The sequence below is a fragment of the Melanostigma gelatinosum genome, assembly GCF_949748355.1.
Source record: "Melanostigma gelatinosum genome assembly, chromosome: 13".
Taxonomy (NCBI): domain Eukaryota; kingdom Metazoa; phylum Chordata; class Actinopteri; order Perciformes; family Zoarcidae; genus Melanostigma; species Melanostigma gelatinosum.
In genome coordinates this window covers 9,186,813-9,258,901 of record NC_136646.1, presented here as the reverse complement: position 1 = coordinate 9,258,901, position 72,089 = coordinate 9,186,813, and the positions used below count along the sequence as shown (strand labels likewise).

At 45.1% G+C, this 72,089-nt stretch overlaps 3 protein-coding genes across 3 annotated transcripts in view; 1 reads left to right on the top strand and 2 right to left on the bottom strand.

Moving 5' to 3' along the window:
• The window catches only part of LOC306786971 (microtubule-associated serine/threonine-protein kinase 1-like), a gene marked incomplete at its 5' end in the record, with an annotated part of 39,378 nt that extends 24,746 nt beyond the window's left edge, over positions 1-14,632 (bottom strand). Inside the window, 2 exons of the mRNA XM_079281930.1 lie at positions 6,738-6,769; positions 14,594-14,632. Of these exons, the coding sequence (XP_079138056.1) occupies positions 6,738-6,769; positions 14,594-14,632 (71 nt within the window). The remainder of the gene's footprint in view (positions 1-6,737; positions 6,770-14,593) is intronic.
• A 15,358-nt stretch (positions 14,633-29,990) lies between these two features.
• On the top strand, positions 29,991-39,160 carry rtbdn (retbindin). The gene is made up of 6 exons (XM_079282129.1): positions 29,991-30,097; positions 31,132-31,311; positions 31,427-31,526; positions 32,323-32,451; positions 32,704-32,800; positions 38,020-39,160. Exons 2-6 carry the CDS (start codon positions 31,152-31,154, stop codon positions 38,365-38,367), a joined length of 834 nt encoding a protein of 277 aa, XP_079138255.1. The 5' UTR covers positions 29,991-30,097; positions 31,132-31,151; the 3' UTR covers positions 38,368-39,160.
• A 6,619-nt stretch (positions 39,161-45,779) lies between these two features.
• Positions 45,780-47,617, bottom strand: junbb (JunB proto-oncogene, AP-1 transcription factor subunit b). Its single transcript, XM_079281440.1, has one exon. The coding sequence runs from the start codon at positions 47,280-47,282 to the stop codon at positions 46,275-46,277; it is 1,008 nt and encodes a 335-aa protein (XP_079137566.1). The 5' UTR covers positions 47,283-47,617; the 3' UTR covers positions 45,780-46,274.
• Between the last annotated feature and the right edge of the window lie 24,472 nt (positions 47,618-72,089).

Here is a 72,089-nt window from a genome sequence, read left to right as displayed (position 1 = left end):
AAAATCACTGACCACTTATAAAGTGATCCGCACATACTCTAGTGTACGCCAAATTCCATTCCTTTATATCTCGAGAGATGCGTGACAGCCATTTCTCGCGACGTCGCTTGGATAGCTCCTTCGTGTCATTTCCTTGATGTGTAATGACCGCTGGCAAACGAAAGAATGATTTCTTGTCTCTATCAGCTCTGCTGCCACAACGAAAGACAGCACAAAAGTTCACCACCGATAGGTTATGCGACTCAGCCGTGCATGCCAGTGGCTTTGTGTGTACTCCAACATGGCCGACAGCTAAACTGTGACGTCACACGAGACCACTCCATTGATTCCTATTAGCCCGTTTGGGCCTCTTTAAGTGAGTAAATCCAACAATTGTGTCGGCCATTGTCAGTGAGCAGCAGTAACAGGACAGAAGAGGCGACACTGTCCTCACTCTGCTCCATCACATCACCACCCGACAGACCTCAGTCTGGGGGCTTACACAGCGGCTGACAGCAGCGATATCTATCAAGCACTGCTGCTGTAGAAGCCCGTGTCCTCAAAAGTGTTTTCCTGTAAGAGAGGCCCTGAGAGGCAGACCGTGGAGAAGGAGGATCAAACTGAATGAGAGTCTCATCTCTCTAAGAGGAGAGGAACGACAGGGCCCTTCACTGGAAGCTAATGGGAGATGTAGCACATCTCCTACCATCAGCGTTGTGTGTGTATCGAGCACAGGGCCCCTCCGGGGGAAAAGCTGCAGCACTTAGAAGGAGAGACTCTCTGGTCTGACTCAGGTGTCCCAGCCTCCCGCTCACCTCCTTTGGTTTTTTTTGCACGTCATTGGTTAAGTGAAGAGTAATGAGTTATTTAGTTGCAGAGGAAGAGTGTTTGAGACGATGTGCTGTATGTGTGCGAGGGTGACTGAGCTGACCGCCTCGCAGCACAGTGCACCTGAGCCGAAGCACCCGAGGGAAACACACACACATGCACGCACACACACCACACAAAATACTGTTATAAACACTGTCATATCATTCTAACATAATGCCATTTTGCTGCTCAGCTTAAATACTGCATGTTTTTTAACTGTTTCACTTTTAACATCACAAACAAAAGGTTCTGAGGATGCGTCTGGCGAACGTAACGCTAACTTGGGTAACGTTAGCAGGGGTTGTTGTAACGTAAACTCCCCCAAATCCAATAAGGAGCAGGACCAGTGTTACCAGGCCTGCATTTTCCTGCATAATAGGGCTACTTTTTAAAATTTCGCCGTGGGTCGGACTTTTCCGTCTGCTGGGTGGGTAGACCTATTCGGCGCCCTTTGCCGAGGAAGTCAGAGTGGTCACTAGTAAGCTAGTTCGCTGGACGTGCTAACATTTGCAGCGTAGCGCAGACAAACACTTCCTTACACCTCTGTTCTTGTGTTTTTGTGTTTCCACAGTATCTATTAAAGAAAGAATAAAAAACTATTTCAGGGTATAACCTGTTTATTTTCTGCCGATTGAATGGGATTTTCTCGCCTCGGCTGGACATTTATTCCACTCTATTATCAGGGTCTTTTAAACGGAAATTGGTTAAATTATCATAATGGGAAGGCTAAAATAAAATGAGACCCTAACCCTCTAAACTCTTTGATGAATGAATAGCACTCTTACTGCATGCATGTACCGCACGTGCACCGGCTTCGACAGGCCTGCCGTGCGTAGTTCAGTTTATTCAAATACAGAAAGAAAGAATAAAAGAAAGCAGGAAAAAAACTGAAAGACAGTGAAAGAGAGAAACCAACCAAATAAAGAAAGAGAGAAAGAGTGAGAGCGAGGCAGTCAAAGCCAGTGTGCGTGTCTGGCATGCTCACGTAACCTTAGTGAGCTGGTCCCTAATGGAAGAGCAGACACAGATATCACCCCAGGGCCCTGCGCTCTATCTCAGCCTCTCCTCCTTTCACCGCTTGAACGCACTCCCTCCCTTTCTCCACCTCCGTCACGTTCATGATCTTAATCATCTCGTTTCTTCTCTCTTTTCCCCGGCAGGGACTTTCCAGCAGCTATGAGGGAAGTGCGTCTTGAACTTCACGCATTGCACAGCAGTCATTTTAGGCATTTAGCGAGGACTTTCGAGAAAGGTTTTTTCTTTGGTTGTTTGTGGCATGAATCAGAGAGGGTGAGGCTTCCTGCGTTACTTCCATCTGTCTGCCCGTGTGTCTGGGCTCAGGTGTGCTGTAGTGAGAGTCTCTGCCGTGATAGAAGCCGGTTTAATCCCTGATCAGTGTGTGTGGGTGGGGGGGGGGGGGGGCGGGGGGGGGGGGGGAATGAAGTCACTCTGAGAGGCTCAGCACGACATCCATTATTGCCGCCGCCGCCGCTCTCGAATGTCAGCACAACCTTTCAGGCTGTTGACATCAGCAGGATTGAAAGTATCGATTCAAATCGCAGAGGTAAAATAGCGCTCAAACGATTTATTCCAACAAATGCGATAATGTGAGATTTTATTGATCCCTCATGCAGGAAAATTCTCTCAGGGTTTCACGGTAAAAATCTAAATGCCAACTATAGCTGCTCATGATTCGAGGTCTTGCACAAGAAACCTGAAGGTCGGGTAACCCCCCCCCCCCCCCCCAAATAACCCACAGGATCATCCGACTGCAACATCTCTCGCTATCAGCGAATCAGACTGCAGAGAAAAGCCATCTAAAAGTCTTTGCTCTCTCTGACTCATATTTGGCTCAAGCAATTATTGGATTGACCACGCCCGGCGGTGAACCAGTCTACAGGAAATGCCACTGTGATGACTCGCCTTTTCAATGACGTGATGTTGTGTTCCCATCAGGGTCAACGGAACCATAATAAGGGCCAAATATAATAAATCACTCTCGAGGCTCTAAGCCTCATTTCATCATTTCATCATTGTTGTCATTTTGGTGTTAAAATCGAAAAGCATTAATAAGTTTCGGGAAATCTGACTGTTAACTGGATCGAATGCCAGGAGACGAGGGTCGTCCCTCACAACAACAACAGAATACCACAGTATCTGAAAGGAAAGTGGAATCTCTTTCAAACGCATCTTCAAACTATACATCAAGCCCAAGAGTCTACAATCACGCAGGTATATCGTTCACCATGTTCGCCACCTTAGCTCCGCATGATTGCATTGCTAACATTTACTGGATAGCACCAAAAACAAGGCGCAGTGTAGACGCTGAAAGGTTGTTGAGATACTTCAGTCTGGACCAAAGTGCTGGACTGACTGACATTATCATTCGTAGAGACACGCTGAGGCTAAAAAGAGATCGCATGAACTTATCTCACAACACATCAGGTTGGATTAAGTGCTTTAACGTTAAATTGATTTGAACACACAATTCGTAGTCGATTGAAGCAATCAATTCCTTCACGTGTGCTATATTGACCAGAAAAAAAGCTTTATCGGCAGTGTCTACATGTACCAGGGTGCATTGCGTGCGAGCGACTGACGGCTCGAATAAATACGGCCGAATGTCGGACACAGCCAAAGCGTCCTCTGCACTCGTATTTTGCCACGCCTTCTTTTTTGCTGTTTAAAACGTAGTTTGCAATAGAAGCAAATGAGAATGAGGAAGTTCTGTTTCTGCTTTTGAAACAATAGAGCACGCTCCCAGAAGCGGAGATTATCCACCCCAGCTGAAATAGCGGCATGTAGTTCTTCCTTGCCTCAAACACTGTCACCTCAAATGACGGCCCTATAGACACAGGGGGAATGACAGATTTTGCAGCTGCGAACTCAGCATTCTCGATCAATGTTGCACGCACTGAGCAATTTATTGATTCAATCGACTGCATTTGCCAACAATTGGTCAATGATTGGACGTCCACATGAAAGATGGCGAATGTTCCCTTTCAATTCGCATGTCGCACATCATGCAACTTCAAAAGATTCTGCAATTTACTCATTGCATCCTCTGCAGGAACTTTATACTAAAAGTTACGGTAACAATATTCTGTATTCTACAAAAAATCACGAAGACTCTTGACATGCACATTCAGCAGAACAGAGCAGACATCTGAAACCAAGTTTGGCACACGGTGACCTCAGTCACACTGTCAATACGAGCCACTTTGTAACATATACTGCAACGACACTGTAGACTCACAGAGAGAGAGAGAGGGGGGGGGATGAATAAACAGGAAGCCAGCGCTACCACACCTCACAGCTCAGAGGAGCCAAATCATCGCTGCTCTCGTTGTACCTTCTAGTGCGTCGAAACATGCTGCTCGCTGGGTATCTGGGCGTAACTCTATGTAGCCGGAGCAGCGGAGACAGCCGAGCGATGAGGGAAGAGCAGTCAGAAAGCAGCGGGTCTCTGGGAAAATGCCATCGCGGTGCAACGCATACTGCAGCTCCCACAAGCTTCAGATGTGCGCCGATGTCTGGGCAAGTGTGGGCAAGTGTGGGCAAGACCCGAAGGAGAGGGAGGGAGGGAGGGAGAGAGAGAGAGAGAGAGAGAGAGAGAGAGGAAGGGAGGGATGGAGGGTGATAGGGTGGGTCTGTCCTTTAGAGAAGGAACAACAAAAGGCGGTGCAGAGTGTCATTTCTGTGACTTCTTCGTGGAGGTTTTCTGCGCTCTCGATGTCTGCGCGCTGAAAGAACCCGACGTGGAGTTAAAAGCTTTTTAACCGCAGGCTAGTGGACACCGTGAGTGAATGCAGCAGGAGGTGGCGAAGACATGACTTCGGGACAAGGTCATGTGGCCTGTTGCATAACTGTCAAACAGATGTTGAATGGAGTCAAACATTAAATAAAGCATAACCGATGACGATGTGTGCCCCACGCGCACACTCAGATACTTTGAATGGCTGTGTGCGCCCATGAATGGATGCAGTAGGCAGATTGAATGCGATGCCAGCTCCACTCAGCTCATCTATAATGGATGGCGGGCTCGTAGCGTCCCACGGAGGGAGACAGAGACGGTCTCAAGAGCGAGAGAGAGGGGGCATGATGGCAGAAATGTAAAGTATTGTTGGAGAGTGAAAGACAACGGTGAGGTGGAGAGGAGGGCACAAAGACGAGTGGGGCCTGCTGCTTCATTTCGTGTGCGATTACCCATGATGACCTGGGACGAGGAGGCGGCGCAGAGAAGATGGATGGGGCCCGGGAAATGGGTAACAGGGTGGAGACAGAGGTAGTGGGCTGTGACCACTAACACACACACCCACACGCACACACAGATTCACTCTTAATCAGTGGAGCAAAGAGATTACAATAAAAGAAAAACCTTAAGAGAAGCGTTAGCATGCTATATGTCTCATTAATACCCTCTTTATAATAATCTATACGCCATCCACGTAACGTTTATTCACTTTCTTGTCGAGAGTTAGGAGAAAAGGTTGATACCACGCTCATGACTGTACACTAAATATGAAGCTACTGCCAGCAGCTGGTTAGCTTAGCTTAGCATAAAGACTGGACACGGGGGGGAAACAGCAAGGCTGGCTCTGTCCAAACAAAATCCTCCTACATATACCAACGCCTAAAGTTCACGAATAAACATATTATAGATGTTACTAAAACTAAAAATGTCCTTATTGATTCACTTGATCGCCTTATAAAAGTTATGAGAAACTTGTTAAGTAACAGTTGCCTCTTGTCCTGTTTCTGGCCACCTGACAAATGTAAGTCCAACATTCACTCTGTTTTGGATTTTTGGTCTCCACCCACTCACAAGGGGAATATGTGGCTCCGACATGTCCACCAGCAAGTGGCTGACTTGGTCTGGCTGCGGTGTGGTGCTGAGCAGGTGTAGTGCACGGTGGATTTCTTAGAGCTTGTTCTCTGAGAGTACAGCTGCCTGTGGCGACTGGAGATCACAGGCAGCTGGGATGAGAGCCGTAAGACTCAACGACAACAGAGTCAGGTCACAGTTCTCTGTGGGTTGATGTACTACGAGCGAGCCTTTTCACATCATTCTTGATCTATCGTTGATACAAACATTCTGACCAGAGAAGCTTCAAGTAAAAGTACCAAATGTAACAACAGAAAATTGTACTCATTATGTAATCTCAATCTGCAAATAGAAACTACAGCTGTCAAATAAATACAGTACAATATCTCCCTCTGAAGTTCTTTCATAGCCGTTAAACTTTTTTTTAACTGTGCTGTATGTTTGATTTACTGTGTGTGGGATTAACTGTCTAACTGCAATGTTTTTCTTACTGTTTTTCAGCTACGTGTCTGGTTTTGTAGTATATTTTCTATGGTTCTGTTGCCCGTGGGTTGGCTAAAGCTGATTGGCAATATACTGCTAAACAAACAACCAGACGAGCGTGTGAGAGGGAGATAGAAAGGAGAGCGAGAGAAGGGATTTAGAAAACAGGGTTAGGTAGAGCAGAGCCACAAGGCAGAGGGGCGGAAATGAGAGCGGAATAGAAACAGATTCATAACCGAAGCAATGAGAAGAGAAGCGGGGAGATAAAGACGAGTAACTGAGCGACCGGGAGAGGCAGAATGGCTTTCAGCACCATGGACAGCCTCCAGAGCTCCCGGCTGGCTTTAATCAGACTCCGGCAGACTCCCCCCCCCCCTTTCCATTCACAGGAGGAATACACACTCCACACCCCAAGCACCTCTGAAGCATCCTCAGAGCGTTCAAACCACAACATGCAGATCATGCTCAGCAGCTTCCCTTGATGCGATTGTTTTTCCTCACAATGGGACATGGTCCCCGCTTCCATCCCCCAGAGAGGATGGAAAAGACAGGGGGAAGGGTGAACGAGGGTAACACTCACCTGCTGTTCTTGCGAGGCAGGGGCAAATCCTTCTGGAAGAAAGACAAAGAAAAAGAGAGGGAGATCAGGTACAAAAAAGAATCATATATATACTTTCACGTGATCAATAAAGTACAACATGCCGTTTGCATCATATGCAGACAGGCCTTTCAGTTTAAAAGGTAAAGTTCCCTTTTAAGTCAACATTTGATGGCATTTTCCTTCTTAATTTGGATGTTCATACTTGAAATAGGATGTTGGGATTTGACAAAAAAACGAAAGAAGCCATGAATTCCTTATCAGGTAGAGAGAAAAACGTAAACTCACTTCGTGAAGTGACAGTACTGGTGAAAGAAAATCCTGCCATCCTTTTTATGTTTATAGGTGGATGAAGATGAAGATCCCAGAAACCGATGAACTGTTCGTTAAATCCCGCCCCGAAAAGGAACTGTCCAACCAATAGCTTTGCAACCGTAGCGAGGCCCAACAAGATGCTGTCAGTGTTGATGCTAGCGTTAGCAGATTTGGGGAAGTTTTCCAGCAACCCTAGTGACATTTTTAACCACTTCAAGAACTTAACGTTAGCCTTATTAATGTAAGATAGCTAACTAGCTACATCTGATAATATCTGTTAGCAACAGTTGTAATTTCAGCCGGCAAAAACTACGGTCTCCAGCTTGAAATAGGATGCCTGCTTTTAAAAATACCTTTAAAAATCAAAGACCCATTTTTTTTTTAAACTTCACCAAGAGTTTTGAGTGGTGAAGCCGCCACATCTATCCTTATTGAGCTAGACAGGCGTAGCAACAGTAACGAAGCGGGTTGGGCTACGTGAGCGAAGAATTGAATTCTCTAAGTCCCGCCCCTCAAACGCAGACTGGCCAACCATACCGCAGCATCAGCGAACTCCGACCAGGGTCCGTCAATGGCTCTGCTCCATTGATTCAGATTTTCCTCGTTGTCGGCCTGGTTTTGTGTATTTCAAGCTAGTCATGGTTAGTCCGTCATGTAATAGTAGTACTCGTTACCTGGAGAGGTCGGAAAGAGATATATGTTTCTAAAACGTTAGGTTTCTTCGACATAAAAACCTGTGGAGCTAACATTAGCTTGGTGGAGGGTCGGAAGCCAGGGCTTTTGGAGGCCTGGGGTTAAGAAATTGCCCAGCTGGTAATCCTGACTAACGAGGAAATAAATGAGACTAGAACTTACTTTAAAAATGCGACCGTATGTACATGATGCATTTGGATCTATGTGTTTAAACCAGTCAGGCTATTCATTTGAGCCAGGGCACCCCGCCCTCTCTCTTCTATCCTCCCATCTCCTGAGACCAGATGGATAGAGTATCGAGCAGCAGCAGACACTCACTGCACCGAGATGAGAACAGTGTTTGAGCAGAGCCAGATCTCATGCCAGCACAGGCTGGCTCTTTACAAAACCCTACACGCTGAGATAGAGAGATGGAGGCAGGGAGGGGGCAGAGGGTGTAAACAAGGGTGGAGTAGAGAGAGAGAGAGAGAGAGAGAGAGAGATGAATCATGCTCACAGCCTGACCCTTGAGCCTGAGTATTCTTGCCTCCAGCTCAGCTCCTTGGATGTGTGTGTGTGTGTCCTAGAAACAGTAAATGCTGTTTTTGAGTGTCTCTGTTGTGAGCCATCGCACAGTATACAGCAGCAGATGCGATTAATGCATTATCCGCCTCACACCTTCTCCTGTCACACGCAGGGTAATCTTGTTAAGGTGCTGTTAGCGTCGCATCGACCACCTTCTAACCACAGTCAATGCAATTATAAGGTAAACCTTCAGATCAAGATGTGTGTGTGTGTGTGTGTGTCAGTGAGCATGTATGTGTGAGTGGACCTGCTGCGACTGATCTCCACTGAAGCACAACATATGTATTAAAGTGTTGCCGTCTGAAAGCTCTGTATTACAAGGACAAACCTACAACACAGGACACAGTGTTTTTTTTAAACTTTGTCAGTCACCATCCATCTACTGTTACCTCCAGAGGAGAAAGCCGAGTAGTGAGGCACCAAAATATACCAAACGTAGTGGAAAACACTCCCCCGATGAGAAAAATAGAAAAACAACAGTCTTCATAAGCCGGTCACCTGCTATTCCACTGCTTGTCTGCAGGGTTTTAGGTTGTTAACAGAGACAAATCCCTCCTTACAAGGACGACTGAATATTCAACCCATTGATCCCTCCTCGCTTTGTCCTTCATTGATCAGGCTAATTGACCCTGAGCCGTCACAGCCGAGGGGAAGATGACTTACAAGAGGCCTCGGCAAAGGCTTCCCACTGATGAGGAGGGTTAACCGTTCAAAGAAGCCCTGACTGAGTATTACAGAGCAGCAGCAGTCCAGTGTAAACACAACCGCGTCATGTCACACGGAATAAAAATGCATTTTCATGTGTGGCTTTCATGATAAAATGTACACGTGGGCAACAAAAATAAAGGTATCTATTGCAATTCACTTAATTGGAAGTACTTTTGTAGCAATGGCCATGTCGGTCTGTTGGTCGGTCCAACACAGATTGACACAGCTCAACAACTATTAAATAGACGTTACGCATTAAAGAAACCTTTGAGTTGCCAACAGCATCAATCTAGTGACTTTGTTGACTTTGTTCTCTGGCGCCACCATGAGGTTGACATTTGTGGGTTTGGATGAAATGTCTTTACAGCTATTGGATACATTGCCATTATATTTGGTGCAAACATTCATGTTCCGCTTGGAACATTTGTAATAGCATTTAAGGCTACGCTAAAACTCACAAAATTCACAGAAAAATACAAAGTGTCCTCAGTGGTATCTAAGGCCCGACAACATGTATAAAAAGTATTTAGGCAAGAATGTTGTACGTCTTCATGAAGTGTTGAAATCATGTGTAGAATAACAGAATGTTTTGCATGAATAGTCAACGAAGTGCAAATAAATAATCAAAATGCATTAAACCAGCTAGTCTCGGGCCTCAGAGCGCCATCTAGTGGGCCGTGGAGGGAAAAAGTGAAAATTACAATTTTTGGTTAATTACAAAGATATTATTATACGTAAATGTCAAGAATTCAAACGTCAAATTAAAATGCAAAATGTTAACGGACAGTCACGTTTTGAATCACCGCGCACATCACGACACATCATCAGGTTAGAGGCCAACGTGTTTTGCCACCGTTAGCGAGCTAACTTTCATCGTGGACGGTGAAATGGATCGGTTTTATGAAACAAGAGTGATATGGAAGACAAACCCAGTGCCAGTAAAAGCTCCTGATGCGTGCGGTGAAGAAATATGACCCCGAATACATCAAATGTGGATTCATAATGTCAGGCGGGGATGGGTGAGGGTAAGCAGAATATTTATTTTGGTCGTTACAGCCCAGCTTGTTTTTTCTACTTTGTGCATCATGTTTTTTTCCCCCTCATTTATTTGGGGAAAGTGGCCCCGTGGAAAGTTTTTAAGAATCAAGAAGTGGCCCTAAAGTCACAAAAAAACAACTGCTATAGCTCTTATATCTGAGTCCAGACCTGTGAACATCTGCTCACTGTCTGTCTGATGTCCCTCTGAGGGACTATTTAATGTCCAGGCATGTCTAGACAATAAAAAAAGAATGAGCCAGTTGGCACATTAAACAGCACGCAGCCGTCCACTGGTGCCTGAAATAATAAACCGGCACTATGAATATGATGCTTCCGTCCTCCCTTGGACTCTAGCTTACATCCCTGTGCTGCAGCAGGTAGCTCAATCAATCAATCCTCAGGTGACATGGCCTTTATTAACCCAGTAGAAATTCCATTAAAGTGCTCCTCTGTCACCCTCACTTTATTACAACTCTCAGCAATCAGTGTCACACACTATCTCCCTGAATGGACCAGCACAATCCCCAATTCCACTTTTAATTAGCAAAAAAGGTGAGCTAGAGAGAGCTCATTTCCCAGTTCCAATCTAGACGTTGTCGGCGGTCATTGTGCCGGGAAAGCGGCACACTGGTCCTCTTCCCAACATGCATCAGTGACTCACAGTCTCTGCGTTTACACATCATCATGGACACATCATCTTCGCTATTATTCAGCTCCTGAAGCCTGAGTCCTCTGTGGCTCGATCCTCCTGTGATGTAATTAGTCAGAATTCTCGTTGCTCGGCTGCGTCTCCCACGTCACAGCACGTTGTTTAAAAAAAATAATCAGACGTTGTCTGAGGCTGACGTGCAGCCGCGTTTAGATCCCCCCCCCAAGTCTCATTAATGAAGTCTGGCGGTTGGTGAAGGGTGACTGACAACAGACGGGAGGCTCCGTCACAAAGGTGACCACCGATCACAGATTAGAAATCCAAACAGCTCCTCTCTATATTTGCTCCTGTCTCTTTTCTTTTTTTGCTTCTTTCTCTCGGGGAGTCTAGCTGAGGTTTTTCAAGCATTCCGCCTTAAGATTACGTGTTTACAGACACAGGTCGGGCTTTTTAGTAACGAACCTGCAGATGGCCTCCTTCTGTCAGTGTGTTCTCTCTGACAACAAAATAACCTCTTTAATGGGTCGACTGCAGCCCTCACGCAGTGTATGTGTGTGTGCACGCTATATGCACATGTGTCTATGGTTGCCTCGTGTTGAGTCACTACAGATGAATCATTGGTTAATACACTCAACCTGAGGCCAGGGTGTGCAGAAATGAGAAGGATGTTGAAATTTGTCAATTTCATTCATCTTATCCGCATTTCTTCTTCTTTTTTTTACTTGGTAACTAGTTAGTTAAACCATTCAAATGTTATGATTTACCTGGGATGCTATTTTTCAGCCATTCTGCAAGGTGGAGTCAGCTCGTGCGCTAACCAGAGAGTCAATCCATCCATCCATCCATTCAGCAGCCATTCAAAAAGCCAGCGGCCTAAACGATGCAGGCAGTAAAACATAACTGAGAACGAGAACGCCGTCTCCTGCTCCGTGTTTTCGACGAACCTATAAAAGAAAGGTCCTTTTGCTGTTGTGTCCTTCAAGTCATCTTTCCTGCACTAAAGGAACAAAGAAAAGAAAAAGCCCCAGTCATAATATAAAAGGCATTAGCTGAGCTGCAGGCCTATAAAGCAAACTGCAGCTCTATCAGGATGGGCCGGCCAGTCCAATCATTTTGTGGACACACTGCGGAAAGAAAGATGGTTGGGGCGTGGGCCCAGAGACGGACAATGGGGATCAATCAAGGGCCGTCCTGCTGCCAAGACACAGTGACAGGACCAGCCATCATGTGCAGCGTCTGACAGAGTCTGACTGATTTGGGTTTTGACAGATGGAAAAGGGGAAAGAGGCTGATTGATGAGTGTCACGTATAAGTTGATGGTCTGGTGCTTATATTTGTGCCGCCATTTATCTTATTTCTATTTGTGATGACAGTGACTGATGAGGAAAAGTCAAAGCCTAACTGACATTAAAATGTATTTTTTTGTACTTTTTTCATAGTTTTTTACATAATTTTAGTAGTTTATTTTGACTTGTGTACATTTATGATCGAAATGGTACTTTTTTGTTTGTTTTTTGGTTGCAGCAGTGCTCCCTACATTAGTGAACTCTAGGGGGTGTGAATATTTGGTATGGTATTTATATCAGTACTGTAATATGTGTGGTCCAAACTCTTTGTGAGCGGGCACTTAAAATACTTCATAACATATAAGTTCCAACTGCCACACAGTTAGTCAAATGTAGTGGGCTAACGTTGTTAGCTGTTGATTAGGTCCATCTTGAATTTGACAATTTTTAACAGGACTCCGTTACTCTGTACGTTACTCACGTTACTCCGCACGTTACTCCGTGGTTTAATTCAAATAGCGGGTAACGTGTAGTTTTGTGGTCACAGAACTACACTCAGGACTCGATTTCTGTGAGCTTCCGGTCGTCAGCCGTCACCACAACTGGTTACAAAAAGCAACGTCATGTGAGGATTTGTGCTAATGCTAGCATGCTAGGCTAAACTAGCTTCCACTTTCCGTGTGGAACACAAGCACCACGGGTCCTCCCAAATGTTGACCATTTTTAAGGGACAGACAGCTTAAATTGCTAACAGTTGTTAGCTTACACATTGTTGTACAAGGGGTAATTTGTGTCAATAGCATATCCAGTAGCCTGAAGCTTATTGACACGGTGTCCACAAATATGTCCAAAAACGAATTGATTCTCTTTTTGAAATAAGGACATAATAGCTGCGTAATCATTATAGTTCCTATCTTCTTGGACAAAAAGTGTGTATCTTTTCATTTAGACGACAAGCCTAATGAAATTAGTGTCATTTCAAAAAATGTGCTTTGCGTGACTATGTGGGCTAGCGAGCCAAATGAAGTGACGCAACGCGCAGCAGGCACAAAAATGCTAATTTTCAAGTTAGTCATGTTGAAGTGATGCATCACGGGTGTGACCCCTGACCCCAACTGCAAGGGAGCGGGGGTGGGGTGTGTGGGAGGGGGGGGGGGGGGGGTGGTCACCATATGGTGCTGAGAGAATGATTGTGTGTGTGTGTGTGTGTGTCAGAGAGAGAGAGAGAGACAGAGGGAGAGAGAGACGGTTGGCATGATGAGACCCAGGGGAGTGACAAGGCTTTTGAGCGGGACAAGCAGAGTCACACGTCAACACACACACACACACACAGACATACAGCAAATCATTCAGCTCGGCCTGCCTATATCTATAAAATGCCAATTTCATAGCAAGTCTGACTCGACGATGATTAATTCCCTCGCATCTCCTGTCATACATCACGGCGGCAGAGCAGTGAGCTGCTCACCTCACTACTAGTCCTCCCTTGATTCCTTTACACTCTCTCTCTCTCTCTCTCTCTCTCTCTCTCTCTCTCTCTCTCTCTCTCTCTCTCTCTCTCTCTCTCTCTCTCTCTCTCTCTATCTATCTCTATCTCTTCAGAATAATGGGGGTCAATTTTCCCACCGAGCAGCTCGGAGCTGCAACTGAGAGCCCTCGCTGGACAATCCTCCCTTTTTTCAGCAACAGAAAGTAAATGAACATACACTTGCGGGGCGGGTTGCTCTCTATACGCCCGGCCTGCAGGCTGCTCATCCCCGCTCAGTTCACACTGAATCACACAAAGATGGGGGGGGGGGGGGGGGGGGGGGGGGTGGTGTGACCCGTGGTTAAGCAGGCTGCTTCATAATGGATGAGCGCAGAGGTTTGCACGCGTCATATCTGTATGCATGAGTGACGACTTATTACCAGCATTTGGTAAAGGAGACTGTGTGTACGCTCCACCTAATAGAAATTATCCTGAAGTGAGCTTTGTTACGAGAACATATGGGATGTCCTGTATTTATAAAAAATGATGGGGTCACCACTTTGTTACGATACAATCAACCACCTGAGACACACTGTGTGACCCCCATTAGGGGAGACAGAGCAAGGATACCATCATGTTTTTGGGGCTTTGCTTAGTGATGAAGACTGCAGATTGCTGTATTCTCCTATACTGTACTACTGCGATTGTTGCTGAAACAGATGGCTCATTTAATTCATGAGCAATCGACCGAAAATTAAATGGGCTCTGGAATTCTGGTCACTTTTCACTATTACCTGATGTTTTACAGACCGAATAAGCAACTAAATAGTGAAGAAAATCATGAATTCATCATGAAAACAACTGCAATATATGACATGGAAATATTGTTATGATATACACTGAGGCATGCAGGTATATTGATAGGTTCTACTTGGACTTCTATTGTAATTTGTAGCCATAAATTCACAGTAACGTGTCATGTAAAAATGCATAAATAAGCATGTGGACTCTCCGCGTGATGGCATGGTATCTGGTTGTGTGGCCTACAGCTGGAAACAATAGGAAAACATTTTTTTAGCAGAGTAAATGACAGGATCACGATGACGAACCAGCTCACCTGCAGCCTCCGGCGCCGGATTATCCCCGAGTCATCCATGGCGTAACGAGGTGCGGCGGGGGTTTCCCCTCACTAAAACTATATCTTGACCCCCTCTCCCCACCCTCACTATTAAGATGTTTTTCAACTCGGAAGGGCTGCGGCATCCACTGGTTCACACCCGAACCGCAAAGCAGCAGCAGCAGCGTCCTGGCGCACTCGGAGCCAAAGAGGCGCACACCGTGTCACGTCGAAGAAGCCCAGGAAAACACACGCATGTCAAGCTGTCCCATTCCGTCTGGTTCACCCCCAAATAATGTCTCTGGGAAAACACACACAAAAAAAGCAGTTTGTCTCAGCCCCCACTTCTAACCTGCGTCTCGGGGGTTGCCAGTCATGCTGCTGTCTCTGCGGTCTGCGTTCCCTCTCGGAGCATCCTTGACATTTTGCCCAGAGGTGTTTTTTGTTGTTATTGTTCTGCGCTTTGATACCAGCCGACCGGAGGCCCGAGCGAATCGCTGCGAACACAGACGTGTAAGTGAGCTACACGTAGGACGAGCCCGACCCAAGTTCTTCTGTTGCTCCGCAAGAACCTCCCGAAGAAACGCGAGCCTCTCCCCACATCCGCCCCACAAAGGACGGCGTGTTCCAAAAAGCTCAGCGCGGGTTTAAACAATAAAATGACGGGGTGGGGGCGATGCCTTTTTTCACACACTACTGCACCGTACAGTTGTTGAGCGGCGATGCTCCGAGACGCGCTTCATCCTCTACAGCCCGGCTGACATTGCCGCTGATTCGCCGCGGAGGAGCCTCTTGTCTGCTTGTCACTGGGTGAACGAGGACAGCGCGTGCGTTCCTCCCCTCGCTTCTTCACGTCTCCTCCGAAACACGCAGGTTTGAACTCTTCGTCCGCTTGCTTCCTTCGCCATTCCGTTGCTCCTCAACCTTCACTTCCTCTGGTACTGGTGACTGGACGGGGCGACAGCAGCAACGCGATATTTGTAACCCCCCCTCCTTTCTGGGAATCCCTCTCGCCCCTCCTCCTCCTGCTCGCGCGGCGGAGTGTCCGTCTCCGCGTGAACTAAGGAGCGTACAGATACAGCTCACACTACATGGGCTCAGTTTAGGGGCTGTTTTTGTTTGTTGTTGCTGATTTTATATCCTGAACGTGGCGCGGTGTAGTTCAAGCTCACATTTGGAACACTAAAGCTTTTCAGACGACAGCGTGGGTGATGTGAATGTGGGTGTACGGAGGCCGGTTGGAGACACGTTCAGCACCACAGACAGCGACACAGGATTCACAGTAAACCGGCAGCGTCGCCCCACGTTGCAGTAAACATTTGTGCTCATTTAATCACCTTTCGGGTCGTGTTAAGGGTTAAGCGTAGGCTAATGCTAACATTGCAGTTGAGGCTACTTATAAGCCACTTGGTGGCTCTACAATGCAATGCAGATGTTGAATGTATCAGCAAAAGGAAACATGATGACAAAAACACCATTCTTAGCTGTAGAAACTGGATGTAGGTTAATTCAGGAACCGTTTCCTTAAAGTGTTGCCCATAAGTTACATTATTTAGGATGCTTCGTGTAAAACAGATTAGCTTGAATAAATGATGATTTCTTTCCACAACAAGCTAACTATGTGCATGCATTCAGTAAATAGGCCTATGACACTAGCCAACAGGTGCTTAGCTTAGCTTAGCATGGCTCTGTCCAAAGGTAACACAATCGGCCTACCAGCACGTCCAAAGCTAATATTAAGATGGTATATTTTTGTTTCATACCTACAAAAAACAATGTGTAAAACTGTCCAAAACCACTTCACTTCACCCCGCTGTGTGTAGCGCTGACACTGTGTTGTACAGGTCTCTTATGCTAAACTGGGGTCAAGTTAGCATGAAGGGAAACACATATAGACAGGGAAACAGGCAAAACAAAAACCTGAGGCCAGAAAAAACAAAGAAAAAGGCCACGCTGGGCAACACGATGTTTACTCCCACGACATTCCGTGATTGACAGGGCAGTTGGCCCTTTGGCAAAGTCATTGTACAATGTCTTGCTGGGGATTAGGGCTTTTACACAGTTTTTTGTGTAACATATGTTCCAGGCTGCCCACACAGTCACGACCTCGTCAGTGCCAGACACAGCGAGAGATCTGCAACAGAGTGTCCAAACCTGGCCCACGCTGACCGATTCCGAAAGGAAATGGGCAGGAAGACGGCAGGAAGACGGCAGGAAGACGGCAGGAAGGCTGCAGGGATGCTGTTGGTCCGCGTCCAAATGACTGGCAAACAATTTTGCATTGTAAGGAAAAGGCTCTCTGCAAAGAATTGTTAGCTTCACTGACAAACAAAGTGTCCTTTTAAGCTTCATTGTGTTCGAACCTTTACCTCAGGTGAACCAACTACAAATGTCTGTTTAGTCAGCCGGCCACTTTGGTCCAGACATCAATTTCTTAACTACTATTGGGCGGATTGCCATGCAATTTTGTAGAGACATTCATGGTCCTCAGAGGATGAACCCGTCTGACTTTGATGATCCTGACTAGCACCACCAACAGCAGCAGCAGAATCAAGGGACAAACGGACATGCATCGAGGTGAAACAAATTAGTCCATCATTTTCATTCTCTGTGGATAAAGGTTTGAACGACAACACATATATTGATTGTGGCTGACGTAACAAACAAAACTAGATTTCGCAAGTGTCTAAACAGTGAATTCAGAAAAAAAAACGTTCCCCTTGCTGTGGCAGAATGTGTTCAGAGACGCACAAATCTTGTCAGAAAATAAAAAGCCCCAGCAAGCAGGCAGTTATTTGTTATATCAAATGGAGCTGTCAGGGCCGTCTGGCTGGCAGTCTGAAAGCCAGATCGCCTCAGTGCTGATGGCAGTACTTTGTTTACTTTGTGTAGCTGAGTGAAACCCAACAAACAGAGGAAACTCCTGCAGCGCTGCCGACTCCCTCTCCCATACACAAAGCCGCATTTGCCTTGGCGCTCCTCTCCGCTGTCAAAGTCTGGAGCGTCGCTTGTGCCGCAGTGGAGCCGGGGGCCATGTAGCCGGCAGGAGAGGCTATTGATTTCTGCTCCGGCACCGGCTAAGCTTCAGCTCACTGGGAAAAGCCCAGCGCAGGTGGGAAGGCTGGCCGGGGAGCCACACTTCATTGAGTTTTATAATGTGGTCATTATAGTCGCTGCAGAATGAACTGCTGGTGCTCAGCGGCTGCTGAACACAGGCCCGATGCTGCTTTCACATCCTCTTACGTAATCTGTTTTTTTTTAATCCCTTTGAGTTTGGAGAGTAACAGCTGCTCAGTTTTTGTTTGGAACAAACTCAAGGCCAAACAACCCTAACTACCCTCCGTAGCTATAAAAAGAATTGCTCACATCTTTCTTGAAAGCGGCTATAAGCGATGTCATCTCTTGCTGCAGGTGCAGCTGTAACATCTGTATGGGGGTTTACAACGTTTTTTAGCTCATTTATTTTGGTTTTACGTCGCTTTATTACCCATCAAGCATCATTGCATATCTGTAAATGGCAAAAATACCAAAGACAATCAGGAATTATTCATTTAATTGAAACGTTTTTAACAGTATATTTGGTTTTTATTGTATACTCATATCAATTTGATACAACTGACTGTCACCCGAAAAAAAGAAGCCTTTTCCAAGGAATAGCCAATGGCACAAGTAATGTGAGTTCTTCTTATAACCAAGGCCTGTATGTTCGGAAGGCTCACTCTCTACACGGCCTCCCATCTGTACCATATCCTAATATGTTTGTGCCATTGCCTCAGGAGTTCTTGTAAACCAAAAACAACGGTACATGAGAGACAATATTAGATTTACATTCACCAAGTGGCCAGAGACACAACTCCAAATGCATGCTGATGTCCCTGTGTTTGTGCTGGTTATGTGAATAGGCAACTGTTTGCTCACGAGTCAATCATATCAAGTCAAACAACAATATAAAACCAAGCTGAACAGCAATGCGTTACCGCCCTGTCTGATTGGTGGTTTCACGTCTGTTTCCCCTCTGAGAGTGGTCCAAAGTGTGCTCTGTGCAACACTGATGTCACGGGGTCCTTGAGAACATACGTACAAAGCTGAAGTAAGGTCAGAAGGGTCAACTGAAGGCAAGGTGTTCTGGAGGTGTTCATTTCCTCTTTAAAATGTGACAAAAGCGGTTTAGGATTATGAAGTTATGGAATCGAAGATGCCCACTGTGCCAATAAAATATCATCCTTTCTCCCGCTCACTTTTCAACTGTGCCTCCTAAAGATAAGGATTAGTGCTCAGACACACTTTGACATCCATTTCCCGTTCACGTCCCGTTATTCAACTGAAACACCCGCGCACTCACATCACTGTCCGACTGCAGAAGACACGCGATTGGACGGAGGTCTCTCCCCTGCCGTCAAAGCCTCAACTGTCTCACTCAGAAATGATGATCATTTAGATTTTTAGTTTTTTTTAGATGTTGGGGCTTCGGATGACAGAATGTTTATAGTCTCATGACTCTGATTAATTAAATAGCACACATGGTGCTGGTGTAAGTTCCACACACACATACACACACACACACACACACACATACACACATACACACACACACACACACACACACTCAGAATAGGAGCAGTGTTGCTTTCCAGATCACTGAAAAACAACTGTACAGCTGCCGATCCTCAGTGTACCGGGCATCAGCAAAAAAGTATGTTTATGTAAAAGGAAATCCATAAAATAATCAGGTTGATGCACTGGGGGGCACTCATATTATTGCAGGAGCTGTGTACAAAAGAGAAAGGTTGTGTCAGATGAATCACTGTTCAGTCTTAACTTCTCTTACTTCTTCTACAAGGAGGGAATGTAATATAAAACTGAATTTTGCTTTTTGCTGTGACTGTAAAGATGTTTTGATTTTAGATTTTCGATAATCAGTGGTCAGTAGTTTGCAGGGTTGTAGTTAGCAAATATCTCAATTACAGTAACTGTTGGTGAAGGTTTACTCACTAGACTGTTTGTTAAAAATGCTCATATCAATATGTGCGCTACTCGTCGGCGATGACGCCGTCGGTCAGGACGACATTAACAGAGGACAGCGGCGCTTCTATGCAAACAAAGCACAGAGAAGCTCGGATTACAACACACACAGAGTGACTTCACTCTCTGCTCAGGTAGACATTCATCATCATCATTTCCCTTTATGCCTCTTGGCATGTAGGGCAGCAACAAAAGTCTTCCACTCCTGTCTGTCCGGGCGAGTCGCTGGATGGTCCCCCATGAGTGGTTTAGGCTCTGCATCTCCTTCTCCACAGTTCTTCTCCATGTGTTTCTTGGTCGGCCTCTTTTTCTTTTCCCTTTTGGTGTCCAATGTAAGGCTGTTCTTGTAATATCAGCTAGATCTTTTCTCAACACATGTCCTATCCATCCCCATCTTCTTCTCATTAGGATGGTCTCCATGCTTTCGTGTTGGCATTTGTCATACAGTTCTTTATTTGAGATGGTGTTTGGCCAGAAAATGTGCAGTATTCGTCTTACACTCTTGGTGTGGAAGGTTGATAGTCTGTTGAGATCTTCTTGTGTCATTCTCCAGCATTCAGAACCGTACAACAGGGGGGATAAAACACTGCTCTGATACAATTTAAGCTTGGTCTTGATGGTGTACTGCTGTGACCTCCATATGTTATTTCGTACTTTGAAAGCGTTCCTTGCCTTATTAAGACGGCTCTTGATGTCTTTATCTGTGCCCCCGTCGTGTCTGATCTTCAGGCCAATCTTCTGACCAAAATCACTGAGGCGGGATGTTTTCTCCTGCATGTGTCGATGAGTATGTGAAAGAAGGAAATTGTTGTTTGCATCCATATAATTAATGCTCTGAATCTCAAATTCAGCATTAATTTAACATCGATAGAAACCAATCGAGGTCCGCCATGAAGCTAGGACATGTGTGATGTGGAAACCTGAAACCGCGAGTGTGCACACAACCTGTTTGTGTCACAAACATATTAGACACACTTAACGTTTTGAGGAGAGTATAGATGGCGCGTCTTTAACTGAGCAGTTCGATAATTGTACACCTCCTTGCCAGCCCTGAACATAGTCGAATCTCCATATGCTGTAGACATAATGAAAAGCACCGCTACCGTCAACGCTCGGAGACAACGTTACCGTCGTTAAGAGACTGTAACCTGGAGGTGGCTTGGTTTTCAAGGTATTGAGTAAAGATGTTGGTGTCATATGAAACTAGAGGACTAATGGTTCCTTTGGTCCCCATGAGTCCCACGAGAAAAAACTTGACACACTTGAGCTGCATCTCAGATCAATCTTAAGGTTCCTTTCAGAGGACATCTTCCACTTCTCTGTATATACTTTCATCTCCCCCTAAATATCCCCTGTCCTTGCCTAAAAAAGACAAAAATGGGTCAATGTGGGACTCTGAACAGCAACGACCGGTCAAGGTTAATGGCACTGTTATAAACAGGTACGATCCTCAAGCACCGAGTTCAACATCAATGGTTTTGCCCTTTTCAAGCCTCCGTCGGCTCATTGGGGCTCGATGGTCACAGACTATAAATCCTGTAAATTGGAGTGTGAAAGAGAAAATATCCAAAGGCTCGTTAAAGCTTCTGTTCCGATTATTTTATGGAGTCAACAACACCAACTGAGTCATCCACTCCAAGCCAAACACACAGCACAAACAAACCTCTTTTCCTGTTGTGAGTTTGTGTGTGTGTGTACATGCAAACACACTGAAACACACACACACACACACACACAATGTATGTGTTGAGAGAGACCTCTAGAGGATCACCATTACCAGGAAACACACACAGCGGGAGCAAACAGGGCGCCTGTTGTCTTGGAAGGAACAATTTAAAACAATGAGTGTGTGTGTGTGTGTGTGTGTGTGTGTGTGTGTGTGTGTGTGTGTGTGTGTGTGTATGCGTGTGTGTGTGTGTGTGTGTGTGTCACTCTTATGGCTATTATGGTGGATTAGGTGAATTATTTTAAGCCTCTTTTGGCTTTTTGTATCGCCTGCACAGTTTGTATTTTTGCTGCCGTTGTTTGGAGTCCCGCTGCCTTACAATATTTAAACACATGATTTCCTGAAGTTAACTTCTCCTTTCGCCTCCAATAAAGCACCACTACGCCTCCTTGTGGTGAAAGATGGCAGTGCGGCAGAGACATTGCATGACCCTGCATCGTGCTGCATTTCGCTTTGTGCAACCTGCAAAGGGAGGAGACATTTAAATGTGTAATTATGACTTATTCTGAATTATGAAAATGAATCATCCACCTGGCAGGTTAAACAAAGTCAGTCTCCTAACTGTATGAGACACTAACGTGGAATTACAAATCTATGAAAATGATATTTGTCCTTGTTGACTTCATTCATGCTTGATGACTCCGTGGGAAAAGCTCCTCGAGTAAGTCATGATGCTAAGAGGATGTTGGAGCATGTGTTTGGTCTATTTTCACACTCATTACGCGGTTGTCCCCGCGTGAGATCAATTAAAGTGAGCACTGGACTTAATCTGCAGCCACTTACTCTGTAAAACGATCAGAGATCAGATTTAAACACACACACACACACACACACATACAGATTAATTCAGATTAAGTCAAGATGTCCGTTGTGGCAAATAGCAAATAGAAGATGGATTTTTCTGTTGTCTGCCTTTCTTAGAAAACACAGTTTACATGTAGATCAGCAGTGGATCAAAATGTTTCCATCTTTAATTGCACACACACACCCATGGACTGACGTCACCGATTAGAAGGCGAGACAGCAGCAGCAGGCATTGTGGGTAATCCATGGTGACCGCCGCGCCTGATTGTCAATCGAGAGGCTCCTCTGCCATGCTGGCAGCTCAAGGACCCAGCAGGACATCCCTAAACCCTCCTCAGCACCGCATCACACACATGCTGCTCCTGACAAATGGACACCATAAGAGGATTGCTCCGTTCACTCTGGCGAAAACACACAAATGAACATGGTGTCCATCAACAGACACACACACACACACACACACGCACACACATGCACACAAGGTCAGCACATCCAGACATGTAAAGACGAAATAATATCTGAAGAGTGCAATGGGAATAGGCCCTGGTCTATTAGGCAGAGCTGGCAAATGTATTTTTTTCGCGCTAATTCATGCATGTGGCAGTTTTAGTGCTTTAAAAACACTTTTTTTTTAAACTTTAACAGAATAGATAACAAGAAAGTATGAGGATGTATACAAATGTGGAGGCAATACTGATATAAGCAAGGCAAAGATGGAAACAAGGCCTCTTATTGTTATATCCTCAAGACGATAACAGGGTTGACAGCGTTGATGTGGTTGCTTACGGTCAGAGTTTTATTTATTGCCAAGATGCCTGACTGATATCGGGTTTTAATGGACAGTTTGAGCAACAATTCTTTGCATACGTATGTTATGGAAGTACCAAATACAATTACTTCGGTTTTGGCCGTATTGGGTTGAATTGAATTCTTAGACAGTCATAAATCTGGTAAACGCATTGAATCAATTTGTTAACTAGAATGGAAGAAGTGACGTGTAAAGTTAAGTATCGTCCGTCATAATTATGATAGATAAACACTGTTAATGTAGATAATAAGGCCTGGCGAACGCATGTGGAGATTAAATATCACAGGGAGTAATATGAACCCTGTGTGGAGCCCCTGATAAAGTTTTGGATCGTTTATACCTCCAATAGAGTCAAGAAATAGTTCCTCTTCTGCACATATTTAGTCCCGCGCAATTCTAGTCAATCCAACTCACTGCACTGAAGTCCAAAGGAACGAGAGCTAAAGTCTTGTTTGCATCTAAACTTATGCGGACATTGTTTAAAGCCGTATACTCGTATGATTCTGACTCAATCCAAACTGGAATATCTCATGAGGGCCATTGGTAACTACATCATTACTATGCTGATGTAAAAGTATTTTTTCAAGGATGTTACAGTTCAAAGACTTTCACAAATGAATAGCCAGTGTCAAATTATTCATTAAAATACCTACACACACACACACACACACGCACGGCTAAGCCTATTCCGATGACGCAAGAGTACACAACAAAAGTAGCACACGGCTGCAGCTTTGTGCTGTCACTGACCTCATACATGTGGACAGAATGCTCGTGTGGTTTATTATTACATAATACAACCAACCAAGCAAACAACCAAGTGATATGAATGTGAAAGTCTAGATTATTAATATTTCAAAAAAAGCATGACCTGGAGCGACTAGATGCTGCAGACAGACCTGAGAACAGGGCTGTTGCAGACAGAGGAAAGTTTGTCTGAGTTATGGGACAAACACAGCTGCTTGTCGGGACAGTCTTCCACCATCCATCTACAGCCGCGGAGCCCGAGCTTGTAATACAAACATGAATCTGTCTGGGCGCCTGTCATGAAATATATCTTCCCAAAGGTGCACCCACACACGGCTCAAGCGTTCAGCTCGCTCTCTTGTGTGCGGCCCTTTATCCCCTCCTTAATGTCAAAATGCAGTCTGGTCTTGACTCAGAGACTCTTCCTTAATGTGTAGTGTTTGATTTTTCTAGCGAGTGATTTCCTTCTTATGTGAGCAGAGGAAATGAGAAACGATAAACAACTGGCTGCATCCCAGAGAGTAATTATCTGGATGTGAGAGAGAAGATGAGGAAGACAACAATGTACAGAGGCAGCTGCTTTGAAGTCGGTTTTTTTCCCCCACAAACTGAATTTCATCTCCATATTTTTCACATACGCATGAACCAACAGTTAAGCCTTCACCAACTATGTTGATATGTTCCCTGAAGGTCCATCAAAATGAATGATTGTCTTCTGTACAAACCATTGCTGACTTGTCATCAAACACGAGAAATCTGAGTATTTCCTGTTCTCTTCAATCTGGACACATACTTTGGCCGGAAGGTGCAACTCGTATTATTGTCCTTAAATTAGGGGGAACCATCATTACCACTGTAAACAGTGTCACCCTCAATTTACCTGATAAGTGACTAACAAGCAATTTCATTGAACACATCTTAAAACGTTTTTTCGGTTTGGTATTTATAATCAGAAAATGTAGTCAGCATAGTGTTTTGAGTCCTTGGGAAGCAGAATTACAATCTTCAACAATCTTTACAATTATGAACATCTCAAATGATTAGTTTAGCGAGTTAAACAAAAAAAAGATAACATAAAGTCATCCGACTTTTTGAGGGATCATTATTCATTCTGTTCGAAACTAAGCGAAACAAAAACAAATGTAATGAACTTCTATCAACAGAAGTGCACGCTAACATATCAACAGAGTCCTATGGCTCAGTCAGGCTTGAGGTAATCAAAACTTTACAACAGCATATATCACAACTTAAAGAGTGCCATTACACAACAGGGTTCATTCTGTAGCTTTAATAGCCCGCCTGTCAGATGGGTGGCAGGATTAGGTGGTGATAGGCTCTTAAAGGATAGACTGTATTCAGGGTTTTATTCTCTGCTTGGTGCTGACCTTGGTCCTGAAATACGAGTAAGGTCGGGCTGAATGGCTTCTGTTCGCTCTATTATTGAACACCGTCTGGACAGTTTGCACTGCCGGCAGGAGTCCTTGTTAACCCTGTCAATCTCAGGGGCTGTTGACGTACTCTGGCACCCAGCTGAGTCTGAGGATTTGACGTGTGCAAACAAGGCCGAGTAGATAAAGAAGCGTGTGGGGAGAAGGCAACCGGGTGTCCTGAGATTCGTCAAAGAAGGACGCCGAACATCCCGAGAGGCAGACGGGAGCGCTGACCTTTTTAATTCATCAACGCTAGGATTTAAAGGAGTGGTCCGTCCGAGCAGCATCCATGGAGCCCACCGTTAAGACAGTGATGGCAGCAGATGCTCACTTACAGAGGCGAGGCTGGAGGTTTGCGGCAAGGCGGGGAGCCTCGTCGCAGTTTGTGGGCAGCACCATCATGGTCTTGTCCACTTATGCAGTCGCTACCCTGACCATGAACTTTGGGAAAAACATCCAGGAACGAAGATTTAGACCAAACGGCAATTAGCAACAGCGGCCTCATCTAAGATCTGAACCTCTTCTCTCCAACAGTGGCACGAATGGCAAAAAGAGCTGAAATGAACAATGAAATGAACTCAAGTGGGTCACTTCAACTCACTTCAACTCACCTGAACTTTATGCTGCGATGGATGTGAAGAAGTCATTTATTTTACCAGGAAATCAATATAATCTGGTTGTGAGTAAGTGTCCAACATGAAATAGGAGACCTGGCCGTAGATGTTAAACAATGAATGGGCACAAATGCTTTGTATGCAGTGGTGCCATGTCACCACAGGGTGGAGAACTGGGACCTCCTCACTAATTCTTTGATTTCTGACAACAAACCACAGGACCACTGGAGATGGGGTGTGTCCTCTAGCTCAAAGAGATGTGCAATGACAATATTGACCACAATCCAATGCATTAGAGAGACTGGGCATGAATAAAGATGTGTGACTGATGTGATATATGACTAACAACTAAAATATTGAACATTTGTCGATGTCCTTGGATGTTCTTTTTTAAATATCTTTAAAATGCCTGTGTGACTGCATGACAGTGGATCGTAGTTGTCTATATTCTAAATGTCTGTCAGCTGATTGCAAAGAAAAATGATCCATGTTGGCTTGAAACACTGTTTTTGAATAAATGGTGAAATATATTCTACGCTGCAGATTTCTGATTTTTAATGATTTGCACACATGATTCTCACACCTGGACAAAAAGGTCACAGTATACATTTTAAGATACAAAATAAAGGTTTAAAGGGGAAGAGTAGTCCACAGGTGTACACAAGCTAACTTACTGATTTTTGTAATAGAAACACATAAATCACATAAGTCATTGCTCCTTATTGTTCCATCTGCAAACCTCAGACTGTTGGTGACATTTGAAACAAGTCTTCTTCGCAAAAAACCCTAATTAGCAACAACAACAATTTGGTATTTTACCAGTGACATTTCTATCAACTGAAAGGTCAATGAATCTGACCTTCCTTTGAGGGCGGCTTTGACACGATCAGTATTGGTTCCTTACCAAGTAGCCTAATATAAAGTACAGCTGGCTGAGATAAGATGCAGGATGATTTTCCAAATGACCAGATAGCATTGAGCTTAAGGAGTTTCCACGCAGGCCTAAAGGCTAATGTCATTATCTCTGACAGCCTCTGAATTGGGCTTACTCATGATGAGGACATAGAAGAACATCCTGAAGTCTCTCCGACTCTCTGCAATATCTTCATGCAATGCACCAGTGGTCCCCAACTCCTGCAGCGCCATCTGTCATGTTCCAAGTTCAAATTAACTAACTTACTTGAAGAGACAGAATCTGGAAGGTTCCGCCTTTTAGTCAATACTTTGAAATAATTATTTGTTATACCCTATTGTTTACCCATTACTTTTATCTGTTACTTTTAGCTATAACTAACTGTTTATCTGTTACTTTTAGTCAACTATTTCAACGATGTATCTGTTACTTTTAGCAAACTTCAACTGTTTATTCGTTACTTTAAGCTAATGGTTAACTGTTTACTTTTAGCAAACCATTTAAAATGTGTATCTGTTATTTTAAGCTAAGTAACTGTTTTTCCATTACTTTTAGCGAACAAAAGGTTTATTCATTACTTACAGCAAACTAACTATTTATTCATTACTTACAGCAAACTAACTGTTTATTTGTTACTTTTAGCTAACTAACTGTTTATTCGTTACTTTTAGCTAACTAACTGTTTATTTGTTACTTTTAGCTAACTAACTATTTATTCGTTACTTTTAGCTAACTAACTGTTTATTTGTTACTTTTAGCTAACTAACTATTTATTTGTTACTTTTAGCAAACTAACTGTTTATTTGTTACTTTTAGCTAACTAACTATTTATTCGTTACTTTTAGCGAACTAACTGTTTATTTGTTACTTTTAGCTAACTAACTATTTATTCGTTACTTTTAGCGAACTAACTGTTTATTCGTTACTTGTAGCTAACTAACTGGTTATTCGTTACTTGTATAACTGTTTATTCGTTACTTGTAGCTAACTAAGTTAGTTGTTTATCTGTTAGAAGTTATGTTTACTACTGATGAGTTTCGAGAAACAATAAAAGTGCGTCGACATTGTTTGTAAATGTATTTCTGGAACCAGGAGTGTCTTCTAAATGCTACAGAAAGAAACAACATAAAGTGCAGAAAATAGTTTTTCTCTTGGAGCGTTGGAGGTGTAGACAGTTGTTGTCCAATTTATAAGCTCAGTATTGTCTGAACAGGTCGACTTAATTCTTGCAGACAGAAAGTAAACAAAACAAAAACAGGGTGTAGTGGACGTTTGTCGGAAAAATCTATATCAAAGCTAAAATCAAAGGGCCACTCCATCTCACTCAGACTCCATCATCCATGATCAAATCAATGTTCAATGTTTCTGCCTCTCTGGTTAAATGTATACAGTATTAATATGACGTGATGGTTATAAAGAAGAAGTACTGGTATCTGTTTAAGTTCAAGTCATTTTAACAAAAACCTGAAGCTGATTGTGACAGATTCCCCACTTATTACCTTTTATTACCAAACTTCATGTGGATAGTTTAAGTGTCTGCCACCCCGGTGAAACAGGTCACTGGAACAACAAATTTAAAAAAACAAAAAGACTCAAACTGGAGTAGATGAATGTCTGTCAGTTAGGGAGTCCACAAGGATGGGTGACACTGTTTGCCAGCTGAGGGCCAGCCTAAGGCCCAAGCGCAGGCAGTGACCCAACCCTGTTAAATGAGAACGACAACAAGGGTACACAGAGAGTAGCGATGGCCTGCTTTGTCCTCTCTCTCTCATGTTCCCCGAATAGCTCTTACACAAAGGATATCGTTATTCCGCCTCTAATTACCAGATGGAGAGCTGTTTTTCTGCCTCTCGCTCCTCTGCCCTCACCCCCCAGAAATAAAGTGCTCTGCGGTGACGACCGTCAATAGTTATGAAACAGTCTGGGGGACAACATGGCCTGAGCGGGCTTTCATTTCATTTCCTCCTTGAACTATTCAATATTGAATAATACTGAAGCCTTGAGTTTCCACTGAGACCATTTAATCTGCACTCAATCTGGGTGTTTGTGCGATGGCCAATCTGTCCGGTCCCTACCTGTCCCTGCATGGTTTTGTTGCCAAAACCAATCATGTCGGAGACATGCCACCAATTTCACAGCCTTGGCTTTAGGTGGACGTATCTAGGCCACAAGACACTCTCCATCTGCCATTCTGCGCCAAAAGCTTTGGGAGGTCACTCAGGGGATAGAGAGAGCGAGAGAGAGAGAGAGAGAGAGAGAGAGAGAGAGAGAGAGAGAGAGAGAGAGAGAGAGAGAGAGAGAGAGAGAGAGAGAGAGAGATGCACCCAGCCAGGGATTAGTCTGGTACACCGGGTCCAACGGGAGGTGAGATTAAAAGCCAGGAGCTATACGCATGGTGGAAAAACACACTGGCTGGTCACACTCATGTTTCCATACGACACCCTTCAGACCACGTGTCCTACTTCAGCACGGCCATTGAACAAACGTTTTCCACCAAATGCAAATAAGTACCAACATGCTGTTCAGTGATTACACCTTTTGGTAGCAATGCTGGCAAGGTCACCATTGGGTAAAAAGAAAAAAAGTGTGCATTCACAAAAAGCAGGCTGAACTAAACTCTGTCTTTACGAGTTTTGCAAACGCGCAGCAGCTTTGCCGTGAGTGTTTTGTTCTGCAGAGATTTGCGTTCCCCGTCCTCAGCATATCATGCAGTATTCAATCTCAGCAATAGCCTCCTCTAACCCTGTCATCTGGCAAAATCCCTGACCTCAGTGGGTGTGTGGATACAGAAAGGGCTGGGGGGGGGGGGGGCAGGTGTGACTCAGCACCGCCTATGAATGATCCTCTCAACATCAAGGGCAACACATCACTTGTGCTATAAAATAGGGTATCGGGTGTGGTTCTTGTTGTTGTTTGTTTTTTGGTATTTCCATCTCCAACATTGCTTGGACTAACTGATGGAAGAAAGGCTGCCAACATGGAGGATTTGGTAAACATCTCATTGGGAGATTAAGAAGGAGAGAGTCTTTTCTCTGTGTGTGAGGCAAGAGAGGGAGGGAGGGAGGGGAAAGAGAGAGAGAGAGAGAGAGAGAGAGAGAGAGAGAGAGAGAGAGAGAGAGATAGAGGACTTCCCAGCATGGGACAGAGGGAGGGGGTGAGCCTGGTGGAAGGGACTGAAATGTCCTTCATATAAACCGGTGACAAAGTGGCGAGCAGCGGCCCCCAGGAAGCAGAGATCACAGCCAGCACAGAGCGAGAGAGAGAGAGAGAGAGAGAGAGAGAGAGAGAGAGAGAGAAAGGAGGAGGAGACCAGAGTACCGCGTACAGGCGCTGGATTCACAGCAACACATCGGAGAGACGCGAAGAAAACACTCACCGACAGAGAAGCATAAAAACAGGAGGAACTAATCCGGACGGAGCATCCTTCAACCCACCGACAGGTAAAATAATGAAAGCATCCGAAGCTGCGTTTAATGAAGCTTCGAGTAAAAATGAGACGGATCGATATCACAGCAACATTACGTGCATTTCAATGAAGAATATGCTCTGCTTCAGCAGATGAAACAAAAATAGCACAAAGTGCCTAGAGGTCAATGTAAACTCATTAATGACCACCACTTCATAGGGAAACTGGATATTGTGTTTCACCCCAACTGCGTGATTTAAAGTTGCAGCTTTTGTAAAGATGTCTCATGTTGTCAATTGTATATTGCTGTCTGAGCTTTACTTTTAATATACTGAGAGATACTGATACCTTTTTGGTGATGAATTGCTTATTCTTTTTATTTCATTTTCAAGATTAGGTCAGCTGCTTCACATTTAATACACCGCCAAATAAGGTAGAATATTGTGGGAAAACTAATTATTTTGTCTTTTTTAAACACGTGATAGGCTATAGTATCTGTGGTTAAAACTGGAAGGTGAGAGTAAACTAATGCGTCAAAGTTTCCCACATTTTCTGCCGATTTCTTATTTATTTTTGATAACATTTTGTTTACTGCATATCTTAAAAACCAGGGCCATGCAGCCATGTCCAACAGCTTTGTCTAATTCGTGTCATGGGCTACACATTGGCCAGCCTCTTGTCAGATTAAACAACTACGCATGTCATCTCATCTCAGCACGGTGCCTCTTGTCTCACCTAATTAGGCTCAACCTGTCTACTAGGTCACCACATGCGGAGCCCGCGCGGCGCTTAACAGCCCGCGCTGCACGTCTGTCACACACACATATGCCACGAAGATTGAAACTATGGAGCCATGATAATAGCTGCGATTAAGGATTTTACACCCAACGTATTTAATTTTACAGGTATCATCAGGAATAATTTACTCTGTAGACGTAATTTACATGCATTATATTAGCCTATATCACGCTCAATTATGCGTGCATTGCCGTTGATTGCTTGAGATTCAGGTGCCAATGTGTTGTCTTTTGTCTGCCGCTGTCCAACGTGCTGAACTCCTTCCCCCAGACCTGTTTGCGGCTGCAGAGATGGGTGTCACCTCTCGCCCTCTGCTATTGGTTTGCGCGTATTTGGCGGCGGCGCTGATTGGCGGGACCCGCTCGGGGGGCGTGTGTCTCCAAGACGGAAAGCATAAGGCCGCGCCCGGCCCGGAGCCGCACCTGAGGGGGTGCCGGCTGTACGCTGACAGTGAGTGACCGCCGGTTGTCTTGAGACGCTGCGTGTTTAAACGGTGTGAAAGACAACTTGCTGGAAACGCCGAAGTGAATCTCTTGACTGGTTGCTTTTCCTGTGCTGCCCACAGATAGCTGCTGCACAGAAGAAGACATCCAGGATATCTCCCACGTGCCCTCTGATGTCAACAAGAACGAGCCCTGGGACAAGTGCGGGCCCCTGAGCTCTGAGTAAGTCTCACCCAGAACAAACCCCTCTGATCCGGACTCACCTTGAATTTAACCTGAAAGCACCAGTAAACACTACTTTTTAGAATAACAATGGATCGCTTTGCTACTTGTATGTGACACGTGTCACTCGTAATGACGAACTTTCAGAGAATAATCAATTTGCAGTCGGCCTGTTGTGATAACTACTTTTACATTTTTTTTTAACAAACACGCATGCAGGGCAATATCGAGGTCAGCAAAAATTAGGTCATGCTCATATATCACACAATAAGTCGTTAATGTAAAAATGACCAATGTAAAGTCCATAATATTGTGAAATGAGTTGACATTGTAAAAATGATTGAAGTCATGACCATACATCGTACAATAGGAACGTAAAAATTAACGAGATCATCTCGAGATCATATAGTACGATAAGTCAATAATTCCGGCGGAAAAACGACGGGACATAAATTCTAATTCTAACATATCTGCTATGTGTAAATAGGCAATGTGTATGTTTTACAGATTCCATTGCCTCAAAGAGGCCAAATATAAGTGATTGCAGGTTTGAGTAGCTTCAGTGTCGAATCTTTTTCTCCGTAGCAATATTGACTTTGAGATTTTACATCGTTCTGTGAAACGAACAATGCAACATGCCATTGTATAACGGTTCCAATGAAGAAACACACCCACACGAGATATTAGACAGCATAACAATATCAATATCACCGACTCTGTCGTGTCAAGGTTTAATTACAGCCGTCATCATGTTTGTCATCATGTTAGTACTAACTGCTCCCCTCTCTCCCCTCAGGTGCGAAGGCTTCCTGAAGCGCGTGTCATGTTTTTACCGCTGCTCCCCCGATGCCGCACGCTGGCCTCACCCCCACCGCCGCTCTTACATCCAAGCCGTGCCGCTCTGCCACAGCTTCTGCCGTGATTGGTGAGTCTGCCAAACACATCTAAATCAAGATCAGCATCTGTCCCCCATCACCTATAAGGCTATCAAGAGCGAGATGACTCTCCGTCTTAGAGTACTGTGCCATCCACGCTAAGACTGAGTGTCCAATAAACTGCTTTTTATGTGTAGCTGGGGGATTCGATTTTTGGTACACATCATGACAAAATATTCAAATGAGAGAATTCAAGTTGAATGTTTTGCCATTTCAAAGAATTTACCCACCTTTTCTTCCAGGTTTGACGCCTGCAGGATGGACATGACGTGTGCTCGTAACTGGGCCAAAGACCCCAGGGGACATAACTGCACTGGAACATGTGTTCAGTATCAGCAGGTAGGCTGTGATCTGGCACATCTGTGATCGGCTTTGTGTTGTTGTTTTGAGTGTGTTTAGCCACACTAGCAGCACGGCATCATGGGTGGTAATTTAAGTCCCTCCAGCACTTTGGACCAGACGGAAATATCTCAACAACTCTTGGATGGATTGGAAATTTGGCTCCCTTGAGGATGAAGTGTAAAACATTTTGTGATCCTATTGTTATTCATCTAGTTCTGTTCACCAGGTTTATATTTTCTTTGTATTTTCCAATACTTTTGGTTTATGACCAAATACCAGCAAACCTAGTGATATTCCCTTAAACCTCAGCTGTACTTTATATGTGTGCTAATTAGCAAAGTTAGCATGTTAAACAAAGATCAACTAACTGCAGGACGAACGCGGACAGCGGCCACCATTCGGATAATTAGTCTTGTCACGCAGTTATATAGAGCTTTCAATATAATGGCTGCTGTAACAAGCTCTTTTAGCATTATTAAGAACATAAACTGATGCATTATATGAGCAGAGTTCGGTCACGCCTTAGTTGAGGAAAGCAAACTACGTGTCAGAGGTTTGAAATCCCACTCATGTCATTTGAGCCATGCGCTGCAGGTAGAAGGTCAGATACTGACTGTGTCGGTGGTCCAGTGAGTGTGCGGTAAGCGAAGGGTTAACAGCGCTGGGGCCGGCGCTGTGGGCTGAAGCGTGAAAAGGTTCGGTCCTGCTTCAGCGGGCAGAGGCCAGCTGGGTGATTTAAAAAGAGGCAGAGTGGCCGAGGGGCCGGTGTGACTGTCACACACCACATGCCATGTCCCTCTATCTATCCATCTATCAATCCATCCATTCATCAAATCATCCATTCATTAAATAATTCATTCATTCATTAATTCATCCATCCATCAATCCATTGATCCATCGATGCCTCCATTCATCCATCCATCTATCCATCCATCCATGCCTCCATCCATTCATCCATCCATCCATTCATCCATGCCTCCATTCATCATCCAATCATTCATCCATCCATCCATCCATCCATCCATCCATGCCTCCATTCATCCATCCATCCATCCATCCATCCATTCATCCATCCATGCCTCCATTCATCATCCATCCATTCGTCCATCCATGCCTCCATTCTTCATCCATCCATCCATCCATTTGTCCATCCATGCCTTCATCCATTCATTCATCTATCCATCATCATCCTTCCAGCCATCCATCCATCCATCCATCATCCATCCATCCATCCATTCATCCAGCCATCCGTTTTCCCTCTTTCTGTCCTCTTTTATCTCTGTCTCTCTCCACCACAAATGAACACAAAGCCCCAGACACCAGACCTTTTAGTAAGGCTCTGTGGATGATGACTGGAAATGACCGATTTGTAGTAAGAGAGAGAGAATGTATCCTCAGAGGGAGCTCTTTGCGTTTGTATCGGTCCATTTTCCTGTAGGGCGACACTAATGGCTCCAATGAATTTCAGTTTGAAACAGTTCCCGAATACAAATAAACCGCATTCAGCACATTCAACAGATCGTGCCCTCGTAGAGAGACTGCAAACAAGTGCTCGCCTCTTGCAACACATTTATTTTGGAGGTCAGAGCAGTAAAGCTTCATTCTCTCGTTTTCTGTCGGCCTCCTCGCGGTCTGAGCTCGCAGCGCTTTAGTCCACCTCAGGGCTGCGACGTGACGTGCTGCACAGGGAAGCAAAACTGCCAACACGCACAGACAATCTCTGTGACGGAAAACCGCTCACAACTCTGAATTTAGAGATTTCTAAGCTTTACATTCAAATGGCTTAATCCACACATTCACTGTGAGTGGAGAAAATCAACATGAAACATTTTCAAAATCCTCGACGGATTCCCAGTTCCGGGAAAGTTCACCTGATAGATAGGAACGAAATGCAGGAGTCTATGTTTGTGTGCGTGTGTGTGCGTGTGTGTTGCAGAATAAATATGCTCACATACAGTGAGGATTTGTAAATGCTGACTGCAGTAGGTGTCAATTTGCATAGAAACAAGCGAATGCATTTATAGACACACATAGCTACGCACACACATCCACTGCATAAGAAAATCCCTTCTGGCACTCTTTGTCTCACTTTGTCTTTGTATTCATTGGTAACATTATTTGCCAGCCAAGGTCTGATTTATCTCGGCATTAGACACTCTCTCCGCTCCGGGTTTTGTGGGAATGAGGTTACATCTGCAAAGAGAGGCCATGTCCGTGCCAGGCGTTGGCACAAAAACCCATCTAGAGCGGCATCTGTGATCAGATATAGTGAATTAATGGCCTTAGTATGGGGACATTCGTTAGATGAGGTTACTGAAGGTTACAGCCTGCAAATTACGATGCAAATATTGTGTACATAAGGTGTACCAATGAGATACTTACTGGGTTCTTATCTGTAGTTAGGGAAGAGGTACAGAGAATGAGGGGGTAACAAATTTGCGATTTGGCTTGACGTAGAATTAAACAGACCAGTCGCCAGGAAAAGAGGCATTGTACATTTTTGCTAACCAGAGATACGTCAAATGTGGATGTTTTTGCATTTGGTCAGAGCAAGTGAAGTAGGACAACGAGCGATTGAAGTATATCGAAAGTTACGTGGTATAAAAGTCATGTGGTATAATCAAGTAGTAAATCGAGCCAGGTAGTCCAGTAAGGGCGTAAAGGAGGGCTGGTGGATGGGTCAAGCAGACACAGGACTGCTGTTTGTGTTCCTTCGTGAAACCAAAAGTTAACGTTAACTTTACGCTTGTTACGTTAGCCTTGTTACGTTAGCGTTGTTACGTTAGCGTTGTTACGTTGGCGTTGTTACGTTACCCTTGTTACGTTAGCATTGTTTCGTCAGCCTTGTTACGTTAGCGTTGTTACGTCAGCCTTGTTACGTTAGCGTTGTTACGTTGGCGTTGTTACGTTACCCTTGTTACGTTAGCATTGTTTCATCAGCCTTGTTACGTTAGCGTTGTTACGTCAGCCTTGTTACGTTAGCCTTGTTACGTTAGCGTTGTTACGTTGGCGTTGTTACGTTACCCTTGTTACGTTAGCGTTGTTACGTCAGCCTTGTTACGTTAGCGTTGGTACGTCAGCCTTGTTACGTTAGCGTTGTTATGTAGCGCTGTTACGTTTGTTATGTAACGCTATGTAAGAAGTCCGCTAAGGGCTGTTGTTATTTATTCACGCTAGTTACAGTGTTACGGTTGTTATGTTGTGTTGTTAGGTTACATTATATTGTTACGTGGTTACGTTACAATGTTACATTGTTATGTTATTATGTAATTTTAAATTTGTGTATTGTTCAAAATATTCATTACTGTAGTCATTTGTTCTCAAATCTGGATCCTTTCTATTCACCTGGTGCTACATAATGAAACTGACCTTTTTTCTAATTCTAATTTTGACCCCTGGCCAAAAGAATCATTGCAAAAGACGAAAGATTTATCTTCAGTCAATGTCACAGAGATTTCAGTCCTCTCATTTCTCTGTCTTTCCTTTTTCACAACAGGTGTTATGTCGTAGAAGGGCAGAATTGAATAAGATGGGGATGGGAAGGACAGGGTAGAGCCCCGGGAAATTTCTGTATCTCACTTATTCGATCACACCATGTCGTCTGGAGCCACTTGTGCTCGTACTGAATTCGCTTTGGCAGCAAACCATGTCTGCCTGGGGAAGGACAGAAAATGGTGTGTCTGTGTGTGTGTGTGTGTGTGTGTGTGTGCAGCCTGTGTGTATAATGAGGTCGCTGCGATAAGACCTCAGCGTCAGGCAGAGTATATGTAGTGGAAACAGCCGCCATCCTCTTTGTCCTTCGACCACGGTAAATATATTACGGCTTTTTCTTCTCTGAGCACCCTGTGTGACTTAGACTTAATCCCCCAACTGACAGCAGGATGAAAGGAAGCAGACGCTGGGGTGGGGGTGTGCTACAGAGAAACAGGGAGAAGAAGAGAGACAAACAAACAGCGAGGGAAGCAATAAGAAAGAACAAAAGATACGATAGAGTGGAAGTTAGGTGGGGCACAAAGGGAGCTGTAGACGAGGCAGCACGTCTTAATTACTGGTTATTAATCCGACAGTAAAGAGAGAAAAGACACAAAAAAACCCTGTTTGTGTTTGTCCCTGGAACTTCACTAATTAGCTCCCCAAACTATTTTTGAAGCTTGTAGGCCCTGCGCCATTTACGTGAAACAGCTTAAATGTTGAATTGTGATTTGTTTTTTTGCTGCGTTATGCACAATCCCTTTTTAATCCGCGCGTCTTACCATATTAGAGAGGAGCATCATTTTTCATGCTCCAGAAACCATAAAGCCGATGTCAGCAGTAATTGGAGTCTTGCCTCAAAGTGTAACTTTGACCGAGCACCGTGATGTATTTCCTGTCAGATAGCAAAAGGTGCCGAAAGTGACCTTTTCTGATTAGTTTCTGCAGAATCGTTGTTCTACCGTAAAGACCGTAAATCCACCATGTACAGCTAGTTACCAATTGATTATGTAATAGATAATGTACAGCGATCAGGTCATTTCAGATGGATTATTGAACGGGTATACTGCCCCCTGGCCTTCACCTCCAAGAGACATGTACCAGCCAGGAAGAGACTCAAAATAACAACAAAGAGACAAAAATAACCACATAGAACATAAAACGACCAGAAAAGAGACAAAATAAAACTACAAAGAGATACAAAACAGCTGCAAAGGGAGAATGGGACCACAAAGAGACTTACAACGACTTTGAGAAGGGGCAAAACAACCACAAAGAGACACAAAGTAACTACAAAGAGCAAGATGCAAAACAGCTGCAAAGAAACCAATAGACCCCAAATAGACTTGCAAGAACTACAAAAAAGGGCAAGACAACAACAAAAAGACTACAAAGAGACACAAACAACTACAGAGAGACAAAATGACTACAAAGAGACACAAACAACTACAGAGAGAGACAACATGTCTGCGAAGAGACACAAAACAACTACAGAGAGACAAAATGACTACAAAAAGTGCAAGGCTTTACGAGGATTTGTGTGGGCTGAGGTCACCATGTACGATGATACATTTGTATCCTGTCGCGCAATGAAACTAACATAAATATTATGTTGTTAAATTTGTATTATCTTGCGCATTAGACTAAACAAGAAACATAAAATGTAGAGTATTTGTACATTGTGGTCAGAGGAGGAGGTAGAAATCTCTTTATTTACTCTACATATGTTGTGTGTGTGCCTGTAGATGTACCAGCACGGCAGGGACCTCTGCGAGAGCCTGTGGGGGGACGCCTTCATGACCGTGGAGGACGAGCCGGAGGATGCCGGAGAGGTCGGAGCGGAGGGCGCCGATGGTCGCCCCTGCGGCTGCCTGACCCTCAGTCCCTCGGACAAGGACGTGATCGCCGCACTCAGGGCCCAGCAGGACGACCCGGAGGAGCTGGACACCACCAAGGCCGGCCTGCCTCAGTACCGCGCCCCGTGCCAGACCAAGCTGCCCCTGCCGGCCAGGAGCGGCAGGAAGGGCAACTCCGTGCTGCGCAAGCGCTCCGTCATGGTGGAGGACGTGGAGGGGAGTGGGAGCGGCTTGTAGGGAGGAGCGGTAGGCGGCAATATATTTAGAGATCGTTGTCTAGATCCTAATCTATCTCTTGAAACGGAGTTGTAACCTCGCTCATCTAACTAACCTTACCACACAGACCTAAACTGGCATTATCATTATGATTCTGCATGTAATCTCTATGCTTTTAAATAACACTATACCTGGTAGAAGATAGACTGACAAGCTTGCAACACTCTCAATGAACACCTGGTTATTTATTTGAACAACCTAAATTACCAGGATTTAAAAAAAACAAATATCACTAATCGGCAACATCCTTAATTCTGCAAGGGCTCTGACTTCAACAATACAAATGTTGATTATATCCCATAACGGCTGCACGAAAGTGAAGATTTTTTGATTTCAGAAGTCAGGTCTTTTATTTGCTTTGTAAGGCTCTGTAAAACGCATCGCTGACATTTATGATATGAGGCTGTTGAAGTTCCAACAGCGTCAGCGCTTGTGCACGAATCAAACGCGCCGTCAGTCACCAGAGGACTTTTCATGGCAGTATTGTAAAACACGATGTACCCGCAACCAGTACTCCACCGACCCCGCTTCTCTTCTCAACCATTCTATCGGTGACTTTTTAATCCGTGCGCTAGTCAGTTGTTTAAAAGCAGATCTCGCCGTTGTGGTGCCGTATCGTGCAGTTCTACATGTCATAAGGTCAGAAGGCCACGCAGAGTAAAGATAATAATAATGAATGTAGCTTTCTACCAGAAAGAACTGGCTTTTCGAGCGAGGCACTGTTAGATGTACGTGTTTTGTAAAAAAAATGAAATAAATAAAAGGGAAACTGAGTTGTCAGATAAGCTTGCTGAGATGGTTGTTTGCTGTGCTTTACGTTCTCAATAAAGACAATATTTCTAAATGCCATCCTGAGCCCGAGTCACAGTTCTTCATGGCTGCACTATTGCAGTCGAGCCCTTTATCATCTGAAAGTCCCCCAAAACAATGTGTATATCGTAGTCAGGTAACACAGAGAGCATGCTGTAATGCAATGGTTACCTTTCATTTCTGATGTACCCTTACAGGACTGTCATGTTCCAAATATGTTCCTTTAAATGGGTTTAAACTGGATTTTATTAGTTGTATAGAAATGATTACAACATATATTTTCATAGAATTTAACTGTGACTGGTTTGGTTGGTTTGGCTGGAGCATACTTTGACTATTTCGACTGATTATCTGTTACTTGATTCAACTATTTATTCATTGCTTTTATAACAATATCACTTCTTAATCCATAACTAACTATTTCAACTGCGTCAGATACTTTGAGTTAATTATTTCAACTTCTCTGCTCGCTTGCTATGACTAGTTTGCACACACTGGTCTTCATTAACCGTAGGCCGTATGCAAGGATTGCACCATGTGGTGACAACTGACTCGCCAAGTTGTTCACCGAGCATCGACTCATATCTCTTTGGTCACTTTGTAGTCCTAATTGGCTGTTTGTTGTCCTCCTTGACACACATTTATGGGTACTCTTTATTTTTTTGAAAGGAAAGTTTGGAAGTTAAAGCGGAAGATTTCTGCATTTTCTTTTTCAGAGAAGGAGTAGCCTTGGTTAGAGATGCAGCTCTAATCCTTTCTTCAAACGCCAAACACCCCCACAGAGCAGAGCTGAGCACAGTACGGAGTTGTCCTGCATGCATCAGAAGTAAACAACAATGTATTTTGATGATCTACTTGTTCAAACCGAATGCAATCAAATCCGGCAATAAATCAGAAGGCCGCTAACTGTTGTCATGCTGAGAAACATTTGACTGCAGTGTTGACGTCTCAAAACAACATGGCCCCCCCAACATGGCTGTTTACTGGAGCAGACAGTGTCCATGCAACGTCTTCTCACTGTCAGCCACAGTTTTACTGATACAGCATGACAAGCGTGTTTACCAGCTGTCACTCAGTCTCGCCCCTTTCCCGACCATTGCTTCAAGGGAGATATTCAGATGCCCTTATATTAATGAATGCATAACTTTTAACAGTGTCAAAGTTTAATTAGACAGGCCACATTTACAATGAACGCCTTTTGGGCTTGGACAGATTTACAGAGATTCAGCTTTGCAGCACTTGAACTGACAGCAAGGCTACGCCACCTGAATCCAACAAATAGACATCCCCCATGAATCAGGACCCGTGAATCTTTAAATTAACCATCAATATATACTCTTTAAAAAGAATCTCATTAAAAGTGACTAATACTTGGAACTTGACACATAAGCCGTCTTGGTAATGTGTTTCTCAGTGGAACAGTGTGTGTCCTCTGCAGGTGAGATTGCTGTGAACACACACGCTGTGCCTCATGCTGATAATGCCATGCACCATTTCACAATTCTCTTTTAAAAGGACAGACAATGAGGCACAGTGTGTGTGTGTGTGTGTGTGTGTGTGTGTGTGTGTGTGTGTGTGTGTGTGTGTGTGTGTGTGTGTGCGTGCGTGTGTGTTTGAAGTTATGTCCTCAGCCACCTTGTGCCTTTTTGATGATGTTAGTTAATAACGTGACCTTCGAATAAAAGTCATCATCACAGCAAATGGCAGAGCTGGACAGAGGGGGTCACAAATGAGTGTCGCTCAGCACACACTCACTCATTTGAGCTGATGACTGCGACAATGAAAGCGCTTCAGTGATACGACTAATTGTAATACGGAAGAGAATGAGGTTATCTTTTTAATGTGTTTCAGCGTTATTCCGGACTTTGTACAAGGCCAACACACACACACACACACACACACAGTTCATCTGAGCGATGACTAATGTTGCCTGCGTGTGTCTGTGTTGGGTTTCATCCTCTACTTGTGGATTACCTTCACATCAAGGAGGAAACATCCTTATGGATAATACAGTTACAGCACTATATATACTAACTATACAAAAAGGAAAATACAACACAGACATTTTAGGGACTGTATAAAAATGACCCTCCAACTAAAAGAGGCACATTTAACCAGAGCTAGGGTTTGTAATCTTGAGAAACTAGCAAGAGTACGCTCGATAAAAAATTGAACCGAAAACCCAGCTCAATGTTGCCAACTCTCTTTCCGATGAAAGTCGCTAGCAGCGCTAGCTCCAAAACTCGAAAGTCATCGAGGCAGCATCACTGACAGCCCGTCCTTTCAGGCCTCCTTCAGAAGCCACTCCCCCAAAAATGTGGGATCCTGACACTCAGTAGCTTAACGTTACGTGTGCAGCAAGCATTCTGTCCAAATGTCAGTTGTAGGCTAACTATATTTCTGTAAGTTACACGAAAGTATTTTGACAATTGTAATATAGTGGAATGTGGATACATCAGAAAGCTATGCAGTTTTATGTTTGCAAGTGCCTTAATTAACTGCCATTGCATAGCTAACACTAGCTCGCTAACAGCTAACTTCCCATTCCACCTTCATTTTGGGTGCTAAAAACATCCTTTGACATGCTGAAATCAGAATTGTTTAACTAGCTACAGACATTAGCGTGAGCCCTTGGTTGCATATTGTAGCGCTGATTGTTCCCCCTCCCCCCCCTTTATTTTTAGAGTATGACACGTGCCCTGTCCCTGCGATGAAGAAAAACAAAAAACATGGCTGTTGCTAGTACTCAAAGTCTTATGGAACACTCCGGTGACGCAGGTAGGCAGGCGGGTAGCCCTTTCAATGATTTAATTAGGGCCCACCACACCTTTTCAGCAAAAGAAAACAAAATACATAACCCTCTCCATTTTCTGACATTCCCACCGTGATAATTTCCCCACAGTCCCTTACTGAAATGAAATACTGAATTGTGATCCTAGAGGCTGCGCAGACATGCAGGTTTGTAGTAAGATGAATAATGTATGCTCTCTTCCTGTATTAGGGAAATTCTATGAAGATTGCACAATTTCCACATTATTTCCTGGTAAACAATATGATTAATAATCTGAATTTGAATCATCCCATCTGAGTACACAAAGTAGGACAGCTATTATGGGTGCTAAAGCTGTCTGGCTTGCGGCTCAAGATCTTTCGCTGCTATTTCAGTATTACTCCACTAGATGACGATGTGCGCCTACAGAAACATTATACTACGCTGAATCACTGGCTGGTTTACTCTGTACAGTATGTGTGAATCTACAACCTGCGTTCTAGGCCACTGCTCTGCTGTAGTGTTAATACACCAACATATACTAGAACGTGACCATATTCAACAAATCAACAAAATGCTGCATGTCTACATGCCAATCCCCTGTATATTCATTCACAGTGTTCAGCATGTGACAGCTGTATCATACCTCACAGCCAAATGAATGGCCCCGATACATTCCTGTCACTATGGGCGGATTATGAGACAATGGTTTCCTGGGCACAGACATGCAAAAGACCCCACCATCCCTCAGGAGGAAGACACGCATAAATACAGTTGTTTAGCCTCTTTTTGATGTGGTTTTGTATCTTTTTTTGGGCATTTTGCATCTTTTTGTAGGAATTTTGCACATCTTTGTAGTCATTTAGAATCTCTTTGTCGTCATTCTGCAACTCTTTGTAGTAACTTTGCGTCTCTTTAAAGTAATTTTGTGTCTCTTATAGTTCTTTTAAGTCTCTTTGCGGTTGTTTTATGTTCTTTGTAGTTGTTTTAAGTCTCTTTGCGGTTGTTTTATGTTCTTTGTAGTTGTTTTAAGTCTCTTTGCGGTTGTTTTATGTTCTTTGTAGTTGTTTTATGTTCTTTGTAGTTGTTTTAAGTCTCTTTGCGGTTGTTTTATGTTCTTTGTAGTTGTTTTAAGTCTCTTTGCGGTTGTTTTATGTTCTTTGTAGTTGTTTTATGTTCTTTGTAGTTGTTTTAAGTCTCTTTGCGGTTGTTTTATGTTCTTTGTGGTCATTTTGGGTCTCTTCCTGGTCGGTGCGTGTCTCTTTGAGTTGACATTTTGTCGGTGAATGCCGTTGGGACTCTGACACTTTGCGCCCCTGGGCTTGTCCACGGATAGGCCTGTTCACTAATCCATCCATGACTGTTACTGGCAGCATTGTGTCGAGTACAGTTGCTGCCTGACTACGACAATGTGTTGAATTGATGGGACGGATAACGAATGAATCATGCTTATTTAAGTGTAAAACACTTCTATTATCGTCATACATATGGCCTATAAAGAGTCATTCATATAGGCTTCCCACACGTGTGATACTGTTACTATGATCAAAGTGAAAACACATACATTTTACGGCCTCAACACACGCAACAGACTGTGAATAATTTCTGATTTATATGGTTCAAATGTTTCTTTTTATGACTACAACAAACTTTTCCTAAACAAGGTCATATGAAAGAAAACATCCCCTTCCCCGAATCAGTTCTCTATTAGCCGTCCAAAACTTGTGATCCAACTTCTGTAAGAAGCTCAGATGGCTGCGGCAAGGTGGGAGGAATATTCATGCTTTTCGAAAAGATAACAGAAGACCGGAGAGAGGGAGAGGATGAGTGATAGAGAGCCAGGCCAGTGTGTGTGTGTCTGTGGGAGGGGATGGGGGCTCTTGGAGAGGAAAATCAAACCCACCCAGAGCTCTTCATACGTCACCGTTCACATCACAGATGTTCCAACAGACACTCAGTGTGGGTTGTGGGCCGAGGCGTGTGGAGAGCCAGTATGGCTTCAATTGGCTTGTTTTGTGTATGTGTGTGTGTGTGCGCGCATAATAATATGTAGGCCTGCTGTGTGCGTAAATGGAGACTTCAACGCTGCAGTGATATTTAAAAAGTATTCCTTTGAGTATGAGCTGTTCTGCTTGATGCGTGTGAGTGCAGAAGAGGTGTTATTGGGTGAATGACACTCCATATATTCATGAATATTTGAGAATAAAACATTCTGCCATACTTCATAGGGGCGGGCACTGCCATTCATTCTATGAGCATATTTGAAACTGTTGAACAAGGCAAAAACAGGGACTGAGATAAATACAAAAATAAAATAATGTACATCCCCTGAAATCTGGGTTTCTTGATGAAAAGGAGAACTTGTGTGGGCGTGCCCGGTTCAGTTTCCACGTCCATGGCAGAAAAGCTAAATAGGGGAGTTGTTATTGATGGAAATAAGGCTATTTAAATACGTCAGATGTAAAAGAAGAGGTTAAAATCTCTCCAAAACAGCTTGAGGTGAGAGTGCGCGCAAAACCGCAGCCCTCACTCCTTCGCTCTTTTGAAGTGGTTTTCGTCAGTACTGAGAGAGAGAGAGAGAGAGAGAGAGAGAGATCTTCCTTTCTGAGTCCATGCCGACTTGTCTTGTTTACTTGCACGTCACAGACTGCTTTAACGGGACATCAGAAATCCCCCTCAGTTTTCCTGAGACGCTTTGCGCACGACTTCACAAAAACATCTATGTGTTTTTCACACACTTTATTGGCTTCACATATTTTCCCGATAATAAGCTCCCAAATGGTCCCCTAAGTCACTTTGCGCAATTAACCCTCCCTCCCATTACCTCCCCCCACTTTACATTATCATTGTTATGTGCGTCTGGGGTCCCGGGCAAAACCGTTTAGTGACCTCTGGGTAATAGCGTGAGTGCTTTAATGACTCATTCACTTACACCTAACGCGGGACTCCCCCCTCTCCATCCATCCATCCATCCTTTGAGCCCCCTGGTGCCGCACATATTTGGCCTCTGACGAGTCCCACAAGAATGTTGTGCTTGGCAGCGCGCACATATCCGTCCATCCACACAAGATGCTCCCGCGCGCTGCGGACGCCCACTCGCGCCTACCGCTCTGCCAAGCGGTGTGGCATCTCGAGACGCCCCCGGCATTCCTGGAGCCACTGTCACTTCCCCTCCTGCCAATCTTTTTTTTTTTTAATATATTATACTGACACCAATATGTCGGTGACGCCGAAAGGTTGCTCCCGACGGATTTGAGAACGTAATTAAGGCTTTATATTGATTCATTTATAATAAACCTTTTTATCACAGTTCGCGTTTCACGATGAATGCTTACTTCCTGCTGTCATTTAGCAAATTGTCTATCTAAATACAACAAGCTTGTTCAGTCTAAAGTTTCAAAATAACAAAAGGAAATTCCGCCACCCTCGCGGAGCTCGCAGCCCTTATCGATGCAATAGAAGGAGGGAGAGAGATGGAACTAGTGTGCGTTACCTGGGCGGGGGTTCCCAGAAACCCTCCCCTGTGACGGAGTCTTCACCAGCATGCCCGTATATGGACAAGCCCGTGCGTAATAAGGAAAGGCCTACGTGCGCGTGTTACGCTCTGTGCGTAAAAACGCGGAAACCTGAATGTGCTCGTGTCAGGACTCCTCACCGGGAGCTATGGCAACTGTTATTGTCACAATGTGGAAGGACAGAAACAACATTTGTGATCATCTATTCCCCCCACTCTTTATGTGAGTTGCGTGTTATACTGATATGAAAACAAACACTCAAGTCCACCATATTTTCGTTTCATTTGGAGACACTTTACTTAAATACACATCACAAATAAAAAACAAACAAAAAGACAGTGTAAACATTGGACGTCATTGGTTTGCCCGGATCAACCGGACAAACAGAAAAATAATTTACACATTGAATAAATGCAGCATTGCATGACATTATCGGTTGCAAAAAGTACAAGGAAATACACGAATTATTCCCACGTTCTACCATTAGTAAACCCCGACTCGTGGGTCTGTCTGTGCACGCGGAGCTGCTCAGTGTCTGCTCGGTCTGGATGCTGCCCCGCGGTGTCAGGGGTTGAATGGTGCTTTGAGAGATGTCCAGCATCCGGAAGTACCATTTTTAGTCAGTCCTTTCACCCCTAAATAGCCTAAAGAGTTTGTCACAGCTCGGCGGGCCTGTGCTGCTGACAGCACACCAGCCCGGTGTCCCGGTGCTGCGCGTGCAGAGCGCGACTCCAGTGTTATTACTTCTCAGTCAGTTAGTAGTCTCTGTCGTTTTAAAACGCATCCAACTTGCTCGTGAGCATCAGCTGACATCCGCTGCTCACGTGTGTCAGGACCTTCTGCTTGAGCTGCGCGACCTGATCCCGGAGCACCGACGCCGTGTTGGAGAGCCCCACGTTGTCGTTCTTCAGACCCTTCACCTTATCCTCCAGCCGGGAGATGCGCTCCAGCTTGCGCCGCCGGCACTTGGTCGCCGCCAGCCTGTTCCTCAGCCTCTTGCGCTCCGCCTTGATCCTCTCCTGGGTCTCCAGGTTGATCGGGGACATGGGAGGCGAGCCGTCGCTGCTGAGCAGGTCGGGAACGGTCTGAGGCTCCTCTTTCAGTGAGACGAGCCGGTGCGGATGGAGCGCGGAGCCCGGGAGAGCGTGCTGGAACGGGTGCGCACCGTGCGGTGCGGACTGCGGGTGGCTCTGCTGGTGCGGCGGCAGATAGCTGATGGTGGCCGTTGGGTAGCTGGACGCGGAAGAGAGGCTCGTGTTCGGGCAGTACGCGTTCAGTGTGGTGTAGATGGGAGGCTCCGGCTGCAGGGCGGAGCCGAAGATGCCAGAGGCCGCCGCTACCGCTGCTGCCGCCGAACACGTCGTAACTCCTCCGGCTCCGATGGACACGTTGGGAGGGGGCATCTGGTTCATCTTGTGCAGCTCGTCCAGGGCTTTCACGAAGCCGTCGGCGAAGCCCTCCTGCTCATCGGTGATGCCCCGGTTGTAGAAGAACTGGCCCGGGGTCGGGGTGGTGATCACGCCGTTACTGTTCTGGATGATGAGCCTCTCCAGCTCCGGGGACGCGAGCTTCAGCGACCCCACATCATGGTGCCCCCCTTGATACGGGTCTATCTCGGCCCTCAGCTGGGATTTCAGGCTGCGGTAGGGCTCTGTCAAGTTCAAATTCATAGTCATATTCTGCTTTAGCAGTTTGTAGTCGTGCATGGCTGCGTCCGACTGGCCGTAAGCCGACAGAAAAGAGTCGTCATGATAAAAGGGCTGTTCCATCTTCGTAGACATAAAGTCGGAAGAAAAACAAGTGAGCTTACCAGCTGCTCTTTTTTTTTTTAGAAACACAGTCTCTCGATAATCAGTCAAATGTCAGTGTCAGCAGAGAGCGTGCACCAACTCGTCGTCTCTCTCAACAGTGTCCCGAGTTATTCAAAAAGGGGATTTCAATATCGCTCCCAAAAAAGAGTGAAAGTCCAAGGTCCGACAAACAGCTCAGTGTCAGAAGTCTTCCTCCAGTGTCTGATCGCTGTTGTCTTTTCTTCTTCTTCGCAATCCCGCGGAGGAAACAAAAAGTTATAACTCGGTTTGGAATTCCTAAATTTGCTGATGCTTGGTTCTCGAGCGCTCGTTGAGGTGTGTTCGGTCGGGTCGGAACCGTGCTTATTTATATCGGCACACACACGCGCTCTCGCTGTCGGCGTCGCGATTGGCCGAGCAGCTCGGAGTCCACGCCCAGCGAGTGCGACGTTGAGTGACGCTATTGCCGGGAAGAGGCAACTGTAAACAAGCCTGTAGGCATGAGAGGGAGAGAGAGAGAGAGAGGGGGAGATAGAGAGAGAGAGAGAGCGCGCGGCATCGCAGCGGAGACCGTCAGAAATAGAAGAGTCCGCTTTATTTATCTTTATTTATACAGCCTTGTAGGTTGAATAAGCGGCCCGTTGGATCAGCGAAGAGGTGAGGTGTCTCTGTTAGAACAAACCATTGCTTTTTAAATCACCCATCCATGTTGTTACGTTGTAAAAAAAAAATTTAAAAAAATGCACGTATTATTATTTGTTTGAGTTCATCTACTTTTACAAATGTCACATTAAATACGTTATCAGCTCATGTGCACGCGATGTTCGCCCCCATTAGATATGAATTATGGCCTCGATATAAAACGCCGTATGCTGTTTATTTTGAATCCACGCTGCGGAGGAAGTCCTAAGTCCTTAAATGGGCACGGTGACGTTCCGGTTTCCTCTCCAGGAGAACCGGGAAGCCACGCCCAACCGGGCCTCATTCCAGCGGCAGTCCTGCTCCAGCTCCTGAATAAAAAAAAACATCCATGTGTTTGCGACACAGTCGGGGACTTTCTGTCTGTGTGTGTATGTGTGTGTGTGTGTGTGTGTGTGTGTGTGTGTGTGTGTGTGTGTGTGTGTGTGTGTGTGTGTGTGTGCATGATCAGTGACAGAACAAACCCAACCCCAACACACACACACAGACACAGAGAGTATCCTGACAGGTTTGCGAGGTACTGCTGATGTTGGGCAGTAACCTGAGTAACCCTGCTTTGATCACGCGTGGGAAATATAGGAAACTTTGTCCCACCACAAGCCGAAACACAGTCAATTATCTCAAGCAGGAAGATTCATGTTCGGTAATTGTCGCCTTTTGATAGATAAAGCCTGTTTCACAAAAACGAAAAGGAAAAAAAAACCAACCTTCATTTGGTTTTGCTTTTCAGGTAATTGGGAGTTGCGGTGCCCTCTCTAAGCGCACAGAGAAAGGAAATGCGATTCCTCAGTCGCGCACCTGTTTCAGTTGCGGAGAAGGGACCCTTTGTCTCCTGTTTGTAAGTCTTCCAACGCCCACGCAAACACAAGTGCCTCCGCCGATGTAGCCCACGTCGCCGCACAGACAAAACGAGTCAGGTAGGATGCTTTGCTTCGCCAGGCGCTGTATCCTCTGCTGCAGGCTGCACCTGAAGGATGACCAGGAAACACATCAATAACAGATGACTTATTTACAGGTGTCGGCTGGAGACGAGGCCAGAATACATTCACTGAGTAATGAAACGAAACAGCCAGGAAATCCGTCTGGATCAGTGGTATACCTTTCTTGTTGTTGTGATCCGCACAGCTCTATCAGAGGAGCTCGAGGCCCCCATTCATCGACACTGACGTGTTCCAAATATGTTCTTACGAATCAGAATAACACTATTAATTGTACAAAAGTGGCAACAATATTTCCATACTATTGAATTGTCAATGCCACCTAGAGTAACAGTAGCTGGACGCTATTTCAACTGTTTATTCACTCTACTGCTCTTTACTTAAAGCTACTACAAGGAACTTTTAAATTGCTTTGATTTTGGCGGTCCCTATGGGCATAAGTGGTAGTGCTCCCGAGCACCAGAGTCCCTTTAGAAAACCTCTTTTTTTTTTACTGTAGCAGGATCTGATGGCCTTTCCCCGCTCGGTCTTGGTTCTGGTTCTCCCGGGGCTCCCATTCCCTCAAGTGGGCCCGGCGTGGTGTTGGTGCCCAGCGGGGACCGGCGGTGCCGCTAGGCTAAGCTCTGCTCCTTGACCGACGCTGCTGCCAGGAAGCGGAGCTGCGACTGCAGGTTGAAGTGGGGCAGCAGGGCTGGATCTGGGTCTGTCCGTGGTGGGCTGGTTGCTGCTTAGTTGGAGGCCCTGATGGAGTCTGAGCTATGAGGAGTTTCTGGTCAACCTGCATGATTTTGGCAACAATCCATCCCAGTGGTTTCGGAGACATTCGTAGCATTCAAAATAGCTGTAAAGAAATAGGCAATCTTCACACTGATGGTCTCGTTTACTTATATTGGCAATATAGACGCATCAGTATTACATTGAAAACGTTTCATAACTAGTTAAAAATTCCTCACAGTAACTTTAAAATATAGTAAATTACAAAATAGAACCCAGCAAACTCCCAAATTAAACAAGAATATCATCATATTTTAAAACATTACAAAAGAGGTGCAGCCCCACCCTTAAATGTTTAACCATTGGCGTTCTCATCCACAAAAATGTCAGTCAGTTGTGTATCCAACCTGTGCCGGAGAAGGGGGGGGGGGGGGTGGATCCAGCTTTCAACAGCTTTTCCCTTCGGCACTGAACACTCACAAGTACCCTGTGGCAACATGTACTTGCTGTGAAAAGTACATGCTGAGATATTTGCTCAGACAGACCCTGTTATCATGTCACGGCTTAAAGAGGGAAACACTGTTCGGACAGAAGTTACTCAACGTCCTTTTTCAAATATTACAGCGAGGAGAAGACAACTGTTCACCATCTTCGCGACATGACTCCAAAGTTGGCCTGAAAGTCTGAAATCCCCACTTTTAGGGTCTCTGCGCCTGATCACAATGACCTAATGTCAAGTAATGCTCTGGTATTCTGAGCGACTATTTTAATTCTATGCCTTTTTGTCCGTATCCACGGGAATATGAATAAACAGAGGAAAACAACGGTTCCTGGCAGTGTTATGCCTCCACTTTGCCACCTCCCTTATAAATTCTATTCTCTGTGCAGCTGCCTGCTTCTGCTGCTGCTCTGCTCTGCTCGGGTTTACGTTTTTTTATTCAGCGCTGCGGTAGAGGCTGACCACAGTCCCAGTGACATTTTGACAAAGCACAACAGTATAGGGTCCACAGCGGTGAGTGTTTACGGGAATGCTCGTGAGGTGGCACCGTGCCATCCTGCCAAATGTTAGTCAAAAAACACCCATGTTACTCAACCAGTGGGCGGGACAGACGTGTGAAGGTTGAGACAGATGTACAGTGTGTTCCAGATAAATATGTGATAATTATTTTGTCCTGAACAATCTCTGTTGATTACCACATCGTGAACAATGGTGCTGTGAATCTTGGGCGGGTTAAGCTCCAAACAGCAACATGTGGTGATTAGTTGAACATTTCAGTTGTCAGGTTTCAGCTTTTGCGAAAAAAAGAAAGAAAAAAAAAAGGTGGCCGACGTCTTAGTCACATCTTGATTAGTCAGATCTCAGTTCAGTCTGTTTAGATTTAGAGTTGGTCTGTGTACTCGAGTCCAGAAATTCCTTCCTCTGACTTCTGCTTTTTTTTTTCTTTCTTCTAAATAAGCCCAAAAACTGCGCCAGGCTTTTGTGTTCATGTTCTTTATGCATATTTTTTTGGGCAAACTTTCAAAGAGTTCCAGGGCAGGACAAGCTGCTTGGCAACAGACTCGGTTTAACAGTCGGGATCACATGGACGAGTGCCAAAACCAACTGAGTGTTACCTGCTCTGGTTCCTGGGTGAGTTGGGGAAAGGCAAGGCCTGAGGCTGGAAAGACGCTGTTTACCGTAATATTAAGTAAAGTGTGTGTGCGTGTGTGTGTGTGTGTGTGTAGGTGTGTGTGTGTGTGTGTGTGTGTGTGTGAGTGAACAAGCACGTATATCACTTCGGGTGGAGTATTCATGAGTGTAGAATTAGTTTGACCACAATGTGAACATCTGCTTGAAGGGAAGAGATAAGATTCAATGGAATGGTTGTTCACCATTTCCCACATCTCCTGCTTTGGAAAATGTTTTTAGTTCTCATTAAAAGTGTTGTTTTTTTCTGACCCCCATAGATGTAGAATGAACTTTTGACATTTTGTGGCTTCATTCCAAAATCAAGTAAGTAAAGGAGGGGCATGTTCGAAAGCAAAAGGTGCCTTCTTTGATGCCCCTATTGTCGATGATAAAGTGCCCTGTAGGATGCCCTTATTGTAGATCAACATGATAAAGTTACCTTTAGGGTGCCCATCCACTTGACTTTTTACAGAGACCTGTAAACACACCGTTACAGTAGTCCAGTCTGCTGAAGATGAATGCGTGGACAAGTTTTTCCAAATCCTGTTGAGACATAAGTCCTCTAATCCTTGATATATTCTTCAGGTGATAGTAGGCTGATTTTGTAATTGATTTGTGTGTCGTCTCCATAATTATGACAACATACTTTGTTGTTTTCCATAATCTGAGCTAGTGGAAGCATGTAGATGTTGAACAGAAGAGGCCCCAGTATTGAACCTTGGGGAACACCACATGTCTTTTTAGTCAGCTCTGATGTGTAATCAGCTACAGACACAAAGTATTCTCAGTCCTTCAAGTAGGATTCAAACCAGTTAAGTGCTGTGCCAGAGAGTCACACCCAGATTTTTAGTCTTTCTAGTAGTATGTCATGGTCGACCGTGTCGAATGCAGCACTGAGATCCACTAATACTAAGATAACATTCTGCCATTGTCTGTGTTTAAGTGGATGTCATTGCAAACCTTAACAAGAGCAGTTTCAGTACTGTGGTGCTGTCGAAACCTGACTGGAAAACATCAAAGCAGTTATTTACGGCCAAGAAGTTGTTAAGCTGTTGAAAGACCGCTTTTTCAATTATTTTACTCAAAAATGGGAGGTTTGATATTGGCCTATAATTCTTCATTATTGCGGAGTCTAAACTAGCCTTCTTTAGGAGCGGTTTAATAACTGCAGTTTTTAGGGCTTGTGGGAAGACACCTGACAGAAGGGATGTGTTTACAATTTGTAAAAGATCAGTGGTCATGCAGTTTGAAATATTTTTGAAAAAGTGTGTTGGTAGAATATCCAAGCAGCAGGAGGATGACTTCAGATGTTGTATAATGTCTTCTAGGCTTCTACGGTCGATTGAATGAAATTGTGTCATGATATTTGAATGGATGTTATTAAAACACAATAGAAAGCCCTTTAGGGTGCCCTTCCAGTGGAGGAAACGAGATGCAGTGCACTAATGGGTGCTGTTAAATGTAGAAAACGTGGTGCAGTGCCATATAAGCTGCCCTACATGCTAGAAATCGTTCTGCACACTGGTGCCATTTTTATTAATTTCTCCGCCCCGGCCACTCAGACAGCCTGAGTCCTCCAACGTTTCATACTTCTTTTTGACAATGTCACCAATGCCTACACACGGGAAAATCCCCTTAATTTCTTCGCTCTGTAGATTCTGTCTCTTAACAAAGCAGGCTTTCACAATAAGGTGCTTATGGTGGGGATTGAGCTCTCCTTACCTCCTCCTCTCAAACCGTCCCATTGTGCCTCGCCACCTCTGCACAACTCTCCTTTTGTCAGCACCGGGCAGCAGCCTGCTTGTCGTCTGCTTCTCCACAACGCACGGCCCCTTTCGGTTGCTCCATCTCCGTGACTCAGATCAGCCGTGGCGGCCGGGGCGACCGGGGCCAATCCGAGGTCAAAGCCCCGAGCTCAGTCCTCACTTCAGAGTCTTTCCCCTGACCTTCACAACTCCTCCAAACACCCACTCAGCAGAAAAGTGTCGGGGTTATAGCGCAGGGAGAGCGGGTAGGCAAGGGCAAAAAGAAAGACAGGCTCAGTCAGATGAGGTTTGTTTGTTAAGTGCCCTCTTGACAGAGTGGCTGACTCCTTCATTTGGACATAATGGGGCCTCTCATCCATAGCGCCGCTGTTCTCCTTTGTGACTGCGGTCACTGTATTCCCAGGTCTATTAATAGAAGGATCCATCATCGTTTACATCATCATCATCATCAACAGCAGTGTGCTCGTCAACATCACATGACGGCCCGATGGTGTTTACCTCCGCTCCCCTCTATTAATCCCAAACTGACAATGTTGATCTGTTAACATCTAAGCCCGCTGATGGTACTGACAGCTTCAACTTCATTTCGCCTTTGTGCGCCAATAATTTGAAGGCTAAAGTTCATGATATTTCTAATCAGAGATGCTTGATTGATTCCAAGCCTGTCATGCATCAGTGCGTATATTGGAGCATCTTTGAGGTCTCGCATTCGGCCTTCGTATACAGGAACTGTTGTGTTACATTGAAGGGCCCATGATCTAACTGTACTGGGACTTGTTTTCAAAAAGCTAATAGACTAATTATAGAAGTAATCATGTTTCATGGGAAGCATCTTGAAGAAATGATACCAGAGAATTTCAATTTAGTTTGATTATGATCAAATGTATTTTTAGTTACAGTAGCAGCATGGCTCTAGGGATGGCAATGTCAGGATGTTTGGTCGGTCTGCTGCTTTGGTCCAGAATGAGATATCTAAACAGCTATTGGATCGATTGCCATACAGACATTCGTGGTCCCCAGAGGAGAAATTATCACTTTGGAGACCCCCCTGATCTGTCCTTTAGCGCCACCGTGAGGTTCACATTTGTGGTTATTGGTGAATTGTCCAACAACTGTCAGATGAAGTTTGGTATGTTCATGTCCCCCTCAGGATGATCCCGTCATTGTTCATGAAGTGTCATCATCAAGACAATATTTAAAGTTGTTCATTTTTTACCAAATATGTGCAAAACTGATGACATCATTCCCATCAGCCTCGGCAGTACTTTGTTTTTAGTGCAAATTAAAGGTTAGCATGCTAACACTCTAAACTAAATAAGTGTACATGTTAGGTACTTTGCAAAATGATTTGTTCAAATTTTTAAATAATTATATATTTCAACTTGTTCAAAAGCCTCATCATTATTAATGTTTTTGGAAACTGCTTTACCCTTCACCCAATATCTCAAGCAATATATTTATAACGAACGCTCTCTAATTTTGAACAAAGAGGACTTGTAAATAGGATTTATTAACATAATTTAAACCCGAGTTTGATAAATTGCTGGACTGAAATCATGAACAACGTCAGGCTTAACAGCAGACACAGTGATGGACACATATAAGACTCAAAATGCTGCCAAAGCAAGTAAAAAAAAAAAAAAAAAACATCTTGCTGATCTTATGTGAAAGTATAGTTGGAAAAGACTGCCCCTACCATCATGGCACTGTACCGAGGACGTGCACAACGTGGTGAAATCCAAATGAGCTGTAGTGTAAATTCGGTACATCTACAGACACATTTGATATGTCAGTGACATTTTAAAAATCATCTTTGCTCAACTGTGATCATTTCAGAGTAAAAAAAAGGACAACTTGTCTCTTACCCCCCTGGCGAACTTGCAACCTCTGCGTGTATCAGCAAAGGAGGTGGAGGGCCGGGGTTAAAAAGCCTGGTGGGGGTGAGACGGTGTCACGCACAGTGCTGTCCGTGGCCGTGCTAACTGAAAGGACCCTGAGATCTGGTCCCACGTCCATCCTGCTCAGTGAACCTGAAACTGACCTACGGGAGCCGTGAGTCAGGTAGCTGACCGGAGCTTCTGGGGGAGAAGCATTTAGAAAGAACCGTTCGTCAGTGTGGGTCACCGATGTCAGCGCCGGAGGTCAACATGTTTGTCTTTCCCGTCCTCCGCCTCCCTTCGCTCTTTCTCCGTTTATTGGTCTATATAGCGCACGCACATGGAATCATGGTAATTAATGCTGAATGTGCTCTTCATGGTCTTGCCCTGTGCAGACTTATAAGCTAAAAAGCCACGGAGCCTGTAGCACAAGAGGACATTTAGCGCAGCAGAGGGGAATGCGGGGGTTGAGGGTGTTGTGGCATTAGAGAACAATTGGCTGCAGATCTTTGTGTGAGAGTGTGTGTGTGTGTGTGTGTGTGTCATGAGAGCAGGGCAACGAGAGGCAGGGATTTGAGATGGCACACATTTCCTCTGCACAGTCTTGAAGTGGCAAATAATACGCCGCGCCAATTCCTCTTCTCCACCAAAGCCTTCGATGCTGGCGTTGGGCTCCCGCCGGGCTTTCGAGCGACATTGACATTCCCTTTGAGCGGGTCTTCTCGGTTATGGTTTGGCTCGGTCACACAGCCACAGCCGCAACACAATCAGTGTGTGTGTGTGTGTGTGTGTTTCCTTTTGCTTCTTTATCTGCCACATGGTCGAAACATGGCTTTGGCTTTTAGAGTGTTGCCATGTCAGCCTCCACGGAGCTCATTATCTGTTTTGTTTTTTTAGAATGATATAAATCATCCACCCGAGCATTTGCTCCCTCTCTACAGAGGTTTTTCAGCCAACACAGGCTGATTTGAAAGCAGCTGCGGCTCTCATTGCAACCCTTAACTCTTTGATAAACAAATAAATCTTGTTTATTAGAAATATGTGTGTGTGTGTGTGCGTGCGTGCGTGTGTGTGTGTGTGTGAGAACAATCACATATGCTCTGCAAAACTCCCCTTTCCTCTTCCCCTGTCAGCAGTTGTTTCTTGCCTGTGTCGAGTCTCATCCTCAGTCTGGTCCACTTCCTGGTTTCCCTCCTAGTCAGAGTCCAAATAAATAAAACGGAAACTTTGCAGCGCTAGACAGCCAGGACATCATAGTGTAGGTAAAGCCAGACCAGGGAATCCCTTCAGGGGAGGAGGAGGAGGGGGGGGGGGGGTACTGATGATTGTGGAGGTCATGACCTCCACAAGGGGAATGACGTCACTGGGAGGCAAAAGTGATGAGGCGCGGAGTTCGAGCCGATGACAGGGGAGTGAGTAAGTTTCAAGTCTCACACACTCGAATCCTCATGACTATAAACAAACAGCAACACAATCAGTCACACAACATACATGTGCTTTGAGTCTGCTCGTGCCACAAATCCGCTGGGGTTTTCTCAGGTTAGGGATACTTCAGAGTAAAGCAGCGGCAGCAGTTTCTGGGGGCAAACGTTTTTTTCCCCTTTTTTCCGTCAACATAAAAAGACAGCAGACTCTCCGGCTTTTGTCTGCGTCGGCAACTCTTATTGAGCCTTTGCGTGATCCCGTAACCCGAGCTCCATTTCCCCGACGTCCGGGACCAGGCACGTCTCAAACAGGCCCGGACACGGTCGCTCCTCGGGGTGAATCAGTGCCTGTAAAAATCACCCGACTCCCCCGCAAAACACCCACATATTTCCACCACTCACACAAACACACTGCGCTCCGCTCACACTCACAGTCACACTCTTGCTCATATATGTACATTTTTATTTTTTATTTATTTTTTGCTGCTGCACCACCTCGTAGGCAGCGTGAAGTGATGAGACAAACACACACACACACACACACTCACACACACACACATGCACACCTCGTAGTGCCCCGTGCCTCGGCTCGGCCTGCTATCAGACATGTTTTTGTGTCTCACCTCAGCTGGCAATTATTGTTTGCGTGTTCTGCGCCCCGGACGATGACCTCGTGCAGAGTAGATGCCGAGGTTAGCATTAGGAGCTGTCCTGTTGGGCGGAGGCAGGCAGGGACAACCACAGGCAGCACAATTAGCAGATCTCGGTCTGGTATGCGCACGCTAATTACCTCACGTTTAATGTAGTTTACCTTAAGTAGTGCATTTAGCTCCAAATATAGACTCTCCATGGGCAATTAAGGAGTCTTGTTTGGTCACAAATCTCTAATTGTTTGCACGGCAGAGTTGTTTACGAGTCTTTCAAGAACAGAAGGTTCAGAACAGAAGGCTGGATTCGAGACGTTTGAAGGAATAGTTTGACTTTTTGAAGAAAGATGCTTACCAGGATTTCTTTTACTTGCCAAGAGTTTAAAATACTTTCATATCTGTACAGTAAACTTGAAGCTACAGCTAGCAGACGGTCAGCTTAGATTAGCTGGACAGCTAACCTGCTAACCAATGTTAAAGCGAAATGTTTTACAGTTTGGTTTTTGTCCTCCTGATTAAACAAATAAGACATAACTTGTGTATGAGTGAGCTTTTTTTGAGTGCTGTTCGTTGTATTTCGTGAGCTGTTTCCAGTCCTAATGCTAAGCTAGGCTAACCAGCTGCTGGAAAGTAGCTGCATATTTACCACACACACATGCAATCTAACTTTCACCCCGGAAAACAAATACACACGACTTCCCAACTGTCCATGTATTCCTTTACATTTCTATAACATCCATACAACGTGTATTGATTTTGCACATCTCCTAAAAACACAGGAAAGAAACGTGCGCAGCATCAGAAGCCTTCAGATATGTTTTTTTCCCTGAAGTCAAGAACAAACACGTTCCCCCTTCATATCTCACTCTGAAGTTTGGACTTAGTCATCTTCACAGTGCCTGTCAAACAGTTGACTGATTTGCCATTGCTCATCACCGTGTCAGTCTGGGCAAAGTCAGAGGTGTCCTCGTTCTTTTTTTCTTTTTTTTTTATCCTCATCCACCTCCGTGCTCAAGAAAAGTTTCTTAAGCTGCGTTTTTTGCAGAGCTGCAGTGTTTAACCTCTGTTCTCGACAACAACTAAATAAATAACACATTATTTTGTGAAAAGAATCTTGGAAGAGGTTCGGCGTTCGGATGTTGCCTCAGAAAGCACCATTCGGTAACGCATTCTTCACATGAGCAAAAAAGAAAAGGAGAGTGTGATGCACAGGGCCCGATGTTTCCTGTCGTGGCTGCTCGCGTGTTTTGAAGCGCAGCTTTTAATGGGGCTCTTGCTCGGTGTTTCACTGTAAAGCGCGAGGACAGAAATAGCAGAAAAACAATGCCTGGTGGCGAGAGCCTCGCATCTATAATGACCCCGGCCTTGTGATTGAAGAGGCCCCTCTAAAAGGCAGAGCAGGTGGAAGTGTAGGTGGTCTCCCCCCAGCAATCTCCTCCACAACCTGCAGAACAACACACACACACACACACATGCTGATAGATGTTTTTCACTGCACTCCCTACTCACTCATAGATACAGAATTTCACTGGTTCCTTTCATACCCTCACAAGTTTATCTACCGGACCCCCTACAGACACACTGAGCTGGCTAAAGAGTACTTAATTCTATTTCTGGGTCCCTTAATGGCCTTTATGGGTATTTTAATGTGATTAGAATCTCTATGAGCCCCTCTCGAGAGACTGATGGTAGTCACCTACTCTGTATGCACTTGTAATCCACGTTCCTCTCATTTTATTCAACATTGTGAATCTTGCATCTCGGTCTGACAATTCCCCTCGTCAAACAAAGCGGCTGTGCCAACTTTCTCTTCTGCTGAGTAATAAGGAGAGTTGTGCTCCCATCCCATCCGCAAGTGACTGTTTGAGAGCATCTCCGTTCCGTCTATTTGAAAGTGCTGCAACGCCCCCATGACGCTAAAGAGGGAAATGAGTTTCGGTGTCAGATGTGAAAGGAACTTTAAAGCGTAAACTCTGGCCGGCATCTGCGCATTCAGTTGGCTTCGTCTTTATCCCACCACGAGCACTCCGTAACTGACTTCTCAGCTCAGCCTTTGCAGTTACTCACCCGGAGAACTTTACCAACTGTGTGTATGTGGGTGTGTGTGTGTGTCCAACTTTCATTTGATGTTATGTGGCTCTAAGCCCTGCCAAGACCATGAGCATTCAAAATCTGTGACTCACAAAACACTCTTGACATCTGATCCTGAATATATGGACACGTGTATGCTGCTTCTGATCTGAAATGGAAAAGTAATTTATGCCTCTAGTTGTGGTATCGGATGAGTAGATTGGTTTCTTTGTGCTTCTTGACAGATAAACGCGGATGTTGTGTGCAGATGATTGCATGCAGGTGGATCCACACGCAGATGTTTTCTCCCTGCTGAGTGGGTCAGAAAAACATGCACATGAACACGCACATGCTCATATGCTCATAGCGGCTTTTCTCTCCCCAGCACGTCGTCGTCCTGACTGACGGTGTCATAGCATAGCCTCCGGGTCCCCCCACCCCCCAGGCTGTTAGCGCTGTCAGCACTGTTGCCGTTGTTTGCGCTGCTAGCGCTGTAAGCACCGTTAGCTGCCAGTCGCCAGCTCAGCCGTCGCCATGTTGAGTCGTGTGGAAGCACAATATATGCTCTGAACTTCGAATGTAGGACCTTTAAACATACCTTTACCATAACCTATTTGCCACTACTACAATATTTTTCTAAATATACCGTAGTTGCAGATATTACAACCTGAGTCAGTATTGGCCTCTATCTATGCGACCCTTTCCGTTGTTAACTGTACTTTGTTTTGCCCCTCTTCCCTATCCTCAGTTCACCCTTAACTATCCTTCTGTACAACGTGCACCTGTGCTTCAATAAAAAAATCTAGCCCACCATCTCTGGTCCGCCCACCGGATAACACAAACCACCTTGCCAAAAGCCTTGATCAGGGGCAGCGTGTGCTCGCAACCACATTTGCTCACAGCAGGCACAGCGCTTCAGACTGATGCGTGCGTGAGTGCAGCCACTTAAAATGGGCCATTCAAAGCCATGTGGGCCCAGCAGGTGCCTCTTCTACCCTATTTTCTGCATACACAACCCCCCCCCTCTTTTTTACTCCTCTTCTTCATCCTCCTCCCTCTCCCCCACGCTAGCTTGCCTTAGCCATCCACCCACGTCTGTGTATCAATTAGGAAGGATCAGAGGGCAGAATGTTGCCCTGAGGCAAATCATCTGCAGCATCCAACCTAATCACATTAGTACTGACTCTTTCACACGGGTTGTTACCCTCCGTCAGCTGGCTGAGTGTCTCCTGTGGGAATGAATGGATGCTATCTAACGCCAGTGCATGCTTTTCATCTCCCAGCTTGCACATGGCAGCGAGAAGGAAGTTGCATTGATAAACACCTATATTACGGATTGCAATATTTGCAGAGTTTTTTCATTGAGCTCAGATCACTTAGGACGTCCCGACTAACCCGTGTCCTTCCTCGCAGACGTGGCTTCCTGTGCTGTCGCGGAAGTAGGGTTTTCACACAGGATGTTGAGGGGGCAGAGAGGATGTTCAAATTCTGATCGCGTCCTCTGGTAGTGTGTGTTTGTGTGTATTCTTATCAGGTGTTTATTTCAGTGAAAGATGCAAATGACAAATGGCAAACGTAAATGCTACTGTGACCACTGATTGTGTCTGTGATACGTGCGTTCACTGCCATCAAAGGACGCACGGCTGTACAGATTAATAACGACACATTTTCCACAGGTCAGCCATTTTCTGACTCCTACCAGTTTAACACAAGCGAGGTGTTGTATTTTTGTGGGTGTATGTTATATCTGACAATCATCGGACGCAATGATTTTTAGACGTTTCAACACTTGATCCACATTTTCTCAGGAAATAAGCAGATGAGCGTCGGAACACTTGTTGTCCAGCTGTGTGCCTTTCTCAGAACAGAGTGTTCCAAGGTGCATTTGGGGACAAACCTGAAGACCAGCTGAAATCTACAATGATTAAATATTATCTCCACCAACTTCCACCAGATCGTTGAGTCTTTGACAGTCAGGTGTAGGAGCGTAAACCTTTCGACTGAGTAAATACATTCGTCGACACAGGAGTTCTGGTAGTGGACAAATCCCACCAGGACAGCAACGTCCAAGATCCAGCTTGGTCCCATCAGTCCCAAATCACATCCAAAATTGCCTGAACAGTCCCAATATGTGTCCCCCGCCAAGTTGTATGGGGAAAAAACAAAAAGGGCTCACCTGGTATCACTCAGCAAGTATTCGTAACATACTTACGTCTGCACTTCAACTTCTGTTTTAACATCGCAATGGACACATTTCGTTTTCTGCTCATTGGTATTCATTGTTGTAATAGAATACTGTTTCAATGTCGAAGACGTCTGTGTGTTGCGCGGCAGCGATATCTACTGAAAAGAGCACGCTAAACAGCTAGCCCGGTCCGTCCTGTACTTCGAGAGGCAACAGTGAGTCACTGAAGCGTACAGTCTGGTCTCAGGACAACAGGAGAGGACGGAAAGTAGAGCTGCCCCGAGGTGCTTGGCAATCACGTTGAAGGTACACAGGGTTTGTGGAGGCTTTGATAGTTTCTAAGTTGGATTACTTCCAAAGTGGCCGAGATGAGAGAACGGCCCATATCTTCGTTTCGTCGTCTCCGCCCACTAGGAGACTACTTTGCCGGGAGGTGTGGTGGGTGGGCGACAGCTCCGGTGGACAAAGACCAGCAGCAATTTCAACCAGTGCAAACCCCAGCGCTGGGGGTCTGATTCCTTACACAGGTTAGAATCAGCGCTCTATCAGTACACAGCAGCTGACTGAATGTCCCTCTCTCCGGGCCGCTGACCTCCTCCCAGCAAAGCAGTCCTCTGGAGGAAAACAACATACGAGTCACTTTCTCGTTTCTGCCACTTTAGTTTTAATCCAATAAACAAACCATCAAAACGTAAACGGACCATACACAGATGGCTAAAGTAACGAAATAAAATAGAAGATAATCAGATAGCAGTGTTATTTTGTCTGGCTTTCAGAGTTTCAGCAGATTATAGGCTTTTTATTTTCCTATTTCTTTATAATTTGTCATGGTATGGTATAGTATGGACCCATAGAGGTGAGATGTCGGCCCCTATTTGTTCGGAGCATGTACCACAGCTTTCATAGACCTTGATGCTTCTTACAGTAAAGCATTATAAAACATTATACCTGCTTAATAACAGCATTTTCATTATTAGCATTTAATACAAATACATGTCAAGCCTATTCACGAACACCAAATGAACCTGTGTAATAATGCCGACAGGATAAAACAGGTAGAGAGAGACACACAGCCGTAATTATTGACAGAGAGCAGATAGAGACAAAGCAAGAAGCCAGACAGACAGGCAGGCAGGCAGACGGCAAGAAATGCAGACAGACGGGCAGGGACCCAATGAGAGGAGGCCGACAGGAAGGATGCAGGGCCACAATGCCTCGTCTGCCCGAGTGCCAGAGTAACGGAGACATAGGAAGGAATGCCATGAAAAGAAAGGAAGAACAGGAGCCGCCGGGGTCAGACAGCACACAAACCTCAGACTGGAATACTTTACGCAGTTTCCATTCTACCAGCCTTTCTCTTTCCACCGATGCCATTGTTACGGAGTGCGGCCTTGAGACGACAGGTCTGAAACTCCACAGACGGCCTCGGCCAAAACAGGAGAAAGGTCATGGTGTTATTCCCTGACAAAGGGCTGATTGAGTCAGAGGTGATCGTGGAGCGTTGCCTGCAGATGATACCAGAGGCTTTTATGGGAATGTCGAGAATGCCTGCTTTAATGTATCGCTGGTTGTTTGTGCATTTCTGCGTGTGTGTTCAGTACTGTTTGTGTGTGTGTGTGTGTGTGTGTGTGTGTGTGTCATGGGGGAAAACGTGTGTGGGCGTGCTCCAGGCCCTCGGAATAGCATTTGCGTCGTAAATGCTCTGTTTAAAACAATCAATATCCACTCCGGTTGATACGCATGTGTGTGGCTTGATGCGTGTGCGTGTGTGTGTGAGTGTGTGTGTGAGTGTGTGTGTGACTGTGTGTGTGAGTGTGAGTGTGTGTGTGAGTGTGTGTGTGAGTGGCTGATGGGAGCCCTGATGCGGCAGGGTGAGTGTGCGTGAGCGTGTGTGGGCTGCAGGGCCACCCTCTGATCGTCTCCTTGGCAGCCGCTGTGCTGAAGTGCTCTTTGGGTGCTGAAGAGGCCTCCCAGAACGAGGAGAAAACACACACACGCACACACTCACACACACACGCACACACACACACACGCACACACTCCAAACTCTTTATTTGAGCTGACAGCTTCTTTTTCTTCTTCTTTTTTTTTTTTTTTTTTGCAACGTCGTAGCCCAGATGCATCTCGGCAACTTTTGTGCCATGTTGTGATGCACGCACGCACTTCCGCGAGCATGCGCACACTTGAACCCAACCCAGCCCCCCCCCCCCCCACCCCCCTGTGTTTGATGTGGTCTTTGGAGAACCCTGTTTAAAGAAATTCTTCTCCCAGCTTTGAAGTCGCTCTGTGTTTCCCACTCTCGTTGTGCGCTGTTTCTTCTTTTATCTTCTGACAGTTTTTCGAGTTGGGAGGGAAACAAGCCGGTATATGGAACAAGATACTCGCCCCACATACGCTATGTACCATGTGTTGTACCTGTGAACTTGAGAAGCTTCTTGAGTAGAAGCTATTGTTTCATGTAAGATATGGGTATACCCCGCCCCCCCCCCCCCCCCCCCCCCTCCGCGCCTTCTTGCCAAAACGCCGCGGTCGCCTCCGACAGAGCGCTCTTCTTTGAATAAATGCCTCAGGAGCAACGTTTTGATGTCATTCCTGGCATTTATCGAACCACATTTGTGAGGGGGAAGCGGCGCTCAGCCACGTCTGGTATGCTTTGACAAGTATGCGGGTGTCAGTACGGCTTCTTGCTCCACAAAGACACAATCACTTCAAAGCATTCGTCCGCAGCTGTAAGACTCTAAGCTCCACTCACTCACTCGCTCACTCGCTCGCTCACTCACTCACTCACTCACTCACTCACTCACTCACTCACTCACTCACTCACTCACTCACTCGTACATGTAAAAGTCATTCGCAAAGCGGGGATTGACAGCACGGAGCGGAAAAGTCTCTCTCGCAACAGTGCGAGAACAAACGATCCACCGATGCTGACGTGACCGGCGAGGTGAATTACAACACGCGCTTTGCTTGGATAGGTTAATGAGGAATTAAATGCATCTCATGTGATGCAGATGTTGCAACACTTCCATTGAACTCGGTTGTTGTGCAAAAGCCCGACTGGATAAAGACTGCACAGCTGCTATAACCGAGTGAACCGCTCGAGGTTGAGAAATCTGCGTCTTTCCCGACGAAGTGTGACATTTTAGGAAAAAGCCAATCCTCATGGAAAAGTTTCACCGAATGTCCATTGTTTTTTTTTGTTACATCATGCCTCAACATGCAAGTCTGTATCATCATGCTGGCTTGCAAAAGTGCCCTTAATCGTGTACCCTGGTCTAAAACACAGTGGCCTATGATTACAGAAATGCTCCGTGCACTCTCTGGGACTCTGGGGTCTAATTTGCTGCGGCTGACTCGCACTGACCTTCATTTCCACAGGTCGACGGTGCCCACATCAATGTTTACGGAGCCTATGCGGAAAATTATTAATTATGCCAGCGACCCGCGTGGGCTTCATGAAAGGGGACAATGTCCCTGCAACTCATTATTACGAGAATGTTATTTAGAGCGCACGTGGCAGGCATTATCAAAACTGCACAGCTTGAATTCAGTTTTTTGTTGTTGTTGTTGTTGTTTTAATGAGAGGAGAAATGTCAAACCACCGTCCTGTAATCAGTCGTCAGTTACAGAACGTCTTTTAACCCTCAAGATCAGGTGGGGTCCTGTGATTTCTAATCTGGTGGATATATTTAGGATTTCCCAAAAACACAACAAGGGATGAAAACAGCATCATTGTTACTAAACTGTGGGTTCAGGCTTTCAGGGTTGCGAACGGAAATTCCCGTGCAGATTGAGCCAATTGTCCAATCATAGCAGAGGAACTGTGACTTGGCACAGTCGGCCTGCCAGGCTTTGTACCACTGATGGGGCTGTAAACGTTTTAAAGAGTTTGTTTACGTCGTCTTCCCAAAATCAAATGTTAGAAAATGTTGCTCAAAGCTTTCTTTCTCCAATAAGCTTTCAATTCATCCAACGACTATGTTAGAAGAAATATATATTTGACTATTTATTTAAATTGATTTAAAATTATTTAGAATTCTGCATGCGTCATCACCTGGTGAGGACGCTAACCGCCAAGGACACGGAGCTTTAGCCTCCGACTGCCAACATTATATCGCGTAAGTGTCCATCAAGAGCATATTTGACATTCTTTTACATTTTTACCATTAGCATTAGCTTAGCTACTGATACAACCTACTAGCGCCACAGACACCGGATGTCCACTTCAGGGCCGCTTCATTACCAACAGCCAGCCTGTTCCGCCACCATCACCACCGCCACCACCGCCACCACCACCACCACCACCACGGCCACCATCACCCCTACCCCTGCTCCGTGGCAACACAGACAGCCAAACAGGAAGCAGCTGTTGCCAGGGAAACAGCCAGAAGCTCTGCTGTGCTACAGAGAGTGAGAGTGAGGTAAGAAAAAAAAAAGAGAGAAAAATGAGAAGGGGAAAAAGGATTGCTGTGGTGGTGGAATCTATTTAGGCTGTGACAGAGGATGAAATGGGATATTTCCAGCTTGCGTTGATCGAGTGAGAAAATGTTTGTTTCGTACCTGCGAGTTATATATGCTCCCATTTGCGCACACTGTACCTGCGTCTGAGCCTCGGAATAGGCCGACTGACGCACGGAATGACAGACAAGCTTCGGAGTCCTGGCAACCCTGCTATTTCTCTCTCCCTCTCTATCTCCTCCTCCTCCTCGCACACCCCCACACCTCCTTCTCATCTCTAATCCGTCTGTCTCCTCGCTGCCATCTCTCCTCCACGTCTGCCTTTTTCTCCCTCGGCATAAAGCGATTGCATATGGATCGTCGCATAATCCGATTCCGTCGCTGAGAATAGCTTTTGCCGCGTTGGATCGCTTATCCGTGTAAACGAACAGGTCGGACACAGAATCGCTAGCTTAGTCTTCACCGCAGTGCTGTGGGGATTTTGGTTCTTGTTTTTAACAGAGGCTGACACGGCTCTCACCTGTGAAATGGCGTTACGAACGTGCATAGTCTGGTTTCTGGATCAACATTAAAGAGCTGGCTCCTTCCTCCGGGCCCTTACTCGGCGCTGTCATACAATGCGAACCCCCTACGAGCTAATTTAAAGGCCACCTGACTTTGATCTCGTGCCGAGAAAACAAACAGGAATCTATCAGGAGCTATCCACTTTAAAGCTTGTCACGGTTGAGTAGACGCACACATGTTTCACACACACACGCACAATCAGAACAAACAATGGATGTGTGGAGTCAGATAGCATGGGTTGGAATGCCAAACACAATACATAATTTTTCATCTGATCTTCATCTCACCATGGTAAGTGTTACCTCCAGCCATTTAGCTGTATAAATTATAGGTTTACAAAAGACCACCAGTTATATTTCAATCTGGAGGCGAACACAATGCTGTGTTTTCCATTGAAACAGGAACATAGCTTCTGGATTTTCCCTTTGTTTTGGCAAAGAAAAAGCCTTTTCCTGTCTTTGTATCTTTCCGTCTTTCCCTCAAAGGGCAGCCGACCGTACTCTCATCTTCGGTGCTTTCACAACTGATTTACGAGAGGACTCCCGAAAAGCGGCGGCTCCTGTGGCAAGGTGCCGAGTTCAATACACTCTCACGGTGCCTTCGGCGAAGGTGGTTGCAGTGCAAGTAGTTTTTGGGTGGATAGATTTAAATGATGTGCATGGCGTTGGAGAAAATAAATGAAACACCTGGAAATGTAGTGTAATACCAGCACAAATTACAACAACGCTAAAGGGCGACAGTATGATCTTTCAGAAGTGGCCGACCTGTTGGACAGTGAAATCGATTTGGAAAGCCTCCTCCTCCCACACCTCTCCGATGTTTTACTCACAACGATTTCCCAACGTTATTGGCCAAGGCGAGAACATTGTTTGAGATTCTCAAGCTCTCTTTTGTCATCTGTTACACAACAATTTCTGTCACTTTTCATGTGTACAGCCATGTGCTACAGCGTGAATGCCTTCAGGATATCAACTACTTCTCTTCCAGCACAACCCAACCCTTCTGCTGTGTTCAAACTACGAGCGACGCAGCAACAGGCTAGTTATTGAGACCGTTCACTCAAAACCACAACATCATGGTGGTGCTGGAGGGAAAGACAGGGCATCACCAGAGTCAGGAGGATTTGTCCCCTGGGGGCCACGAACATCTGTACAAAATGTCATGGCAATCTATCAAATGGTGTATCCAGCTGACACTGTCTCAACTAAAAGCTTATTAGCTCACATCATCTTTCCATAAAGGAGTTTAATCCCCCCCCCCCCCCCCCCTGGTCATTTACTTTGCGGTGTATTTATCCGTTTGTGGTGTTCATCTGATGCCACACAGAGCCTCAGAGTGTTATCTGAAACAATGTTCCTTTCCAAGACACTGGCGGACTTGACGCACACACACGCGCGCGCACACACACACGCGCGAACACACACACACACACACACACAAGCCAGGAGTTTTCAGAAGTCGAGTCATCAAGTTTGAGTTTGTGTACGTCAATGGACGGTTGTTGCTCAATCATCTCACAAACCACAAATCGAGGAAGGTGCGACCTTACCAGCACTCGAGTTTGCGCAAATTAGCAGAGACAAAGTGTGACTGTGAAGTTTAGATCCATATCGAACATTTTCCAGCAAGTAATAGAGTAATAACAACAAGAATTGCCTCCTTATGTGAGTCATGAGACTGCCAGTATGTTTCTTTTCCCATCAGAAGAAGGTGGTGTTAAAACATGTTGGTTTTGTGCCCCATTTCTTGATAAAATGATTAATGACTCCAGTTTGTATACTAGTAGATACAGTACATGGAATATGTGAGTCATTATTTTTGACCGATCTGAAAACAATCTCACTTCAACAGATAAACTGTGATGACATAAAGCAATGATAAGCCACTGTATCATCCTGGCGCCAAGCCTCTTTTCAAACCACACGGGCTCCCACACCTCCTCAACACGCCGAGACCATGGGTGGATCTGACCACGACATTGTTATTTTTGGCTGAATTCCATGACTACGTTTGCTAAAAATAACGCCGAAAGGAAGTGATTCTGTTTTAAGCTCCGCCGTCAGTATGAGGACGAGGTCAGCTGTGACACGAGATAGATGTCCCGCACGCAAAGAAAAAGAAAAGTCCACCTTTAGCCTGAATCCGCCTCCAGTAAAGAAATTACGTGATGACATGATCTTCTTCATGTCCCTGCCTGACAGAAGGTCCTCTTCAGATTGAAGAAAATCTTACGGTTCTGATTTGTATTTTCTCCACTGTTAAACAACTGATGTTACAATTCGGTTTATATCTGAATATGGATACAATATGAACAGATTTGCGTTACACTCCTTAGAGCGCTCTGATGAGGTGCTGCAGTTGATGCTTATATTTCACACCTTCTTCTTTAGTGGGATGCTGCAGCGACCGGCAGCAGTGGTGTGGAGTTTTTCGTTTTTCGTTTCCGTTTGCAGTGTTGTTGATTTTTATCAGTTTTTATTGTTTTGAAAAAAAGAAATCAGCTTTGTATCTTTTCCAGATTCTGCAGTGCTTTGGGTTTCATGGGGATCTTCTGCGTGTTCCATCGGGGGACTTGACTGATCAATTTCAGCCTCAAACTGCAATGATTTTCATGTTCCGAGCCCACGCCTACAAATTCCCTGTTTTCCAGAGAACTTGCTTTCAGTTGAAGAATTTTTATCTCGAGCACGTTTCAAGTGTCTGCAAATGTATCTTAACACTGTACTGGACTGAGCCTGAAATAAGAAATGCCCTTGATCCTCATCGAGATAATTTGATAGCGGTGATGTATCAGTACACAAACACACGTTTGCATCTGTACCACTAGTTCCGGTGCCAGTAGGCTCTTTAAATGATGTCTGTGCCGTACTAGCAGGACGGTTCTTTCAAAGGGACTCGTAACAGGTAAAACACATTCTCTCTTTCTCTTTCTGTGCGCTCTCTCACCCGGTTGATGTCTGCGTTCCCCTTGTTGACCTGGAGGACCACACGGATGTAAGACCACCTCAGTGGTGATGTCAGACCACCAGAGATGTTCAAGAGAAGGAGGAGAACAACAAAGTTAAAAAGAAAAAAAGGTGAAGAGAGGAGAGGAGTGCAGGGAGGTGGAGGAGGGAGAAGCTCTTGGTGTGATTGGTCGGCGCAACTGAAAATCAACCATGCAGAAAGAGGTTCGGTCGTCTTGGAGTGAGCAAGTCAGATCCAGATTCAAGTTCAGGGACAGACCCCAACTTTTCATGTTGTACATCACGGAACAGTGCTGCTCACTAGCCCCCTTAACCACAAAGCAGAGAAGATCATTTTCGGTCCTTTACCACCCCCCCCCCCCCCCCCCCCCCTGAGTGTTAATTATTTATATTCCCTTCTGTGGTTAACTAAGCTGGCATAATACAGTAGCTTGTGCCGAGCTATTGAGCATTCGCAAATAAAACTGTGTGTAAATGTGTCCGGCTTGTGTGGATTTATAAGCTCAGGCCTATGACAGATGGAGAAATCCCCCATCATCAGAGGAAGTCATATTTTCTCCCTCACATGGTTGTCAATGTTCCAAATCCTGCCATCACTCAAAACACAATATTTACATCCATATTTTCTGTGTGTTTGTGTCGCCGTGTTTGCATACCTGGCTGTTTACTTGACAAGCATCGGCACCTTAAACACATTTGCATAATGTCAGAGTGTGTGTTCGAGTCTTGGATGAGTCGTGCGATGTGCATCCTTGTGAGTCACGGGTGGAAAAAATCCCCAGAGCTCCACTGTGGTCCCCGTCTCATACCAGGGGCCTCTCCGTGGACATTTCGAACAGGATATGGGAGAGTTGGAATCGCTCCTGTGGATTCTGACTGCTGCTTTATGGCAAACCTGAAACCTGACTCACATGGATGCAGCAGAAGATTCCTCTGTACCCATGGACCAATCACTGTGTAGAATATAACTTATCTTAATCAGAAGATGTCACTGTCGCTACAGTCGCTACCAGCTTTTACCAGCGGTAGCTTGCTAATGTTAGTGCTGAGATTAGTTGGTTGAAAACTTTGTCACTACTGGCTCCAGATGATTTGCTATGATTGGACAATAGCTGTTTGGTGGTGTGGTTTAGCTAAGCCCCGCCCATCCGTCGAGCTGCCGTAGAGCCCACACTGTCACTAACTGCGCTCCAGGATGTCAAACTGATTCACCAGCGGAAACATGCAATTAAGATAAAGATGGAAGCTAAAGCCCACACAGATCACAGTGTAAAGCGAACCTCAACATCACCTGGCGTGAAGACAATGAAAATTGAGAGAAAACACTGTTCCTGTGAAGCCGGTTTGGTCTTTATTCACTGTTACAATCATTTAAAAGCAAAGACAGCATGTGTTGACATTCAGTATACCTTCAGCTAGCGAGGCATAGTGCTAACGCATGTTGATAATGTGCTACCCTTCTCTGCTGCTGTTCGCTCCACCGTTCTTTACGTAGAAACCTAACGTTATAGAAATGCATGTCTCCTTCCAACCTCTCCGGGTAACGAGTATCACGACTACACAACTTTGAAACAAGACGAGCTCCAAATCCACAAAGCCAGCTTGAAGAGATTAGCTCTATGGAGCAGAGCCCGATAGTTGTCAGACCCTGGTTGAAGCTGGCCAATGCTACGCTATGATTGGCCAGTCTGCGTTTGAGGGCTGGACTTAGTTCAGGGTCAATTTCACCTATATTCTGACCTTGGATGACTCAGTTTTTCCTCTTTCCTCTTTTGGACTATTCCATACTTTACCATTCTATATTCAGGGTATGGAGGTGAGTGGTTGACAGAGAGAGAGAGTATGTGTGTGTGTGTGTGTGTGTGTGTTGTATATTCTCACTTACCAAGAGAGGAAGGAAGTATGAAAGAAATAGATAACAGCTTAGAAAGGATGGATAAACAGCCAGATAAGACTTCATGACTCTCCGGGGGAAATGCAGGCGGAGCGGTAGGAGTTGTCAAGAGAGCTTTCAGACATTACTTTTTACGTTCTTCATCTTCCCTGCTGCTAAATCCCAAGGCTCTGCATTAATGACCTGCACATGCACAGATATTAAATTCATCATGGCAATCATGTGCCGTACCCTCCCCTCTCTCTGTCTCTCTCTCTCGCTCTCTCTCGCTCTCTCCTCTGAATCAACCACTCCAGGCCACAGCTGCCAGCTTCTAATGGCTTCCAGATCCACATCTCACCCTCCCTTCATTCCCCTTCATTCCCCTTCCTCTCCGTCTCTCTGTTTTTCTGAAGCGTTTTAGATGAACGAGCCAAAGTGGAAGTGGAAATCCGCTGTACTCCTGCCAGTGAGTCAGCTAGCAAAGCACCCGTTTGAAGGAAAACCACAGCCAGGGGTTTGGAGAAGTGATGGATTTTGTTTTTCATAAATCACGGTAGAGGTTGTTGAGGTTTTTTTTTTTTTTTCGTCTATATTTCAAACGGAAGGTCTTTGATGAGTCCATGTGTCAAATATGTGTGTGTGTGTATGCACAAGGGAAAACATTCACAGAAACGCTGTTGAAGTTATTTACCTTTACTGGAAACGGATAGAAGCTTGTGTGTAATTGCCATGGGACAGGATTTATGCTTTTAACTTAATTCAGGCTTATTAATGTGTCCATTTGAGTCATGAGTGTGTGTGTGTGTGTGTGTGTGTGTGTGTGTGTGTGTGTGTGTGTGTGTGTGTGTGTGTGCGTGTGTTACTAGGCCTGAATTTACTTTCAGTGATGAGAAGAGTGATGTGTTTTAGGCAGAATTTGTGTGTAATGGGGATTTTTCTGTCTGT

Coding starts and splice junctions, on each gene's coding strand:
- junbb (XM_079281440.1), bottom strand. CDS start 47,282: ATGTCTACGAAGATGGAACAGCCCTTTTATCATGACGACTCTTTTCTG.
- rtbdn (XM_079282129.1), top strand. CDS start 31,152: ATGGGTGTCACCTCTCGCCCTCTGCTATTGGTTTGCGCGTATTTGGCG. Junction 31,527..32,322: donor TGCGGGCCCCTGAGCTCTGA/GTAAGTCTCACC, acceptor CTCTCCCCTCAG/GTGCGAAGGCTTCCTGAAGC. Junction 32,801..38,019: donor CATGTGTTCAGTATCAGCAG/GTAGGCTGTGAT, acceptor GTGTGCCTGTAG/ATGTACCAGCACGGCAGGGA.